General features: G+C 36.9%; 4 protein-coding genes across 7 annotated transcripts in view; 3 read left to right on the plus strand and 1 right to left on the minus strand.

Moving 5' to 3' along the window:
- The first annotated feature begins 28,088 nt into the window (after window positions 1-28,088).
- On the plus strand, window positions 28,089-40,381 carry LOC136232843 (homeobox-DDT domain protein RLT1). Of its 2 annotated transcripts, none has more exons than XM_066022284.1 (18): window positions 28,089-28,814; window positions 29,057-29,488; window positions 30,039-30,115; window positions 30,772-31,158; window positions 31,250-31,339; window positions 32,002-32,166; window positions 32,266-32,488; window positions 33,076-33,176; window positions 34,076-34,162; window positions 34,260-34,412; window positions 34,498-34,653; window positions 34,765-34,974; window positions 35,061-35,729; window positions 35,844-36,398; window positions 37,052-37,675; window positions 37,777-37,881; window positions 38,296-38,559; window positions 39,201-40,381. In XM_066022284.1, exons 1-18 carry the CDS (start codon window positions 28,670-28,672, stop codon window positions 39,960-39,962), a joined length of 5,205 nt encoding a protein of 1,734 aa, XP_065878356.1. In that variant the 5' UTR covers window positions 28,089-28,669; the 3' UTR covers window positions 39,963-40,381. The 2 variants fall into 2 exon arrangements, with proteins under 2 accessions (XP_065878356.1, XP_065878355.1); XM_066022283.1 differs by having other exon boundaries at window positions 28,092-28,814; window positions 39,198-40,381.
- Window positions 40,382-41,437: 1,056 nt separating this feature from the next.
- Window positions 41,438-44,497, minus strand: LOC136233964 (uncharacterized). Of its 2 annotated transcripts, XM_066023702.1 has the most exons (5): window positions 44,203-44,497; window positions 43,876-44,008; window positions 43,686-43,800; window positions 43,486-43,596; window positions 41,438-42,115 (listed from the first exon to the last, which is right to left on the minus strand). In XM_066023702.1, exons 1-5 carry the CDS (start codon window positions 44,362-44,364, stop codon window positions 41,677-41,679), a joined length of 960 nt encoding a protein of 319 aa, XP_065879774.1. In that variant the 5' UTR covers window positions 44,365-44,497; the 3' UTR covers window positions 41,438-41,676. The 2 variants fall into 2 exon arrangements, with proteins under 2 accessions (XP_065879774.1, XP_065879773.1); XM_066023701.1 differs by having other exon boundaries at window positions 43,686-44,008; window positions 44,203-44,496.
- An 11,025-nt stretch (window positions 44,498-55,522) lies between these two features.
- On the plus strand, window positions 55,523-68,237 carry LOC136233296 (uncharacterized). The gene is made up of 22 exons (XM_066022918.1): window positions 55,523-56,439; window positions 56,875-56,989; window positions 57,276-57,376; window positions 58,618-58,709; window positions 59,211-59,346; window positions 59,470-59,538; window positions 59,688-59,789; window positions 60,466-60,564; window positions 61,085-61,195; window positions 62,255-62,461; window positions 62,747-62,854; window positions 62,931-63,026; window positions 63,171-63,227; window positions 63,957-64,103; window positions 64,195-64,254; window positions 64,355-64,459; window positions 64,854-65,015; window positions 65,237-65,310; window positions 66,122-66,245; window positions 66,828-66,919; window positions 67,504-67,624; window positions 67,713-68,237. The coding sequence occupies exons 1-22, from the start codon at window positions 55,723-55,725 to the stop codon at window positions 67,863-67,865; spliced, it is 3,048 nt and encodes a 1,015-aa protein (XP_065878990.1). The 5' UTR covers window positions 55,523-55,722; the 3' UTR covers window positions 67,866-68,237.
- Window positions 68,238-70,129: 1,892 nt separating this feature from the next.
- LOC136231891 (uncharacterized) overlaps window positions 70,130-71,780 on the plus strand; it is a 3,954-nt gene continuing 2,303 nt past the window's right edge. Inside the window, exons 1-6 of one of the 2 annotated variants that reach the window (XM_066020889.1) lie at window positions 70,130-70,314; window positions 70,389-70,519; window positions 70,609-70,656; window positions 70,776-70,889; window positions 71,407-71,475; window positions 71,595-71,651. In XM_066020889.1, coding sequence (XP_065876961.1) covers window positions 70,179-70,314; window positions 70,389-70,519; window positions 70,609-70,656; window positions 70,776-70,889; window positions 71,407-71,475; window positions 71,595-71,651 — 555 coding nt within the window. In that variant the 5' untranslated portion in view covers window positions 70,130-70,178. The remainder of the gene's footprint in view (window positions 70,315-70,388; window positions 70,520-70,608; window positions 70,657-70,775; window positions 70,890-71,406; window positions 71,476-71,594; window positions 71,652-71,780) is intronic. The other variant, XM_066020890.1, reaches the window with a different exon arrangement.

Here is a 71,780-nt window from a genome sequence, read left to right on the forward strand (position 1 = left end):
TCCATCCCGAGAATAATCCAAAATCAAAGTTTAGAGAGAGAAAGAAGAGAGAGAAGGTGTGGGGTTGAAATGAAACCCCACCACCTTATATAGTAAGAGGGAATGGCATTCCCGTAAATAGTGAAAAGGTACGATTTGACATAAAAGTAAAAAGTAAATAATTAATTACTAGGTGCACAGACCTCCGATTTGTAGTCCGTTTCAGCCTGCATTTCTCCCAGACAGCAGCCAATATCGTCAAGATATGAACTCCAGACAACAATCAATTTTTACAGAACAGTGACACCAGTCAAAATACAGGCGACAGTCAATAGAAAAAAACAATCGTTAGTCTATATCATTTAGACTAAAATACAGACAACAGTGTTGTAAGAAAATCCAGAAACAATCCCCGCTTTTGAGCCATATTACTCATGGTCGCAGACCGGAGTTGCTTTTGAGCCATCTGACTTATGGTCGCTGACCGGAGTTGCTTTTGAGCCATTTTATCCGCGGTCGTGGACCAGGGTCGCTTTTGAGCCATCTGACTCACGGTCGCAGACCGGAGTTGCTTTTGAGCCATATCACCCGCGGTCGTGGACTAGGGTCGCTTTTGAGCCATGTAACCCGCGGTCGTGGACCAGGGTCGCTTTTGAGCCATCTAACTCACGGTCGCTGACCGGAGTTGCTTTTGAGCCATTTTACCCGCGGTCGTGGACCAGGGTCGCTTTTGAGCCATCTGACTCACGGTCGCAGACCGGAGTTGCTTTTGAGCCATCTAACTCACGGTCGCAGACCGGAGTTGCTTTTGAGCCATATCACCCGCGGTCGTGGACCAGGGTCGCTTTTGAGCCATGTAACCCGCGGTCGTGGACCAGGGTCGCTTTTGAGCCATCTGACTCACGGTCGCTGACCGGAGTTGCTTTTGAGCCATTTTACCCGCGGTCGTGGACCAGGGTCGCTTTTGAGCCATCTGACTCACGGTCGCAGACCGGAGTTGCTTTTGAGTCATCTAACTCACGGTCGCAGACCGGAGTTGCTTTTGAGCCATATCACCCGCGGTTGTGGACCAGGGCCGCGCTTGAGCCATCTGACTCACGGTCGCTGATCGGAGTTACTTTTGAGCCATTTCACTCACGGTCGCAGACCGAAATTGCTTTTGAGCCATTCTTACCCATAACCAACGTACGCAAGATTCTGAGAAAAGAACATTCATCGACGGCCACTCCAGAGGCGACGATGGAAGGAATCAAAGAACGACACCGGAACGCGCAGTGCGAAGGTCAGGTATGCTCCCTCCTACTCTTTACGTTTCTTTTACTTTTATATGTTTTACATTGCATGTGTTACGTTAGCAAAAAAACGTTTTCAAAACACACACATCACTGTCAAAATAGAAAAGTAGGGGCAACTGTAGACACCGAGTCGGAGGACCTGTGATGAAAACCTGGAAACAAGACGGTGGAAGCGATTGATTCTGAAAGTTTCAAAAAGAAAAAAAAAAAATAATAAATAAATCAAATAAATAAGTTACGGTCGGTCGCTGTTGTCGATCGGATAGCTCGCGAATGCTTAATGGCACGGTGCGAGTGCTTAGCGGCGGTTGGCGCGCGTTCGACAACAGTCGGACGCCCGCTCGACGATGCAAAGCGCGCGCTCGACGTCTGTCGGACGCACACATCCAACCATGAATGGTACGCGCTCGGTGTCCGAGCAAGACACGAGCTTGGCGGTACGGGACGCGCGCTCATCAGCCACGAGGCGTGTGCGCCCGGTAGCGCGGAACACACGTTCGGCGGTCACGACGCATGAACGCCCGACGACGGGAAGTGCGAGCTCGACAGCCGCGGGGCGTGCACGCCCGACGACGTAAGACGCGCCCCAGCGGCCGTTGAGCGAGTGCCCGACCGCGTCGGGTGGAAGCCCAACGGTAGGCGGGCGCGAGCGCCCAACCGCGTCGGGCGGACGCCCAACGGCAGTTGGGCGCGCGCGCCCAACCTCGCGTTGGGCGCTCGCCCAACGCTGTTGGGCGACCGCCCAACAATTGTTGGGCGATCGCCCAACGTAGTGTTGGGCGGCCGCCCAACAAGCCTTGGGCGGCCGCCCAATGGCTTTGGGCGACGCCCGATTTTACTCGGGCGTCGCCCATTGTTCCGGGACCCGTTTCCCTATAAAAAGGGGCACGGATCCCAATGAAGAGGGAGGGATTTTTGGAGCCTTTCTCACTCTAAAAATTTTTAGAGAGAGAAAGTGAATTTTTTTTGAGAAAAATATTTTTTTTCTCAAAAATTCCGAATTTCCTAAAGTTAAATTTTTACTAAAAAATATAAAAAACGGAAGAAGGCAACTCGTGGAATCAATCGGCTTCGACTGTCAGATATCGAATTTAAGGTATTATCCGAGGACTAGACTCTTTTATTTTATTTTATTTATCTTCTACTTCTATTTATTTTTATGCTATAGTTTTTATTTATTTAGTTATTCATTTATCTTGTCACGTTTTATTTAATTAGCGTATTTATTTAATTTTCGTTTCGTGTTGAATAAAATTCGGTTTTGTTTTAAAATAAAAAACCTCGTTTTGATATCCCAATACGAACCATGATCCGATAAAAAGGTAGTTCGGGTATCAAAAAACGTTGAGATTATAAGCTTTTTTGGATCTAAAAGAAATTTCCAAATAATGTTTTAAAATAAAAAAACATCGTTTTAGGAACTTCAGTTATTGACTATGATCCATTTTTGGTAGTTCGGAAATCCAAGGCGGTTGAATTAGATTTAATTTAAAGCTTTTGAATAAATCTGGAAATAATTGGAGTGCTACTATAATTTACCATTTCTGTCACTAATTGCTGTTTACCGACGGATTTTCCGTCGGTAAATCTGCCAAAACGTAAAAAATGTCATTTCAGTCCCTTTTTCTTAACTTTTAAGCTTTTAATCCTTAATATATATATGTATAGTTATGTAATATATGTTTTTCAAACTATTTTAGATATTTAGTGTATATAATTATTTAAGATGTTTGTATATCATTCTTTATTTAATTTTTAAACATAAGTATATGTATATATATATATGTTCTTTTTTATTCATTTGAGTTATATTAGATCCTATGTTAAAGGTTATTTACTTGGGCATTTTGGGAAATAATGAGTAGATATTGGTATATGTTATTTTTGATATTTAAAACTATATTAGTTATGTATATATGTAGTTTTGGGGTATATGGGTTATGTTATTGATTATTATATGAAACTATTTTGGATAAAGGATTATTTTCTTATTTATGAGATTTATTTACTATTTTCACATTTTTAAAGTATAAATGTATTATATCTAGTATTTTCATACATGTATTATATAGTTCTTTTTTTATTAACTTTCATTCTCATATTCTCTTTTTGATTTAAATGTATATATATATGCTTAAATTGTTTTCTTTATTCCTTTGGCCCATCCATAGGCCCGGGTTTCAAATGGGCTTTATTTGAGTGTGAATCTTGGTTTAAATGGGTTTATTATTATAATCATAATAGGTAAAGAGTCCATTAAGTAAGAGGGGAAAATAAATCACAAAAAGAGAGTTTTCAATTTAATCATTTACACTAATGAATTTTTAGAGGTTCCTAATGTAAATAAATGGAGTTATTTTTGTTAATATTTCTAAATTGGTTCCAAAACATCACGTTTTAAAACCTTAATCCGTTCCAAAGGCGGATTAAGCGAACGTTGTAATTAAAATCGTTTTCTTTGTGAATAATGGAGTTTTTGAATCATTTTCTAAAAGGGTTTGTACAAAATAAAATTGACTTGTATGTTTAATCATGTTTTCCTATTAAAAGGTTTTTATCCTAACGTTTTCAAACACTCGAGTCGTTCCAACGACGATTCGGGTGAACTTCATCAAGCGGGGTTTTAAAACGCTCCTAAATCGTTCCAACGGCGATTAAGGTGCGAACCATGTAAAGGAACTCGTTTTGGGGAAATGAGTTAGCATAGAGTAAACACACAACATGACATTTAAATAAAGTCGTAAACCACTTCTTTCTTCCCCCTTCTCTGTGTATGTATAATATAAATGGGTGATTCTTTACTAATGTGGCTTTCCAATAATATATGCTCAAAACGGTTTCTAAAAAGAGAAAGAAAAGGTTTCAAATGAATTTTAAACTTAAAGAAGTATACGATTAGTCCGTTATCGCCTAACATGCTGAGTAGGAGGCCGGTGGTTCATAACCGGGCGATGTTGGGGTGCCTAGTAGCCTTTCTCTGGAAAGGAGCTAGCCTTCTCGGCTCGTACCTAAGTTTCCCGAACCCACACCGGTCTCCCGCAAGGGATCGGTGTTCATTTTCCCATTCGTGGGTGGCGACTCTTCCATATCTCCGAGCTCCCGTCCTGCCGAGCAGCTTGATTCCACGATTGGTTGCTTTCGGCGCCAATCACCGCTTACGTCGCCATGAGGTTGTCCACCCCGCGGTCCGCCCGGGAGATTAGGCCGCGGCACCTCGTCTAACACCAGGCCACACCATAAAAGTATGCCGTCACAAGTTAAAATATGATTTTGCACCTGTTTATACTAACAAGAAAGGACCCAAAAGGGATTGGGTACCTAAAAATGAATAGTTTAAATTGCAGGTCAGCTTGACATGCGTGGAGAAGTCAAAACTATGGTATATAGACAGCGCATGCTCAAAGCATATGACAGGTGATGAAACTCAGTTCATCACACTAGAGCTTAAACGAGGTGGAAGTGTAAGCTTTGGAGACAACAAGAAGGGTAAGATAGTCGGCTCAGGTACTATTGGAGGTAACCCAACTATTGAGTCTGTCTCCTTAGTTAAAGGTCTCAAATACAATCTACTGAGTGTAGCTCAGCTTTGCAAGAGCGGCAGAAAGGTTGTATTTGATGATACTAAGTGTCAAATACTCGAGGGAAATACAAATGAATTAACTTTAACCGCCCCTCGTGTAGAAAATGTATACATGTTAAACTTAGAAAAACAGTTTTCTAAAAACATATGCTTAGTGTCTAAAGAGGACAACTCCTGACTATGGCATAGAAGACTTGGGCATGTCAGCATGGACCTTCTTGCCAAATTAGCTAGAAAGCAATTAGTTGAGGGATTACCCAAATTAAAGTTTGAAAAAGATCAACTGTGTAAAGCTTGTCAGCAAGGCAAACAAACTAAAAAGTCATTTCATAGCAAAAATATTGTCTCAACCAAAAGACCATTGGAATTACTACACTTGGATCTTTTCGGACCTATCCAGCCACTCAGCTTGGGAGGTAAGAAATTTTCCTTGGTTATTGTAGATGATTTCTCTCGGTACACTTGGATCATCTTGTTGAGCTGCAAGGATGAAACTTTTGAGATGTTTACCACACTGATTAAAAAGCTTGAAAATGACAAAGACCTAAGAGTAGCTCACATTAGAAGCGACAATGGTGGAGAATTCAAAAACCAACTGTTTGATGAATTTTGTGAAATCAGTGGTATTGACCACACTTTCCCCGCTCCTAGAACACCTCAACAAATGGGGTTGTTGAAAGGAAAAATAAAACTATTGTCGAAATAGCTAGGACAATGCTGAGTAAAAATAGGCTTCCAAAGTACTTCTGGGGTGAAGCTGTTCACACGGCATGTTACATACTGAATAGGGCTCTAGTTAGACCTATACTTAAGAAAACCCCATATGAACTTTGGAAAGGTTGAAAGCCCAACATTGGATACTTTCGTGCCTTTGGGTGTAAATGCTTTATACTCAATACAAAAGACAACCTTGCTAAATTTGATGCTAAAGCTGACGAGGCGATCTTTTTAGGGTACTCAACAAACAGTAAAGCATATAGAGTATTTAATAAAAGAACTCAGGTTGTAGAAGAATCTGTACATGTTGAGTTCGATGAAACTGACCCTACAGGTAAGTCAGCTCAGCCTGAAGAAGATGAACCAGGCTCAGCTTCCGCTGCTCAACCAGAAGCCTCTGAGTCATCTATATAAGAGCTGACCCAAGGTAAGCAAGAAATTGAAATATCATTTGCTGACCAATCTATTCCTGTAGAGATTGTAGAAACACCTCTTCCAAACGACTCAACACTGCCCAAGGAAATAAAGATCCCAAGAGGACATACAGAACAAGCCATTCTTGATGCCGCCAACAACAAATTAATGACTAGAGATCAGCTTAGAAAATACCTCAGCAATGTTGCATTCGTCTCAATATATGAGCCAAAGAACCTTGCCGATGCTGAGCAAGACGAGTATTGGATCAATGCTATGCAAGAGGAACTTGACCAATTCACTAGAAATGAGGTATGGAATTTAGTACCTAAACCTAGGAATCAAAAGCCCATAGGAACCAAGTGGGTCTTTAGAAATAAGCTAGATGAGCATGGAAATGTGATTAGAAACAAAGCTCGACTTATAGCCCAAGGCTATAGTCAGCAAGAGGGTATAGACTATGGAGAAACATTTGCTCCTGTTGCTAGATTAGAAGCTATACGTATATTGTGTGCCTATGCCAGTTACATGAATTTTAAACTATACCAAATGGATGTAAAAAGTGCGTTTCTTAATGGTTTTATAAACGAAGAGGTATATGTTAATCAACCTCCTGGGTTTGAAGATCCAAAGTTTCCAAACCATGTTTATAAACTCAAAAAGGCCTTGTACGGCCTAAAGCAAGCTCCAAAAGCTTGGTATGAGAGGTTGACCAACTTCTTGCTGACCAGGAACTATGTCAGGGGAAAAGTTGACACAACCTTGTTTATTAAGAAAAAGGGTAAACATACCCTACTGGCACAGATATATGTAGATGATATAATATTTGGTGCTACTGGCGAATCTTTGTGCAAAGAATTTAGCCAACAGATGCAAACTGAGTTTGAAATGTCAATGATGGGTGAACTCAACTTCTTCCTTGGACTTCAAATCAAGCAAGGTAAGAATGACATCTTTATAAGTCAGTCTAAGTACACCAAGGAAATGTTGAAGAAATTCAGCACGGTAGATTGCAAACCAATATCAACCCCCATGGGTACTGATACTGTCCTATGCAAGGATGAGAAGAGTAAGTCAGTTGATAGTAAACTCTATCGAGGTATGATAGGTTTTTTACTCTATCTCACTGCTAGTAGACCGGATATTCAATACTCAGTATGCTATTGTGCTAGATATCAAGCTGACCCCAGGGAATCTCATCTAACGGCTGTAAAAAGAATTTTTAGATACTTGCAAAGCTCAGTTGATGCAGGTCTATGGTATCCAACCTCAAATGACTTCACACTCATTGGATATACTGATGCTGACTATGGACGAGATAAGCTAGAACGGAAGAGTACTTCGGGAGGATGTCATTTCCTTGGAAGCTGTCTAGTATCTTGGTTCAGCAAGAAGCAATCATCCGTAGCTCTGTCTACAACTGAAGCTGAGTACGTGGCTGCTGGAAGCTGTGTTGCACAAGTCTTATGGATAAAGCAACAGCTTGAGGATTACGGAGTCAAAACAAAGACAATAAAGATCAAATGCGACAACAAAAGTGCCATTGATCTATCTAAGAATCCAGTCCAACACAGCAGGATGAAGCATGTTAGCATAAGGCATCACTTCATCAGAGACCATGTACTAAAAGATGAGATCAAGCTGACCTATGTGCCAACAAATGATCAGCTTGCGGATATCTTCACTAAGCCCTTAGCACGAGAACAATTCAATATACTGAGGGAAGCCATTGGTATGTCAAATCCACTCTAAATAATTCTGTATGATTGAATGATTGCTATACTGAGTGGAAATTTGAATGAATGTGCAAATGCCATAAATATCTACTCTCTATTTAAGTTTAAAAATAGAAAAATAGCCTAATGCTAAATAGACATAAACATTGAGTGGTTATACTGAGTAGATACAAATGTTGAGTAAATACCCTATACTGAGTAGATAAACATATTGAGTCTTCATCCTATGCTGAGTAGAAGCACACACTGAGTGCCCAAACGTATGCTGAGTTATTTCGAGATAGACAAAACATGGGCACTCAACATCACAAATGCTTCGAATTCTAGAAAAAATCAAAAAGAAACCCACTTGCGTAAAATGAACCTACACGTGTAACCTCTGGCACTTTGGAAAGACGCACATTAATGGCAAATCCCATGCGCCGAAGATGTCATAAATGACAGAATCTTTATCGGTTGAACGTCCCTAGGTAAAACGGCTAGTTAATGAATAGGGGCCGCCGTAAATCTATATAAAAAGTGGAAGAATCCCCACTCTTCACTCTTTACGCTTGTAATCTCCTGCAATCGAACTTCTCTCTCTCCTTAAAACCTCAAAACCTTCAACAATGGCTTCCGGCAAAGACAAAACCCCTAAAACTCAAACCTCAAATAAACCCACTCAGGCTGACCTCGCCGGTTCCTCATAACCAGTGAAAAGAACCATAATTAAGGTTCACAAAAAGATTGCCAATCTGGAGGTTCTAAGATGCCGATGGTTTTCTCCAAGCTTTGTCTCGTCTGAGAAACCATTCTGTGAATGGATCGAGAAGAACAAGTGGAAAGGTCTCTTCTCTCTTTCAGGAACAACCTATCCCAGGTTAGTACGGGAATTCTACTCGAATCTACATGTTGATGCAGATGACTCTGACTATTTGGAGACCACAGTTAAAGGTCAGAAAATCATCGTAACCCCTGCCTATCTAGCCACCCTACTAGATTTACCAGACGAAGGAATTCAGTTTAGAACGACGAAGGAGAAAGTGCCAAAAGACACGGCTGAGAAGCTCAAGGGGTTCTGTGAACCCAAGGATCATAAGGGTGAAATACCCAGCACCTGCATGGGTAAAGAACAAAAGATGGTCCACTACATGCTGACCACCTTTATCTTCCCCAAACTCAGCTCAGCTTCATCCGCCTCCAAGTTCGAGCAGTGCTTCATCTGGCACATGCTGACCTACACTCCACTCAACCTTCCCGTCTTCCTAGTTGGAGCTCTTCAACGAAGTGGTAAGAAACTCCGTTTGGGCTCTCTCATTACAAAAATTATTGAGGACAAGCAAATAGAGACGGTGAATGAAACAAGTACATTGGGGAGTGAAATCACTGCGGTTCTACTGGATGGACTGTTGTACAATCAACCCTTAAAGGGATATGAAGGAGCTGGAGATGCTAAAGAAAATGAAGAAGCTGAGCAACCAGAAATTGAGCTCGAAACTGAGCCTGCAAGAGATGTTGAGGCTCATGTGAGTCACCTAAGACAGCTCAGCCTGAGAGGAAGAAGAAAAGGAAGGCTATAGAAACCTGCTCAAAAGACATTCATGCAGTCCCAAAGAAAGTAAGGCTATTATCAAAAGAAAAAGCTAAAGCTGACAAGGCTAAGGAGCAAGCTGAGAAAAGAAAACGGCAAGAAGAGCCTGAAGATGAGGAAGAAGAAACTCCAGAATCCCCTTTAAAGAAAAAGAAAAAGGGTAACTCCTTAAAGATAGTGGAAGCTGTCCCACTAGACTATACTCAACCTGAAGGTCATGGAACTGACCAAGAAAAGGAAGCTGTAGAAGAAACAGAGGTACATGTTGAGCACCAAGAAGCTAATATTGAGCAGGAAGAACATCCCAATGTTGAGAAATCTCAGGATGATGCTGTGCAAGGAGAAAGAGAAAGTAATGATGTTGAGGGTCAAGTTGAGCAACTTGTAGAAGAGACAGTTGCTACTGAGTCCTGTGAAGGTATTCGAACGGACCATTCACCACCAAGAGCTGAGACACGGCGACGACTCAAAAAGAAAGCGCAAAAGCAAATTGATCTCATGGACGACTTTCCTATTGATGAGCTTGAAACTGGCCTCTCTACAATCCAGTTCCAGTATTTCTCTAATGAGACTGAGTCACCACCAGAAAATCCTGTAGAAAAACAAGCCTCTGTTACTCAGGATGAGGAACAAGCCAAAAACCCTGCAGATCCAATCCAAACTGCTCAAGTTGAGCCAACTCCTGCCTCAACTCCACCTTCAACTCAACATGTTAATGACTCAGCTCATCCAATCAATCAAAGTCCCGATACCAATCAAGGTACACAATTTGGCAGAGAACCAACTCCTCCTCCACCATCAAACTCAGTACCAGCCTCCGAGTCTAACACTACTAGATTTGCATACTTGAATGCTACTGAATCTGGCCGACGTGTCATTGCTTCTACTCAGTCCTTGTTTCAAGATCTCAATACTACTCAAGCTGATGGTCACCAACCTACTCAAGCTGAGTCCTCCCACCTGTCAGGTATTACTCAGCTTTTGAATGAACTTCGTGGACTAAAAGATCTGGTTAGCGTTATCACTACGGTTCAAACTCAGCAACCGAATCAAGGGCAAATAGCAAAACTGACTGAACTTGTGCTTACAATGGCAACCCATATGAATTCACTTGAAGGACAAGTTCAAAAATTGTCAACAGTCAATCCAGGATATGCAACTTCAACTGAACTGCACGAATATTTTGTTAAGTTAAATGCGGAACTGACCAAATCCAGTGCCACTACCCATACTGAGTTTGCCACCTCTGCCGAACTTCAACAATGCTTCACCAAGCTTCATACTGAGCTGACCAGTACACGTGACTTAGTATCCTCCTCTTCTCAGTGTACTATTGACCAATTAAGTGAAGCAGTCAGACTACTCAACATCGACAGAGCCCAGATGGATGTTGATCCAATCTCCAACACTGAACTCATGAGCTTTTCACAAGCTATCATGAAGGCAATGCGCATCAATAATGCCCATCGCATGTTTTATGATTCTGCTCTGCTAAAACTGTACCATCAATCTTTTGGTCAAATCACAAGCTCACTCACCTGCCTGAGCAAATCCCATGAATGCCTCCTCAGCATGATCAGCAGCTCCCTTCGGGTTCCTCGGCATATCCAGGACGATAGTGTACCAGTCATTGATGGCTTGGGTGAAAGCACCAAAAGGCTTCAGCGCTACTCCCATTATCTCTCCTCTGCAGCACGAAATGAAACCTTCCTCTACAAACCCGATGATGGCAAAACGGGGGAGACAAGTCAATGAGGAACTCAGCCTCAGCCTGTAGGTAATGCTTCTGGAAGCAAAGAGAAAGAGAAAGGCAAAGGAATTGCACAAGCTGATCACTCGGCTCAGAAAAAGAAGAAGTAGAACTAGCTTAGTCAATATCTAAGACTTAGCTTTATATCCTGTCTTTGAATGTATGCTTTTTTCTAAGGTCAATATATAACAAGTATTAGTTCTCTTCCTGATCTGACTAATAAAATTTGAACAAACAAATCAAGAAGTTAAATACACTCAGTATGCATTAACACCAACTTATGAAATAAACTGAGAGACAACATACTTCTAATATTTTCGAAAAACTGACTTAAATCCAAACAAGCTCAAATCTAAAACTAAGTCAGCATACAGAAATGTCTTAAAACTAATTAAACATTGGAAGGTTTAGAATTAAGTTAAGACAATATGTGCAACCCTTACGGGGGAGTCATTTCAAAAATCAATCATGGGGCAACTTATAACTGAGTTCCGTAATTATGTATTTTGCCAACATCAAAATGGGGGAGTTTGTTGAAACACCTTTCCACAAGATTTTGATTTGACAAAATCATCCATGATTAAGAGGCAATTAAATTTAAATGCTTTGATTTAACTGTACTAATGTGTTTGTTCAATATTGAGTGCAAAATATATATAAGGTAAAGACAGGACAAAAGTCAGCACAAGCAAAGCTGAGTAGAACGGAACTTAGCATGACAGAATGTAAGCGGAGTGGAGTAGAACTTAGAAGCAAAACGAAGCTGACTAAAGTTAAAGATTTCTTCAGAAGCGGTTACACAGAACGGAGCTGACCAAGAATGAACTCAGCTTGGAAGTTGAACATCCGAAGATTACGAAGAAAGCTGAATGACTGTCAGGACAGCATGAAGGATCCGTTCACTAAAGGACAAAGTCTGCAAATCTTCTGCACCAATAATTAGAACCTCGAAGACACATAAAAGACTAATTCCAAGAGTCATGGGTCATTGGATTATTGGTAAAAGACAACTGGCACAAACAGACAAGCCAGACGCAAGAAGACAAATCTGACGCCTGAAGAAAACAGAGAAAGGGAATGGCGGAGCAGTCTGAAGCTGGCCAGAAATTGTTCCCCAAAAGAGCCGTTTTGGTGTAAACGGTAACAACAACTCAAAGGATCCAAATCTGTGATTTCCTTCTATAAAAGGACAATGAAGAACCTTGGATAAGACACTGAAGCATCAAGAGAAAAATACAAAGAGAGAAAATCTTGAAAGCACTCAAATACAAAAAGATCTTACACCAACTTTTCATTCTCTGTGTAAATGCTAGATTGATTGTTGTATAATCATCTAAAGTGTTCTTTAGCATAAAAAGAACAAGTTTGTGATCAATAGGAATATTGAGAGTGTTAAGCTGAGTGCTTGGTTGTAAGCACTCAGTGGTAGAGAAATCTAGGTGCTGGATTGTAGCACTTAGTAGGAGTTGAGTAGATGAATAGAGGAAGGTACTCTTGCATATTCAACTGCCTTGTAATTGGTTTGTGCTCTACCGTTAAAGAGCTCAGTATTGGATTCAAAAAGCCCGGAGGACTCTGGGGATTAGACGTAGGCAAAGAGGCCGAACCAGGATAAGTGATACTAAGTAATCTCTGAACTCTCTCTTATATTGTATGTGTTGTTTGCTATATTTACTCAGCATATAAATTGCCTAAGCTGACCTTGTGAAAATAAGTGGTGCTGAGTTAGAAGCTGACCTCCAAGAGTGTCAATTCTCAACTCACAAGAAAACAACTTTAGTCAACATCTGACTAAAGCTGTCTTCAAACATATCTCACCAAGCTGACCAAAAGCCGAGTTAATAAACTCTCAAAATTACTTCCAGTTAGCTTAATTAAAACACGAAAAAGTTATATTAGTTCCTAACCCCCCCTTGGAACTAATTACCAGGGACCAACAGTGTTTACCTTTGGTCAGCCCTTGTGGTGACGACTCAGCGGCTCCATTTTGGTCAGCGAAAGCTGAGCTTGGGTCATCTTCGGCAGATTGAGTTATCTTTCCTGCATGGTCAGTTTCGTCGAACTCAATATGTACAGACTCTTCTACAACCTAAGTTCGTTTATTATACACCCTATATGCTTTACTGTTAGTTGAGTACCCTAGAAAGATCGCTTCGTCAGCTTTAGCATCAAATTTAGCAAGGTTTTCTTTTGTGTTGAGTATAAAACATTTACACCCAAAGGCACGAAAGTAGCCATTGTTGGGCTTTCGTCCTTTCCAAAGTTCATAAGGGGTTTTCTTGAATATAGGTCTAACTAAAGCCCTATTGAGTATATAACATGCTGTGTGGACAGCTTCACCCCAGAAATACTTTGGAAGCCTATTTTCGCTCAGCATTGTCCTAGCAATTTCAACTATTGTTCTGTTCTTCCTTTCAACAACCCCATTTTGTTGAGGAGTCCTAGGAGCAGAAAAATTATGGTCAATGCTACTGACTTCACAGAATTCGTCAAACTGTTGGTTTTTGAATTCTCCGCCATTATCACTTCTAATATGAGCTACTTTTAGGTCTTTGTCAGTTTCAAGTCTTTTGACTAATGTGGAAAACATCTCAAATGTTTCATCCTTGCTACTCAGCAAGATGATCCAAGTATACCTAGAGAAATCGTCTACAATGATTAAGGAAAATTTCTTACCGCCCAAGCTGAGTGGCTGGACAGGTCCGAAAAGGTCCAAATGTTGTAATTCTAATGGGCGCTTGGTTGAGACAACATTTTTACTTTGAAAATACTTTTTTGTTTGTTTACCTTGCCGACAAGCATTACATAACTGATCTTTCTCAAATCTAAGTTTGGGCAATCCCTCAACTAATTGCTTTCTTGCTAGTTTGGCAAGGAGGTCCATGCTTACATGACCAAGTCTCCTATGCCATAGCCAGGAGTTGTCCTCCTTTGACACTAAGCATATATTTTTTGAGAAATTCTTTTCTAAACTCAACATGTATACATTGTCAACATGAGGGGCAGTTAAAATCAAATTGTTTGTTTTTCCCTCGAGTATCCGACACTCAGTGGCGTCAAATACAACCTTTCTACCGCTGTAACACAGCTGAGCTACGCTCAATAGGTTATATTTGAGACCCCTGACTAAGGAGACTGACTCAACAGTAGGGTTACCTCCGATAGTACCTGAACCGACTATCTTACCCTTTTTATTGTCTCCGAAGCTTACACTTCCACCTTGTTTACGCTCAAGTGTGATGAATTGAGTTTCATCACCCGTCATGTGCCTCGAGCATGCGCTGTCAATATACCAAAGCTTTGACTTCTCTACGCACCTCAGTCTCACCTGCATTTTGAATCATTCATCTTTAGGTACCCAATTCTTTTTGGGTCCTCGTTGGTTAGCATAGACAGGTGCTACATCATGTTTTAATTTGTGACGACATATATTTATTGTGTGGTCAGCTTTACCACAGAAGTCACAATAGGTCACCCTTTGAGAGTGCTTTTGTTTCTGGTCAGCACGATTGTGCTAAGCATGCTCAGCATGCCTTAGTGGTATGGCCTTTCTTTCCGCAGAAGTCACATTGGACATTCCATCGAGTATACCAACACACATCAATGGTGTGTCCTTTTTTCCCACAACAGTCACACTGACTGTTCTGCTGAGTGTACTGTCTATGCTGACCAGTACCTTGATTCTCAGCATTGGGATAGAGCCCTTTCTTTGCCGATTTACTCAGCTGGTTCTGTATAGTTGTGATGTCCTTCCTAAGCTTCTTTGACTCAGTTTGGACTTCTGAGACAAAACCATGCATGATTTTCAGATTTTCATCTTGCCAGGTGTTGTCTTGGAGAAGATGTTGGAGATCACTTAGTTTGATCTCCTCGATCTCATCACATCGCCTGCTGAGTGCCCTTATTTTCTTGTTACACTTTTTAGTCAGTGTATACAGATCACTCAGGGCGTTAACCATTTCATTTCTAAGCAATAGTAGAGATGTTACCTCATTGGAATGTTCCTCTTGGTCAGAACCGTCAGAGAGGTCAGCTTGCTCAGATTGACTTTGGTCAGTAGCGTCGTCGGCCATGAAGCATATATTTGCTGTCTCATTTGCATCAGCTTCTGATGAGGTTGACTCATCACTGTCACTCCATGTGGCCACCATTGCCTTTTTGCTTCCCCTCTTTTTTTTTTTTTTAAGTTAGGGCAGCTTGACTTAATGTGCCCAGTTTGATGGCACTCAAAGCACGTGACATGCTTGGAGCTGTCCTTTTTGTATTTGTCACTGGACTCAGCTTTGTACCTATCGCCTCTTTTGTATGGCCTCTTGATGTTCTTGTCATTCTTTTTTAACAGCTTCTTCATCTTTCTTGTGAACATGGCCATCTCCTCATCATCTGATGAGTCAGCTTCGGTTGAGTCAGCTTTCATGACAAGTTATTTCTTCTTCTTGTCCTCTGACTTTTCTTTAGCTTCAAAAATTTTCATAGAGATCTCATGGGTCAGCAGAGATCCGATCAGCTCGTCGTATTTGTACATAGTCAAGTCTTGAGCTTCTTCCACAACTATTTTCTTAGCTTGCCAGCTCTTGGGTAGACTTCTCAAGATTTTCTTCACCTGTTCTTCTTCCGTGAAGTTCTTGCCGAGTCGTTTAAGCTCGTTTATAATATTTGTGAACCTTGAGTTCATCTCCGAGATATCTTCATTCTCATTCATCTCGAACAGCTCATACAGTCTCATATGTTGGTTCACCTTTGACTCCTTGACCTTGCTCGTGCCTTCATAGGTTACTTCGAGCTTCTTCCATATTTCCTGTGCTGACTCACAACCTGAAATTTTGTTGTACTCTGCAGCATCTAACGCATAGTGAAGCATATTGATAGCCGAAGCATTATTTTGTAATTTTTTAAGGTCATCTTCTGACCACTCAGTTTCACTCTTGACAACTTTTTCGTTGTCAACAGTTTTGTAGGGCACATATGGGCCTTGAACTATTGCAAGCCACGCGCTCATGTTTGTAGCTTGAATAAAGTTTTCATCCTGTTTTTCCAAAATGTATAATTTGATCCGAAAAACAAGGGAGGCCGACTAATTGATAATCCCTCGGGGAGTATCTATGTTGTTTGATTTCCTAGAAGGAAACGAGTGCTGTTCTCAGCCATTTATTGGGATCAGCTCAAGATAGTTATATCTTTGAGTAGTGAGCTACTGAACTCTGATACCACTTGTTGGTCCCGTGTGATTAGTTCCAAGGGGGGGGGGGTTAGGAACTAATGTAACTTTTTTGCTTAATTATGCTGACTTAATCAATTCTTTAGGTTACTTAACTTAGTTTAGGTCAGAACGGCCGAGAGATGTAAGACAGCTTTAGTCAGATACTGACTAGAACTGTTTTACTTGTGAGTTGGGAATTAACCCTTGAGGTCAGCTTCCAACTCAGCACCAAGATTACTCAGTGTCAGCTTTTACAATTTATATCCTGAGCAATTTAATCAAGCAACACATATATAGATATATTGAGAGAGAGTTAGAAATTACTCAGCACGACTTATCCTGGTTCGGCCTCTCTGCCTACGTCCAGTCCCCAGAGTCACTCCGGGCATTTTCAATCCAATACTGAGCTCTTTAAAGGTAGAGCACAAACCGTTTACAAGGCAGTTGAATATGCAAGAGTACCTTCCTCTATTCGTCTACTCAACTCCTACTATGTGCTATAACCGAACACCTAGATTTCTCTACCACTGAGTACTAAAACCGAGTACTCAGCACCACTCTCTCAATTTTACAATTGATGCAAACTTGTTCTTTCTAGATGAAGAACACTTTAGGTGATTACAGAATCACTCTAGCTTTTACACAGAAATGGAAATTTGGTGTAAGATCTTTTTCTTGTTTGAATGTGCTTTGTATGTATGCTCTTTTTCTCTTTTTGTTTTGGCAATCGGCTTAGGATCCAAGAATGAACTTGTCCTTTTATAGTTGAAGTTTGAAGATCTAATGATTTGAATCTGGAATTATCCGTTGGATTCAAACGGCTCTTTCTTGCGTCATTGTTCTGGTCAGTTTCAGATTTGCAGGCCAATCCTGTCGTCTGATTTTAGTAGGTGTCAGGTTTGTCTTCTTCCGACAGGTTCGTCTTCTAGCGCCAGTTCGTCTTTTAGCTAACGGACAGTTGACCTATGCATATCGAAATTGACTCTGGGCGTAATTCCAAAGCTTCTGTTATTGGTGCAGATAGTTGTCGGATCTTGTCTTCTAGCAAACGGATCAATCGTGTTGTCCTGACGAACACTCAGCTTGACTTTATTGGCGTTGCTTTTGTTCTTTGTTTCTGAGTCACATTCTTACTCAGCTTCCGTGGTCAGCTTCGTCTACAAGCATTGGTTTAGAGGAAGACTTTTCTTCTTTGATACTGAGTTGCGTTCCACTCAGCTTCTTTGGTTAGCTTCATCTTTAAGTATTTGGTCTGAAGATGACTTTTCTTTTATTAAGCTGAGTTGTACTTCACTTAGCTTGTGCTGTGTTCTCATGCTGACTTCGTCATGTCTTACTTTTTTTATTTCTGTTTGCATTTATACTTATACTCAACATTGAACAAACATATTAGTACAATTAAATCAAAGCACTTAAATTTAATTGCCTCTTAATCATGGATTAACTTAAATAATTTTGTCAAATCAAAATCATGTGGAAAGGTGTTTCAATAAGATGTGTTGTAATAGGTCTAAAAATGTAAACGAGCCTCTCAATTGGGTCAGTTTTATTACTAACCCTTAAAACAATTGTCCCCTATATTAATTTCATAACTATAATTAAGGACAAAAATTATAAATTGCCCCATCCTTTTTTACCCAAAACTCAATTTTTTTAGTGTTGATTAAAATGAGAAAAAAATATTATCATCACGTAAAATATTGACACCGATTGAATATTTCTTTTCTATTAATTAATATGTTGGTCAAATTTCATGATTTTTGGTTAAATGACGAATTTTAATAAAATAATTTGGCAATTTAGGTTTTTAGAGACACATAAATTATTTCACAGTGTTGGTTAAGTATTATATTTAGTTATACGGTATCAAATTGATTTCATATTGTTAAAATAGGTTAAATGGTTTTCTTAAATCAGACTTTTGATTATTTGTTTATTGTTTTTAAATTATGGAATTTGAACTTCACATAGTAAGTAGAGTTTATATATCTGATTAAAAAATTAAAAAAGATCATTTCTCTTATAATCATGAGCGATATATATACATGAGCAATAGATATATATACTGGAGTTGGACTAATCTATTATCTATATAAAATGTGGAAGAAAATCAACACTTGTCATAATTAGAGAACACTACTTATATGACGTGACTTAATATGAGAGCAACATGCTTAGGTGTCATTTTATAAATTAGCATATCTTTCAATTATTAAAAAATTCTGCATAATTTTTTTTTTATTGATAAGTTTTTCTTAACACACAACTCCCTACCTATCGCTACACATCTTTATTTTTCTCAACCGTTAACCTACAGTTCCGGCAAAACTAACTCTTATCTATCGTTATCCTTCTCAGCTACTTGAATCTCACTAGAATCCTCATCTGCAAAATCTATTATCTATATAAAATGTGGAACAAAATCAACACTTGTCATAATTAGAGAGCAATACTTATCTGATGTTGCTCAATATGAAAGCAACATGCTTAGGTGTCATTTTCTAAATTAACACATCTTTCAATTATTAAAAAATTCCGCATAAAAAAAGAAATCCAATTGATAAATTTTTCTTAACACATAACTCCTTATCTATCGCTACCCATCTTTATCTTCCTCAACTGTTAACCTACAGCTCTGGCAAAACTAACTCGTATCTATTGTTATCCTCCTCAACTACTTGAATTTCACTAGAATCCTCACCTAGAAAATCTTTTGAAGTTTGATTTTCTTTTGATCATTCTTGTGAGTTAGAGTTTAAAATTTATTCTGGTTATATTTCCATTTTCTTCTCTGTCTTCCTTTCGATTTATGGTTCATTTTGGGATGGGTTCATTTTGTTTTAGTATGTTCACTTTGTTTTGCATGTTCAAATCTCAAGTTCAAGTTTATCGATCTTAAAGATAATTCTATCATGATTTTTATGCTTTAGATAAGTTGCAATTCTTAAATATGACCGCATCATTGCTTAGAAATGTTGGTGACCTAGAGATACGTATAAAGCCCGATCCAGACGATTGGACCATTACAATAACGTATGCTACATGTTTGTTTTTTCATTAAATTTTGTTCCAAATGAATGCTGGAATTTGTTTGGATTGATCTTTCTGAACTTACAGATATTCCAAGATTGGAATGACAAAAGAAGAGCTCATTGGTTGCCTTGAAACTATTGCATAAGGTGGCACTTCAAAATTCCTAAATGCTCTTAAGGTCTGTTTCTTCTCCATTGCAGTATATTCCATCACCTGGCCAACATATATCGTGCATGGTATATAATTGAGTTATTTCTTGTCATGAACAAGAGAATCAAGATGTTGGAGTAGACAATAGTTTAATTTTTAAAACCCTAATTTTCCTCATGATTTCGATTTTGTGGAGTCAAATCTGTTTGTGATTGATCTTTATGTTTGTGTTTAACTTTTAATGTCAAACTCCACAGTTATTTTTTTAATTACATAATCTGTTCTAGTTGGGTTTACATATTCTTCTGTAAGTGCTTTTCAATTAGGTTTGTTTACGTCTTCCATTGATTTTTTATTTTGGTTCTCTTCCATTTGACAGTTTAATAGTTGGCAACATCATGAAGTTTTGGGAGATTGGTATTGGTCAAACCTTATCAACTCTGTGAATTATTCTCTTCCATTTGACAAGTTAATGGTTGGCAATAGGATAAGATTTTGAGAGATTGGCATCAGGCAAACCTTATTCGTTCTCTAGATTATTCTGTTATTATTGGTATGGGTGTTCATTTGTGTTTAGTTAGGAATCTGACTACGCCTTCTTTGTTTCAGCAAATTCCAAATTGCAAATTCTAAAAGTGGAACGCTAATGCACAGATTGGATGAGAGGTTTATTGCTCCTTATTTCAGTTATGTATAATTTCTTTGTGATGTCTAATTTTTAGAGAACGATAGAGCAGTCTAAAAATTTATAAATTTAGTAACTATCATTAAAAATTTCTCGAATATGGAGATTCAAACTGGCAATGCAACTATATCACCTGAACTGGTAAGCAAGCTAGATTTAATCAAAATTACCATAAATGGTATAATATTTATAGCAGCAACCTCTATTTAGTGGTTGTATATATATTGCCATTTCAGAATGATTAACATCAAATTAGATTAGATTTAACTCTATTACAAAAGGTTTTTAGTTAATGTATGTGTGCTACATTAGATTTCTTTGAATGGCTAAACCGGAAGCAATCCTTATAGTGTTTGAATGGTATTTTTATTCAGGTTTGTTATAATTGAATTCCTTCGTATCCCTTTTGCTTTTCAATTGGCTCATTCTTTTGTTTTACAGATGAATTGAAATTTCTAAGCAATCTACAATTTGCATTTTATTCACACAAAAAAAAAACCGCATACACAAGTTTGTAATGATTTAGATGTTGTTCTCTTATATGATCTAAAAATTTACAGTTCATGAATTAAAGTGAATCTCTATCTCAAAGACTTAAGTATAAATTTTCATATACATGTTAACCCTCTCATTTAGGCTTCCATTTTGCCAATTTTGAGATTGTTGGTCAACTAATTTTTTTTTCTACAATGGCAATGCCATTTTTTCACATGAAGATAAACATCAGTGAAGAGTAGACCAGATAAGCTATTCAAATGCTTAAAGAAATTTACTATAGTGTCAATACATTGTAATTAACTTATGAAACCCAATCACTGGTGAACTATTTTCTTTTCTACATTAACTCAGTCCATTTTGATACTATTTTAATTTATGACTTTGATTGTGAAGTTCATAATTTTTTATGGTAGATTGATATTATGGTGTTCCTTTTAACTATATAGATATCTTTAAACTGTCAATCATTAAAAAATAATGGTCTTAAAATGAAAGTTGGTAGTTCTAAGTTAAGCTTACAAAAGGTAAATTACAAGAGATGGAGGAAGAAAGATGAAAAATCAAGTGAAAGTTGTGTCAGTGAAAGTAGCATTGAGAATGATGATATGCAAATTGACGAAGTTGATAATTTTAAACCTGGAGTTCTGGATGTCTTATTCAAATGGATTTGGTAAACTTCATTTTTTTTGTGGCTGGTGGGCGAGGCATTAAAAAATTGTTCATGTGATTTTTTCTCGACAATGTGAATCACGTTGTTGAATAAAGGGATGAGTTGCGTAGAATGTTGAATAAGGAATGAAAGCATTTTCTATGTTTCTATTTAACTTTGCAGGCTTTACTACTATATTTTCATGTGTGATGTTACTATTAGTTACCATAAATTTTAATTATTTCTTTATTCAGATCCTTTTCTTGCACAATAATTGTGTCTCTATCCCTTTTTGAGTAAAAATAATGATTATATGTATGGCTGCTTCCTTAATTTTAGAGTCATAAAATTTGCATTTGGAAAGTCATGGAATATACTTTGTTTGACAAGTCTAATACACATAAATTGTGTCTCTATCCTTTTCTTTTGTGGTGGTTTATTCAAGATAGTCTTTTGTGGTTCATGTTTTTACTATACAGTGTGTGGTATATTGTTGGTATAGTAAAGTCTAATGTTCGAGATTTGTGAATGATGCAAAAGTTGCATGCTAATCCTTTATGTTGTACGATTGAGAGAAATAAATTAATTCTCCACTTAAGGAAAGTTGTTCTATAACTGGCCTTAAACTACGAGACCATAAATGGCAGTAAACCAAGAGGAGGAATACACAATAGGGAGAGAGATCTGCAACTGGGGCAGACATAGTTTTTAAAATCATTTGCTTACATCTATTGTTTTCAAGGATAACCTTTTATGTTGACTTGCTGATATTACTGATTTATTGAATTTTGTGTCGTAAATATTGACTTGTTGACAACGTTTGTTAAATTTTTTATTTTGCTATTTATATAAAATACGTGCCTTTTTTTTAAAATAAATTATTGCATTCTTCTATCTACAAATCAATAAAATTACTAATATCTTTTTTCATACTTTTCCCCAAATTTAAATAAATAATGTTACTTGATAAATCTTCACAACATAAAACATAATAATATTACATTGTAATGAGAAGAATAAAATATATTATTATAAAGTTTCTAAAGTTTTCAGAAAGAAGTTGTTAATAATATAAAGTGAATAATGTAGTACAATAGATTTCATTACTTCATTTTAAATTATTATTTGATTATTGTTTCTAATTTATATATTCAAAATAGATTAATGCAAATAAAATAAGAAACTCTTCGTGCAATGCATGGACCTATATCTAGTTGAGTCTTGTAATTGCATTTTATTTCATTCTTTTATTCCTTGCTAAAAAGTAAACTTTTAAATTGTTGTTTTTATGATCTTTTCTTTTTCTTCTTTTTAATATATTTTATTTCTAAGTTTTCATCAATTTTTTTTATTACTTTTGATAATTCAAATTCTATGTGTATCAATTTTATTCTTCTGTACATTATAATTGAGTTTTTACATGTGCAAATCTTCCAGTTTTATTATGTATATATGAGTGTATTTATTAATATAATTAGTTGAATGTGCGTTTGATGCACGAGTTATGAACTTTTATTATCATTTTTAAAAAATAATAAATGATTTAGATAAATTTTGTAATTTAATTAGGTCATCGTATTGCACAATGTATATAATACTCCATTTATATTGTAGTTTTTAAAAATAATATATATATATATATATATATATATATATATATATAGTTTTAGTTAATATAATTGAAAAAAAATTAAATTGTACAAATTAAGTTTTTTTTTAATTTCTTATTTAGCATAAATGGACAAGACTTTTAATCATGCGTTATTGCATATTCATTTTTTATATAATATAATTATCAATATTATCAAATTTTAATATTTTGATTATATGAGAGAAATTTTCAAGACAATTTTTATAATCTAATTTCTAAAAAAAAGTAACTTTAAAGTCACCATTAATTGAAGAACAAAGTAATAATTTTTATTAAATTGAAGAGTAAAAATAATTAAATTACAATAAATTCGATATAATAAACCTTTAGACGAACTGAATGAATGAAAAAAAGAAGATTTTACTGCAATTCACAATCGTCTCTCATAATACAATAGAAGCATAAATCAAACTCTAAACGTGTGTGTCGAATTATCACCAGAAACCAAGAAATAGGATAAATGAATTGAAATAGAAGTTGAAGGAATGAACAAAATATCCTTATATTGAGATTGTTGGAATGCTTTTTTCTCTCAATTAATTCACTTATTGAATAATTAATCTCACTGAATTAACTCACATTAATAGTACTTTTTTTTTGAACCAAAGAATGAAAGAATAGATTAATGAGCCACTAATCGACAATAGTTCAACAATTCAGGCGTAACATAACTTGGAATTAAATGAAAGAATATAAGACAAGTAATGAAACGGGATGCTCTCGCAATAGCATGAGCCAATCCGTTCGCTTGTCTGCAGGTCCACTTGACAGAGTAAGTGTCATTTTGAGAGAGAATGTCGCGGCAAAGTGAAATAAGGTCTCTGAATTCTGTGTTATCCTCCGCATTCGAGTTAATGGCATCAACCACGAGTTTAGCGTCAGACTCGAAAATTACCTCTCGGAGGTGCAAATCTAACTTCCAATTCATTGCAGCAATTAGCGCTTTGGCCTCAGCCTCTCGTGTTTGCGAAATAATCTGCAGAATTTCCTGGCGTCTGAACAGCACTTGTCCGTCAGACTTGCGGATAATAGCGCTGAGCCCAATGGTTCCATCCTCCTCGAAAGAAGCCGCGTCCGCACAGTAGGAGACGTAACCCGTCATTGGTCTGTGCCACTTCGAGCATGGACGGGCCGTAGCAGACGGGGTGCTGGCATCTCGACGGAGCTGTTGTGCGCTCTTCCAGTTTGCTTGCGTATCAACTGCACCGGCAGCAATTTGATCTGCCTCAGTAATCCTCGGATTCCATTGTTTGTCATTTCAAGCCCGCCAAATGCTCCACAACCGGGTCAGAAATTGCTCGATCTCTACAGTATTTAACGCCTTTAGTAACCTGCAAAACCAGTCAGCAATGTTAGAGGCATTGTCTGCTGTATCATTGATCTGCATCAGCCAACCCGCTAGGTGCCACACCTTTCTAGCCATACTACATTCAATAAAGAGGTGCCAATCATCTTCTCATGGTTCATTACATACTACACAATCTACCAGCAGTTGAAGACCCCTTCGTTGGAGATTTACACGGGTAGGGAGGCATCCTCTAGCCATCTGCCAAGCAAAGTAATGAATTTTGAAAGGCACATCAGCAGCCCATAAAATACTCCATGCTCCATTTACATGATGTCTCTCACCCCCTTCCGATGCCACCGCCATTCTGTAAGCACTCTTGATTGTATAGTTGCCTGAACAATGACCCGACCAGATGATTCTGTCCTTCGCATTTGATGAACTTGGTAGGATTTTCCTCATCTCATGGATATCTCTGTTATTAAACAGTTCATCTAAAAGTTTAAAGTCCCAATCCTTAGAATTTGGGATAAAAAGATCACATACCTTCAGGTTTTCCAATCCCTCTATTCTTGGTGTTTGTATGAATCCATTCTCCTCGTCTCGGAGCCAACATTCACTCCACACATTTACATCAACCCCATCTCCAATTTTCCATCTTATCCCTTCTTTAATCACAAGCTGTGAACTCCAAACGCTTCGCCATATAAAATTGGGTGAATGCCCTAATCTGGCACCTAGGAAATCCCCTCTAGGGTAGTATTTAGCTTGGTAGATTCTGTTGACAAGCAAAGACGGATTGGAATAAAGGTGCCACCTCTATTTTCCCAGCATGGATAGATTAAAGGCGGTAAAGTTTCCGAAGCCGAGGCCTCCAAACAATTTGGGTGCACAAAGTCTATCCCATGACACCCAATTTAATCCTCTAACCCCAGATTTCTTATCACCCCACCAGAAGGAGTTTAGCATCCTCTGAAGTTCATCCGCCGTGGATACAGGAAGAAGGAACACACTCATGAAGTAGATTGGGATTGCCTGACCTGCCGCTCTGATTAAGGTGGCCTTACCCGCTTTCGAAATTCCTTTCCCACGCCATCTTTGTAGGCGGTTCCACAGCCTTTCTTTAAAATGGCAAAAAATGGCCTTCTTAGACCTGCCTACCAAAGACGGTAAGCCCAAGTACCTTCCTGTATTAAAGGGTTTATCCACGCCCAGTATAGCGGAAATCCCCACCGCCAATTCCTGCGCCACGTTCCTACTGAACATGATACCAGATTTATTAAAGTTAACAGCCTGACCTGACACTTTCTCGTATCTCAATAGCAAGTCTTTTAAGGCACGAGCTTCGGCAATAGAAGCCTGACAGAACAAAAGGGCATCGTCTACAAACAGTAAGTGGGAAACTGACGGGGCCCCTCTGACCACCTTGCAACCGTGAATTACCCCTCTTGCTTCTGCATTCTTCAGCAAAGCTGTTAAACCTTCAACACAAATAAGGAACAGATAGGGGGAAGGGGGTCACCCTGTCTAAGACCCCTCTTGGGAGTAATGGGACCAACCAAATTTTCATTCACTCTGATCATATACTGGACAGAAGAAACACACATCATAATCCATCGGACCCATCTTTCATCAAACCCCAATCTGAGCATCATAGCCTGTAAGTAATTCCAATCCACCCTGTCATAGGCCTTGCTCATATCAACTTTCAAAGCCACATTAATAGTACTTAAAAAATAGTTTAACCACTAAAACATTTTACATAATTAACAATGAACATTAATTCAATTTAATATCATTAACGAGATTTAATAATTCAACTTTTATATATTGGTAATAGATTACCAAAAAGAAAACATTGATTTTTAGTGTGTTGACACATCAACATTTGCAAAATGTGTTGCTCGTATAAATGATTTTTTAGATTAAACTTAGGATACAATAGAAGCGTGAGTCAAACTCTAACTGTGCATACCAAATTATCACTAAAAAATCAAGAAATAAGACAAATAAATCGAAAGAAAAGTTTGAGAACTGAACAAGATTCGGGAAAAGGGAAAATTTCAAGTGAATTCTCTATCTGTTACGAATGAGCAAAAGATCACTCTTATAGGCAGGCTCTAGGAATATTTTGTTTCCTCAATTAATTCATGAATTAATCCATTTAATAAAAAAATTAATTTTACTGAATTAATTCATGTTAATGACAATTTATATCGGTTCCACCACTAAAATGTTTTAGAGATTAATAATGTACATTAATTCCATTTAATTTTATTAATAGGGTTTAACCATCCAACTTTTATTAAGAGTGAGTGGTGGAAAAAATAGTGAAAAATACTTGGCTTGACACGTTATCGATTATTGATGTGACAACATGTTGAAAGGTTTGGAGAGTGAAAAGTATGTGGTTTGACACGTTGATATGAAATCATAGCATTCTAAACCAAACTTGTTGTAAAATTGAAAGAATCTACTTTGGTTATCATGTATCTTACAACTTGCATTTTCTTTGCATCTCTCACATTGATTAGAATTCCCAACCATGTAAGTTTCTTGTAAAAAATAAAAATAAAGCAAAAAGATATTAGTATGGAGAGCAATATCTAATGAAAAAGTATTGAAAGCCTAATTTGCGGGATCAAAAGGGAAGCTTTACCAACTAATTTTGGGATCGTAATTGATTTTAACGATGCCGTTTGGGGAAGGATACCAGACTTTTGTTGGGCCAAGGTTTGCTACCGGAGAGATCGAGGTTTGTGTTTCGATTTCCGGCGCTGCAGTGGAAACTTTCGTGAGGCCGAGTAGTAATTCATGCATCTGTCCGTGTAAGACCTCATCCGCTATCCATTCAGATTCGTGTACCAGCTTATTCTTCGGAACCATATTTTCCATAATGTAATCACCCAATCCGAACTTTCGCTTCCAGCAAAATTTCGAAACATTGCGTTAGCCAGGATTGGATGTCCAGTGTCAATAACTTATCGACTCGCACAAACAAGGCTACTAATTTCCAGAGCGCGTGAATAGACCTGTAACAAACAAAAATATGACACAGAGATTCAATGTCAGATGAGCATGCCGGACAATCCGGCACCGTATTAATTCCACGATTAACAAGCGTTAAAAAACATGGGAGTATCCCTTTAGATAATTTCCACATGAAGTGAAGAAGTTTAACCGACACTGAACCCGCCAAATTTCTGTAGTGCCACATCATGACTGGAGTTTTCAGGGATATCAGACACGTTTCTCCTTATTGTTTCGGCTAGATAATAAGCACTACGGACCATGAATTCACTGAATTTTAACGATCCCCAATACATTGCATCTGGCGGCCGCCGAAAACTCATACGAATTTGCAAAATTTCAGCCACATCTCCAGATACAAAATAGGTCTCTAGCAGCGACTCGTCCCACGCGTTCATCTCCGCGTTGATCAGTTCCCTGTACTAGTATCGGTTTCGACAGTTTAAGGCACATTAACGGCTTCCTGTAATTCACTATTGGTATCCAGTTGTTCGTCCAGATATTCACACGAGAGCCACTACCAATCCGCTACATCAACCCCCTCTTAAATGCACCATATTTTTCTAAAAAAGTAATGTTGTATACTTGTAATAATAATTAATTAATAAATAAATTAAAGTACTAAAGTAACGCCGAGGCCCATAAAGCCCAATTTGAAAGAAGCCCAAAATGAGAAAGGAAGGCCCTCCACTAACACAAACCGGCAAACATCCCGTAATCGACTCACCCAAAGATCCCAAAAACTAAACATAATTTTAAAAAAAGAAAAAGAAAAACATTTATGTTCTACATACATACAACCAAACAAGAACCCAGCCAGCCAGCCATTTTCATTATCCCTCGCAAAAGCTATCTTCAACCCTTTTTAACAAAAAGAAATAGCCTCACTTTCTTTCTAAAAAGATTAAAAAAATATAAATAAAATTAAAAACACTATTTAAAAAACCCACGTTTTTTGAAATTAGAACTATGAACTTTATGTACACACACAAGAAAGAAAGAAAGAAAGAAAGAAAAAAGAAAATAAAGAACTGCTCTCTTAATTAAAATTATAGTAGTTAAAAAAAAACGGATAAATTTTTAATTAATATTAGAAAGAAACTACAAAACATGGAAATCCAAATTAGAGTCAAGAAAGACTACGTTGATGCTGATTTCTACCTATTCCTATTTCCGTTTTTGTTATTTTCTAACCAAATAATATTAATTGTTCTTCACAATCCACTCGTTCCTTTTATTGTTTTCTGAATTTATTATGTAAATTCTCTCTCTTTCTTCACTATTACGATAGATAGAGATGAGAGGAAGAAGCTAAACGGCTCACAAATTCACGATTCCTTTTTTTTTTTTCGTTTCCTCGCTTTTCCCCTTTCTCTCTCTGTATCTTCTTCTGTTTCCGAACCCTAAATTTGTTCCGTTTCTTAATTCTGAGATCGCGATCGTCTCAATGGACGCCAATTCTGAGGGGGAAAGGGAAAATCAGACCAAAGGTAGCAAGGCTGTTGCTGGGAATTTTAATGAAGGCCAGAGCAAGCCTAAACGCCAGATGAAGACTCCTTATCAACTTGAAGCTCTTGAGAAGGCTTATGCTTGTATGTTTTTTTACATTTTTTACTTGTTTATGCAATTAGGGAACTTTTTTTTTTCTTTAGTGTGTTATTTGTTGTTTTTTTAAATGTGTTTTTGCTGTTATGTTTGGATGTGTAAGTTGTTGGGATGAATGTTGAATTTTTGTGAGGTTTTTGCTTGATTCTGATATTTATGTAGGTTTCTGTTGCGGTTGTTTCTGGGTTAGTTTGTTGATTTTGCTGTTTTTTTTTCATGGTTTAATTAGTGGAGACTTATCCATCTGAGGCTATGCGGGCAGAATTATCACAGAGGTTGAATCTCTCTGATAGGCAATTGCAGATGTGGTTTTGTCACAGAAGGTTAAAAGACAAAAAGGAGACTCCTCCCAAGAAACCTCGCAAGGCAGTGCCTTCAACTGAGTCTCCAGTGGAGAAGATGAGGACAGTAGAACCTGAGCCTGGTAGTGATTATGCGTCTGGGTCAGGATCGGGCTCTAGTCCTTTTACGGACCCAAGGAAGATGTCTTTGGATGATACGCCAATGGGGAGGTACTATGAGTCATCACCACAATCAGTAATGGAGCTTAGAGCTATTGCCTGTGTGGAAGCACAGCTGGGGGAGCCACTGAGGGAGGATGGGCCTATTCTTGGAGTGGAGTTTGATCATTTACCTCCTGATGCATTTGGGGCACCTCTAGGTAATTATGTAGTAGTAGATCAATTAACTTCAACTATGCTGTATTCCAAATTGACTGTTATATGTAGCTTATTCTTGCAATAAAATTCTGTAAATATAAGTATTATGAGAGTGAGAGAGAGAGAGAGAGAGAGAGAGAGAGAGAGAGAGGAGGGGGAGGGGTGTTCAAGTTGGATATTTTATTCTCCATTTTATAGTGTTAATTTGTCGCTGCCTATATGCATTTTTGGTTTGCATAGGAGGTCTTTATCAGAACATAGGTTACTCTTGAAGAACTATTGGTTTTGATCTTTTTAGTTTGATCTAGAAGTTCATTTCTAGAGAATGAATTTATGGCCCTGATGAAGGCAATTCTCTAACTATAAGCATCCTTATGAAATTTTTCATCAATATGGTTGACAATACAATGAATCTAGGATATTTCGTTCTCTGGCTGGCTATAACCTTTAGGAGTTTCTACCAATGTTAACAACTTTATTTGCTTTGCTGTTTAAAATTGTTACACGTCCTTAGATTTCTTTGTAACAATTTTGCTATTCTATGTACAACAGCAATGGTGGAACACAAGCGGTCAGCACATGTTTATGACGGCAAAACACACGAACGACATGATGGAAAATCCAACAAAGTTGGTATCCCAAATTATTCATTTCATTATTTTATATGGATCATATTGGCTATGCACATTACTCTTTTCTTATAGTTTCTAAAAGTTGAAGATATAAATCAATAAATTGAATTTCATTATTTTTGTGGCATCATATTGATTAATATTCTTGGTGTGTCTTTTATCCTGAACTTGTGTAGTGTTGTGCTTAACCTAAGCATTCCAAACTTGGGTATCTGAGTGTTTGTTTATTGAAAGAATTCTGCTTTCTTAATTCTCATTTTCCAGGAATGGGATTTTTTCTATTGTATCCAGATTGGCTTGTGCATTAGATATAATGGTTGGTAATTTGATCTTCATTGAGACTCAGTTCTGTATGTTTCCTGGGATTGGGCTGCACCACTATCTGGCACCTTTTTTTTTACATGAACAATATGTTTATTGTGGAGGTCATATTGCCATCTTTTTGTTTGAAATGCTAGACAATAAATTTATTCAATTTTCTACTTTGAAAAAAAGGGATTTGCTCATAATGTATATGTGTAAATGTTCTGATATTAGTATTGTTTGATCTGAGGTATGCATTTCCATGTCAGCATCAATGATCTAGTTATGTGGGATTGTAGATTTCCTGTTTCGTATTGGTTGCCTTCTGATTGTATTTAATTGTGTTCCAGAGGTCATTTCATGAGTATCAGTTTCTTCAAGACCAGTCCAGTATTAGATCTGATTCATTCAATCAAGCGTTGCAATCCCCTTATCCCGATCCTTCAGTTGATAGTCTGAGGGGAAGACCATCATATGTGCATGAAGATGAAATATTGGCCAGGGTTCATGGTGCTCAAGGTCAAACATCACGTGTCCGTGTTATGCCCCGTGGACATAATTTTTCATCACCTCATAAGGATGATGATTATCACCTGCATCACGATTCTTATAAAAACAATAGAATACATGCGGAGTCTACTAGCCACCCAATTGTAGGATCTCAAAACCCAGATATCTTTCCCGATGCTCAAATCTTCCATGCTGATCCAGATGTTCGGATGGAAAAGAAGTGTAAAGTATGCTAAAAATAATCAGTATTTTGTGAGTTATTTTTATTTTCTGTTTTTATCAATCATTAATTGATGCGCACATGTTTCCTTCTTGTAGATCGATGAAGCTAAACTTGCAAGGGAAGCTGAAGCTCATGAACTTCGGCTGCGCAAAGAACTTGAAAAACAAGATCAACTGCGGCGGAAGGTATGATGTTATTGGACTTCATCATAGTTGTTAAATCGGGATTCGACTCGTGACTCGAAATCTCATTTTGCAAATCGGGACTCGTGAATCGAATCGAATCGTAAGATTTGGATCAAATTTGAAATGCTATAAAAAAATAAAATGTTAACCATATATAACTTTAAATATTAATCCAAAAATGCACTTTTAATATCTAAATAGAAATTATAAGTTATAAAAGAAAGTAGAGACAGACAAAACATAGAAAATAGAAAGAATAGAGAGTAGAAGAAGATAATAACAAATAAATAGAAAGGAAGAGGGAAGGTTTTGGAATTTGTAAAGTGAAGAGTCATCTAATTGAAACTATTTGTGTTTCATAACTTCTGTATGTTTTTTTTTTTCTTTTTGTAAAGTGAATAGTAATCTTCTTCTGCTGTACGTTTTTTAGTTGTTAAAAATTGATTTTTTTTTTAAATGGTGGCCTGAATTGACCGAATCGGGTGACTCGGTGATTCGGCCGATTCATGAAGCTTCCGAGTCGTACCATAGATACGACTCGAATTCTTCATGAATCGAATCGTACGAATCGACTCGCGACTCGTACCATTCTAACAACTATGGACTTCATTCATAAGATGCTATCCTTGTCTGATACTAATACTTGAACCTTGTAATTGTAGAATGAGGAACGAATGAAAAAAGAAATGGAAAAACATGATCGTGAAAGACGGAAGGAAGAGGAGAGATTGATGCGTGAAAGGCAGCGGGAAGAAGAGAGATCTTTGCGTGAGCAAAAACGTGAACTTGAGCGCAGGGAAAAGTTTCTGCAGAAAGAGTATATAAGAGTGAGTGTGGAATCCACTTGTCTTAGTTTTATGGTCATTTTTTTTTTTAATTTTCAGTTAAAATATTATCTTCATTGTTTGCTTTTATTTATGTTAAAGGCTGAGAAAATGAGGCAAAAGGAGGAATCCCGCAGAGAGAGAGAGGCAATTAAGCGCCAAGCTGCCATGGAGAAGGCAACTGCGCGCAGAATTGCTAAGGAGTCTTTAGATCTTTTGGAGGATGAACAGCTGGAGCTCATGGAATTAGCTGCTGTAAGCAAGGGGTTACCTTCAATAGTTCAACTCAACTACGATACTTTGCAAAACCTCGAGTTGTTTAGAGGTAGTGACACCCTTCTGAAAATGGCAATTTATCTATCTTCTAATATTGTGTCAAATGCCCCTTGGAACTGTTTATCAAAGCAATAGTAGCTGCTGTCTTTTTTTGACATGCCAGTGATGTAAATATTGCCTATGTTCTATCCTAGGTGCAGCAAAATGTACCTAAATGAACTCTTTATCTTCTGCTACCATTCCTTTTAATCATCCATTTTTTCCTAAATTACAAGTGATGTGTGCTTGATTTTAATGTGTATGAGACGGGAAACTACCCAAGGATATAATCTGGAGATGATGCTATTCATATATGATTTTTTTTGGCTTATTACTCTCTATTTTCAGGTAGCATTTGGGTTTTGCTTTTGTATTACTGTAGGCATTTTACTTTGAATTTTGAATTTAGGTATGGGAGGCATTTAGAATAGATACCGAAAGATTTTAGTTGCCAAAAGATTTTAGTGATTTTTTTGGTTGAACATCCTAATTATTTCTCTTTATCGCTGTTTGGCAGATCATGATTTTTGTGCATATCTCTGTATCGGTCTATCAGTCTCTTGTATTTAATTGTAACTTTTTGTTTTTGTGCTTCAGACTCTTTGAGCACGTTCCCACCAAAGTCTGTACAATTAACAAAACCATTTGCATTTCAACCTTGGATGAATTCAGAGGAAAATATTGGCAATCTTCTGATGGTATGTCCCTGGTTAATCTCTAGTTCCTTCATGTGCTTGTCTGCTTATTTGATTTTCGATGAAGAGTTTCACCGTGCTAGTTGTGCTTCTCTCCTCATTCTCATGCACATATTCTATGTTTCTTCACTTTCTCACTTGTCTCTATATGTAGTACTTGCTCTGTGTGTGTGTGTGGGAGAGAGAGAGAGAGATCACCAAGGTTGTAAAAAATGCTAGGTGCTAGTCGGGCGGACAGGGCCCTTGAGGATCAATCCCAGTCTTTTTGTATTTTTTATTTGTTAATCAACAAATTATTATATAAATTCAATTAAAATATGTATTATATTATCTAAAAACAACAGTATACAATTATTTAATATAGAAAAACACATATATCTTGAACATATATCTTTAAAAATGTGCAAACGTCAACATTGAAACAACTCAAAAGTGAATTATAATAAAGAAAAAAACAAATTCACAATAAAAAATGCTTTTCTTCATGGTCGCTTAGGCGGTCTAGGCAGAGCCCAAGTGGCTAAAAATCGTCTAGGGGCCAAAAAAACGCGTAGAGGGACTAATGGGAGAAAATCGGGGCGGATTCTCGATTTCAAGCGCCTAGGCGGCCTTCATTTTGAACAGTGGAGATCACAATGGATCTTGCCTGCTCACTAGGGTTGCTTTATTCAAATTTAAGAATGCTTATTTTACTTGTTGAGCATCTGACTTCATTAGATCCTCTAGGAGTGTTGACTCATAGTAAAGTTACTCAAATGGGTTCAGTTTGGCCTTTTTGGCGCTCATTAATGTACTCTCCTACATTTCTGGTCTATGCTACTTGTGATGTTCATAAGACATTTTAACTAACATGAATACGGTGGACCTGTTATGAGATCTCAATATTTTCTTTGACTTCCCAGGTTTGGAGATTTGTGATTACTTTTGTTGATGTTCTTGGGTTATGGCCTTTTACTCTTGATGAGTTTGTTCAAGCTTTCCACGACTATGTGAGTATTTTGTTCCTCCTCGCTTTCTCTTTTTCCACTTCATTATGAGCACTCCCTCACTTATTTTCCTCTGTTGATATGCATACCTTCTTTTTAGGATTCAAGGTTGCTGGGTGAAATACATATTTCCCTTCTGAAATTGATAATTAAAGATATTGAAGATGTTGCTAGGACACCATCTACTGGATTGGGAACGAATCAATATTGTACAGCTAATCCTGAAGGAGGACATCCGCAGATTGTTGAGGGGGTAACTAATGTTAAAATATGTTACTTGTTGGCAGATATTTCTTCTTTTATTGATGCTGAACCAATTTTTGCTTTCTCTGGATCAGGCTTATGTGTGGGGCTTTGACATACGCAACTGGCAGCAACACTTAAATCCACTAACGTGGCCTGAAATATTCCGGCAATTGGCCTTAGCTGCTGGATTTGGGCCTCGGTTGAAGAAAACGAGTTCAACATGGAAACACTTGGGCGAAAAAGATGAGGTTTGCCAATCAGCCATCTTTAAGTTTCTGTTGCTTCCTTAGGCAACTTGGTGCAGGTAGATTTTCAAGGGCCTTCACTTCATGATCATTCTCTTAATATAATAATTTCAGGTTAAAGGGTGTGAAAATACAATTTCTACTCTGCGGAATGGATCAGCAGCCGAAAATGCATTTGCACTAATGCGAGAAAGGGGCTTGTTACTTCCTAGGAGATCTAGGCATCGGTTGACACCTGGAACAGTTAAGTTTGCAGCTTTTCATGTTCTTTCACTTGAGGGAAGCAAGGGCTTAACAGTGATGGAACTTGCTGACAAGATTCAGGTGAGTGTTTTTTTGTTTCTCAGCTCTACCTTTTTGTGCATATTGCCCTGTCACCATCATCATCATAATCATAATTTTTCATGTAGAAATCTGGGCTGCGGGACCTAACAACAAGCAGGACACCAGAGGCATCTATATCTGTTGCCTTGACTAGGGATCAAAAGCTTTTTGAAAGAATTGCTCCTTCAACATACTGTGTACGGGAAGCTTATAGAAAGGATCCTGCTGATGCTGAGGCGATACTTTCATCTGCTAGAAAAAAGATTCGAATATTTGAAAATGGTTTCTTAGGTGGGGAGGATGCTGATGATGTCGAAAGAGATGAAGATTCTGAAGGTGATGTTGATGAGGACCCTGAAGTTGATGATTTAGCTACTCCATTTAGTGCTAACAAAAGGGTGGACCATTGTAACGAAGCAAGTACTTGCATAAGTGGAAAAGATAATGTCTGCAATGGTATTCCACTAGTTGAACGAGATGAACTTGACAAAGCACCTTCATCTATCCCTTTGAGTTGTCCCAAAGATGCCAAACCTATGATTCACATTGAGAAGTGTGTTGCTCCAGAAGCAGTAGGGGCAAATAATGTAGATCAACAAAATATTGAAATTGACGAAAGCAATTCAGGTGAATCATGGATTCAAGGACTCGCGGAAGGGGAATATGCTCATCTCTCTGTTGAAGAGCGCCTTAATGCGCTTATTACCTTGGTTGGTATTGCAAATGAAGGGAATACCATTCGTGCTGTACTAGAGGTAAATGGCCATTTCCAATTGGCTCATATGGAAAATCATTCTAGTAGGAGAAGAGCCATGTTCGATTTCTTTCTTTTTTTGTTGTTTATTGTAAGTTGATATATTCTTTTGCAGGATCGCCTGGAAGCTGCAAATTCTCTTAAAAAGCAAATGTGGGCTGAAGCACAATTAGATAAAAGTCGCTTGAAAGAAGATATTATGAGTAAATTAGAGTTTCCATCATCTGTAGGGCCCAAAGCTGAATTGCAAATTGCAATTACTGTGGAAGGCAGCGAAAGTCCTCTTCCTCTTGCTGATGGTAAAAATAAGGAGGCATCTCCAAGCACTAATGAAGATCACAAAGAACTACTTGCTTTAGAAAATATACAAAATCACCTTAATAGCGCTCCTACTGAAAAAATCATGGCTGCTCAAGATCCCTGTAATCTAGATAACCTCCTGAGTCAGCAGCATGCATGTACTTCTAAAAGGTCTCGCTCACAACTGAAAGCTTATATTGGCCACTTAGCAGAAGAGACATATGTTTATAGGTCCTTGCCTCTTGGACAAGATCGCCGACGGAACCGATACTGGCAATTTGTTGCATCTGCTTCCAGAAATGATCCTTGTTCTGGTAGGATTTTTGTTGAATTACATGAGGGTACTTGGAGGCTTATTGATTCTGAAGAGGTAACTTAACTCTCACAACATGTGTTCTATATTCCTTTATGATATTAGATTTAACAACATAAGCATATTCATAAGTCAAACAATTATGATTATGAAGAATCTATGACACTTTCTTTATTGATTGACCTTTTAACATATGACATGATTTTTCAAGTTAGCAAGTGTAACTCTAGTTAGTCACGTTTTTCATTAGATAATTCGCTTGTTCACTTGTGTGATATCTCTCTAATGGGCCTTTTCTTCTATTTCTTGTTTTGCTGCTGAGTTAGTGGCTGAGACACATAGCAATGAGAGGGCTCAACCCACTGAATTTATATATATAATATATTTATATAATTATAGTATTTTGACCCCATTTTTATAAGTTTTATAGCATTTTGGCCCCACTACTTTTTAATTTTTTTTACATGTATCAAAAAATTTATATTTACACCCACTAATTTGAATTCCTGGCTCCGCCCTGGCCGGAGTTGAACCTGCTTGGGGATAAATCGTTCTTCTCGACTGCATTTATGAATTTCATGTCAAAAAGGGAAAATTCTCTTTGATCTGTACTGCTGCTGGGAAAATTTAGATGACTGTTTGCATGAATACACAAATTTTGTATAATTGAAGCATTCACACTCACCATCTTAAATTTAATTTGTGTGCAGGCCTTTGATTCCCTTTTATCATCTTTGGACGCTCGTGGGGTGCGGGAATCACATTTACGTCTAATGTTGCAAAAGATTGAGAAATGTTTTAAAGTAAATGTCCGTAGTAGCCTGCAATCTGAAAACATCGTGTACCAAAATGGGGCCACAACTGAAAATGAAGCTGGTGAAGCAAATTCGAGCTTTAATTGCTCAGTTGGCATGAGCAGTCCTAACAGTATTGTCTATGGTCCAAACTCAAATACACTGGATGCATTTTCATCGTTCAGAATTGATCTTGGAAGAAATGAAATGGAGAAGAAAGGTGCTCTTGAAAGGTATCAAGAATTGCAGAAGTGGATGTGGAAAGAATGTTTCAATTCCTTGACATTATGCTCCATGAAATATGGGAAGAAAAGGTGTATGCCGGCATTGGCTACTTGCAACTTATGTTTTGATTCTTGTCTTATTGAAGACACCCACTGTCCTTCTTGTCACCAGACATTCAATACATCTACCATGGGTTTTAATTTTTCAGAACATGGTATTCATTGTAAAGGTAAAAGGGAGATAAGCGCTGAGGTTTCTAATTCTTCTCTACCTCTGGGAATCAGATTGCTCAAGGCTCTGTTAGCATTTATTGAGGTGATAAGATGTTTTAGTTCGTTGATATTTTTTGTGTTTGGTTTTGAATGTATTGGCAATTATGTCATGTTGACTCTTCCTTTATACTATTTAATGAATAGGTGTCGGTTCCACCAGAGGCTCTAGAGTCTTTTTGGGTGGAGAATCACAGGAAGACTTGGGCTACAAAGTTGAACATGTCATCATCAACTGAGGAACTCCTGCAGGTTTTGGACATACCTAGTCATGCTGTTAAATTAACTATGTTGATCAACAAAAAACGATTTTGATTTTTTTGCTGATTAACATAAATATAGAATAAGTTGATTATGAATGCTTTAGCTGCATCACATGTTTTACTTTTTGCACTATAAAATTACATTGGTGTTCTCCTGCTCTCTATTTATATTGATTTCATATTAAAGTGTACTAGTTAATTGCAGCACTCAGATGCAAGGATTATAAATTCCTCACATGGTTTCAGCTTGAATGTTTGATTGAATATATTTTTTAGTTATTTGCTTCTTCCACATTCAACTATCTGTAGATATCTTCGTATAAATGCCTCATTCCATTATCATGCATATCATTTATATTTTCTATCTGGTGGATAGTTTCTCATATAGTAGTTCATGTTGCAGGTATTGACTGTACTTGAGAGTGCTGTTAAAAGAGACTGTTTATCTACTAACTTTGAGATGACAAAAGAATTATTGGGCTCCTCAAGTTCGTTGCAGAGTGCATTATTTGGTTCTGCTGATCTTGGTTCTGTCACAGTACTTCCATGGATTCCTAAAACCACCGCAGCTGTGGCTTTGAGGCTTTTCGACCTGGATGCATCAGTTACATACATCAAACAGGAGAAAGCTGAACCCAGTGAGGACAAGCCAGTTAAATTATATATGGTCAGTTATTTCCCTTGATTTTTTTGCCCCTTTTTTGTCTCTCGCATTTTTTCCTTTTAGCATCCGATTGATGATCCAGTTTTATTATGGAGAAAATAGGTGAGTTGATTACAGCTTATAGCAAATTCTAAAGGATTTGAAGATCTTTTAGTATACCTTCATAACATTTAGTGCGCGTTTGATTTTCCTTTTTGGAGCTCCTTGTTTTTTTTACTCCGAATAGGAGAACAATTTTTTTGGTTAGGATTGAGAAACAACGACTTATACTATTTCAAAAGGAAAAATGGCTAATTCCTACTAGCTACCAGCAACATTAAGCAACTAATAATTTCAACTAACAATAACAGCTAAACCAAACGGACCCTTAGTCTCTTCTTATAAATAATGTGAATTGTAGTAGCATAATCATCAAACTCCAAACTGGTTAAATCTGAATGCGTTATACCCTTGGAAGTTGGAAGAAGGTTAGGAATTTGAACAAATACTGGGATGTGTAGATGAGTCTTATGAAATTGCCTGATGTGGGTGATAGAGATTTTAGGTTTTAGATGTGTTGTTGTGGGAGTGTCTTCGTAGCATGCTCTTCCTAAAATTTCACTTTTTTTTTTGAGTGGCTGACCCTTTCTCCTGGTGTCCAGAAGCTTCCTCCCAGATACTCTCCTCCCAAGAATAAAGAGGTTGAACTGAAAGGACGAAATCAGGATGAGCGCTTGAAAACAGAGTACTTAGGTGATATGCATAGTAAGCGTAGCAACTACAAACGTGGACGTGGAGGCCGCGATCAAGGACATGTGACAAAGTCACAGAGAAGGGTACCTGGTATGAAGTCTGATGTAAGTAGGCGCAATGTTGAGAAATTTAATGTTGGAGCAAGACAGCAAGTGCAAAAAACCAATACACAGAGTAATTCTGCGCGAGGTCGTAGAACAGTAAGAAAGAGGAGAACAGATGTGGTAGTAACTGAGGATAAATTTGTCGATCGTACGAGCAACACGAGAATGTATACTGGATCATTCAGAAACTTGAATGAGGAAGATTGGGGTGATGAAAAAGCCAATATGGATTTGAACGATGTTGATAACAGTAACAGTGTCGAAGCAGCAGAATCTGATGATGACGACAATATCGAAGCAGACAATATCGAAGCAGAGGAATATGAGCCAGGAAATTGGAAACCGATGTATAATGGAGAGTCCAGTGGCTGGAATAGAAATTCAGTGGAAGCAAGTGATGAGGAAGGAGATGCTTCTGGAGACGATAATGTCATCGAAAATATGAGGGCTGAAGTCTCAGAATCAGATGAAGACATAGAAATAAGCGAAGAAGGCTCAGAAGGAGAGGGTAATAAGATGGAGATCGATGATGGCACAGACTCAGCAGTTTCAGATGATTATAGTGACTGAAAATATAAGCAAGCATATTTCACTGGTGAAATTTCCGGTGAATACTTAATTCACCATTTTGCTGCATTGTTTTTAGCCTTTGCAGCATGAATAGCGGCGGGATTGATGCCTTAGGGAAAAGGAAACAGGGAATTTGGCATATTTCCCCAACAATTTACAGAGCAATAACTCAGAAATAGGTGTTAGAAGGTACAGAGGTAATTTTATAGTGTTAGTGTGCATTGGATTATAAGCATATGGCATAAGTAGAGAGTTCTTTCAAATCTGTATTTTTGTTTCTACTGTAACAATTATGAAATTTACTATTTTTTTTTAATGAGGAAAAGTATTTGTATGAAATCGGAAGTTTCAGGATTATTATGTTATGTAAAAGAGAAGATACCAAGTGGTTTCAGTTTGTATATGAGCTTTTATTTGCATCCCAGTTACCCATGAATGAACAAAGTTGCTGGAGAGAATTGTAAATTACACTGATGTTACTGAAGTTTGGCCAGTTTTAAAAAGGTTATTAAAATTTATTTTATTTTCATTTAGTTATTGAGATTTTCTTTTTATTTTAATAACTTCATTAAAAAAAATGAAGTCACTGTCAATGAAGGTTGGTCCGAGTAGTAAGGAGTTAATTTCTACTTGTCAATTTTGAGATTCAATTCTTCACTCCGGGATAAACTATATTTTGGCAAAATAACAATGAGAATTTTAATAGTTTAGTTTTCTCTTCATTTTTTTTAATGTGCGTGAGCATATCATTGGTACATTTTGCAACAAAAAATTCATCTTATTGATTTATATATACACTTCTATCGGAAACTATTTAAATTAAAAAGCGAATGTCCCGACTTGAAGTGTGTATCACACAGGTCCATCAAACCCTTGATCACTTTGTCTATATTTTGGTTATTATACAATGTTTTATCTCATATCACATTTTGGTATATAACTTTGTCTGTGCGGTTCTGATATCATGTCAAGGAACTATTTGAACTAGTTAGAGTAAATTATATTCGTGGTATACAATATTTTATCTCATGTCACATTTTGGTATATAACTTTTAATTTTGTACACGAATATACATTGCTTTATTGATCAACTCCGAGTATCCGCCGACAAAATGACTGATCAAACCTATTAAACCAACCATGTTACCTTTTTTGTCAACTTCTTCCTTAAAAAGCACGGACCATCTTATGTTGAACTACCATCCTACTTCTTCTCCATCATTTCTTTGTAATTCCTCCCTCTTTATCACTAATTTTCTCTCTCTAACTCTCTTGATCCTTCACTCTCTCTCCCTTCATCTGCTCTGACTTATTCTCTCACTACGTTTCAGTCTAAATGTACTAATCAATCCTTTAAAACATTTTGGGGCTTCATCATTTCGGGATAATTCTAGAAAAAAAATTGCCCCAATCCGTATCAAAAATTTAGATTACATCTTAAATTTACAATGAAAGCTCGTCATACATAACATTAATAGTTTCAAGCAGTTGAATTAAATAGATAAAATTATAAGTAAGAATTGATCATTTCCAATACTACTGCTAAGTCACTATTCTACTGATTTTTTGTGTCTAACATGAACCGCAATAACTTTATCAAAAAATCAACAACTTCAATAAAACAAAATTGAAGTTGAATTCAGATGCAATATAAATAAATAACCGTTATCAAACTCATTCCAAAGTTAGAGATGCAATATATAGAACTCGAACTCTACCGCGCCAGTAGTTTGTTGATTCCAGACTTCTGTTCAGCAGTTAAAGTAGTTGGAAATATTATGTTGAATTTGATTCTCAAGTTGCCCTTCTTAGAAGGATCCTTTGGTAAAGGCATGCCTTCATTCCGAACAACATGTTCATATTCTGGATGGATAATATTGTTAATTGGGATACTGAGGTTTCTACCATCTAATGTTGTAAGATTGAGAGTACACTCTGCTAGAGCTTCTGCTAAAGTTATGTTCTGTAGGGCAATTAGATCATTCCCATCTCTTCTGAATGTGCTGTGTGGTTTCTCATCTATTATGAACACCACATCTGCAGCTATCTCATTTGGCTTCTCATCTCCTTTCTCATTGAAGGTGATTCTTGTCCCCTTTCTCCATCCTGCTTTGATTTCTACGGGTACTATTTCCTCCTCTGGCATGGTTTTCCTGTTCATAGCAATGAGCCTTGTCGGTTAATACAAAGCAAAACTAACAGAAACAAACAAACAGTAAACAACAACAACAATTCTACCAACAACGACAACAATTCTAAATAGACCTATTCACGAACTTGGATACCCGCTCAACTAGATCCACGTCTAATGGACCAGATTTTGATAAGAAAAATTAACATAAATCTCAACCCGGTCTAGACTGGCCAAAGCCTACCTAATTGTAAGGTGAATTTGGGATTTGTAAAAATAAGATGCTCCAGTCTGATCATCCTATTAATATTAACTATTTTTAAATATAAATTTTAATGTTCATTTGATGAGGGCATCACTTGCCTATCAGCGGACCTGGAGCCGAGGCACGCGGAGCGTGGAACAGAAAATGCGGAGCAGGGCTTCAAGGCTCGTGCAGGCAATGGGGATCCAGCCGAGGAGGAAGAAGAGCTCCAAACAAGAAGGAGAACTCAGCAAGTCAAACATGCGGAGCTTGACTCTAAATACGCGGAGTGTGGACCGAGCAGCCAAGACAAGCCAAGTCCAGGACTTCAATCACACGGAGCGTAAACACGGCCACGCGAAGCTTGGAATGAGCAGCTAAGGCGAACCAAATCCAGGACTTCAAGTACGCGGAGCGTGAAGAAGGCCACGCGGAGCATTCCTGGGTTGAGGAAGAACTGCCACCTCTTAATTATTGTTTTGCCATTACCTTCTATTTACGGAACTGCCACTACTTATTCCTATTCCTATTTTACCCCTAGAAGTATGAACTATCATTGTAATCCTAAGGTGGGCTTTTAGTCTTTTGCTCTTAAAATTAGGAAAGGTATAAAACCCATCTATTTTGTAATGAAGAACAACTTTTGATATATTAAACTTTGAGCCTCCACTGGAGCAAGGATTTATTTCCTTTGAGTTTACTCAACCTTTCAGGCTAGGCTTGAGAAGATTGCATTCTTTGTCGGTTTAAGGACTTAATCTACATCATCATTGTTATGTTTTTCTGGACAGAGTTTAGAGTTGGATTTGAGATTTGATTTTTAAATTTGAGCTCAGCTCAAATCTATCTAAACTAATATGCGGTTGAACTGAGATTTTTTGGGCAAAAGCCTACTGGAGCAGAGCCCAACCTGGCCCATGAAGTTCTAGTTCTTTCATTCATTCGACTAAATGAAGTTCTAGTTCTAGGAGTACAAATCGAAGCTTTACCTTTTTATTATAGTTAATTCAACAGTTCGAAATTCGGCATAAAACTAAAGTATATCATATTCAACAGTTCGATTTTTTTTTTTATGATTTTCATTTCAATGAAAACTTTGATCACAAATTAGCGGAGATTGTAAAATGAAAAGGCAAAGCTGAACTTACCCATTAACATCAGTGATTTCTCTGGAAATTTTCATCTTTTTAGTAGCACCCTTGTAAAGCTCGTCAAGGCTGCAACTCAATTGCCTCTCAATTGCAGGGGCTTTTCGAGGACTGAATTTTTTTTTTTAAAGATTTTTTAGTGAAAACTTTGATCTCAAATTAGCACAGAATGCAAAATGAAAAGGGAAAGATGAACTTACACAATAAACTCAGCGTTTTCCCTTGAAAGTTTCAACTTTTTAGTAGTACCCTGGCAATGCTCGTCGTGGCCACAACACGATGTCCTCTCAGTTGCAGGGGCTTTTTTTCTAGGACCTAAATTGATAACATAGTTTTCGATGAAAGAAGAAAAAACACTGTTCCCAAATATTTCTTCTCTCATGTCGTTACCTCCTTCGGGGTTTGTGAACCCAAAGAATTTCGCGTATACGTCATGAGCCGCTGGCGGCGGTGGAACTAGATCTTCCAGGCCTTTTTCTCCGTACTGATTATAGATCGCTCTCTTTTGAGGATCACTTAGAACCTGCAAACAAATTCACGACACAGAATGACAAAGAAAACGCATGAGAAACGAATTCAATCATAATTAGGTCATCGAACATTGAATTCACTTGTTTAATTTCTTCCAAATAATGAGAAATAGAGTTGCGTTCCTCCAAAATCCATCGAAATTCAGGGATAACAGAAGATATAATGAAATGTTGAAGGAGAATTTACCTCGTAGGCTACGGAGATTTGCTTGAATTTGGCCTCAGCTGTTTCTTTGTTTTCATTTTTATCAGGATGCCATTTCAATGCAAGCTTTCGATAAGATTTCTTCAGGTCATCATGTGTAGCATTCCTATTGACCTGCAATATTTTGTAGTAATCGACGCCCATCTTCACTCTTTCTTCGCCTACCTGCGCTGCTGATTATTCACGTAGTTGATTTTGCAGGCGAAGTGATATGTCTTGTTGAAATCGCTCAAGGGGTTTTATCGAGTTGAAGAATAACAAGAGAAAACAAAAGAAAGAGAAGGATTTATAAAAAAATTCTTATAAATTTGAATTGAAATATTTAAAAAGGAAAATTATAAAACTCTGTCATATGACTCATTTACATATTTACACCAGTTAATAAACTGGTTAAATATCTAAACTATTTATTTGTGATTTTCCTAAAATGCTCAAAACATCTCATCTTCCTCCTTCTTTTCTATCGGTTTCAACTTTCCATCTCCTCATTCCTCGTGTGTATTGGTTCATCTTCTTCATTTCTTTGTATTTTACGAATCACCTCCATTTTCTTCATCATCATATCTCTTCTCCCTCTCTTTGTCTCTCTATTTTTATAAAGGATGGTTCTTCATCTTCCTGTTTCATATTCGTCTCTTGATTTCTTTCTTTTTGTACGAATCGAAGATATGGTTATTCGACGTTCTTCTGCGTTTATCATATGTTTATTGTCGATTTCAATGGCAAGAGGCGGAAATAAGGTAAACCATTTCATCTTCATCTTTTTCGAGAAATTACTTTGCAAAATGAGTTCTCGTCACATTTTGCGAAGTCTGCAGACAGAAAATCACTTAGAAATGGATGATTTTGCTTCGCAAAAAGCGAATCTGCAAAGCAAAATAATCATTTTCCAGCTTGTTTTTTCTCTTTGCAGATTCTCTTTCTGTGAAGCCACATCATCCTTTTCCAGTTGAAGTTTGCTTCGCACACTTTGCAAAATGTGACGCAAACTTATTTTAAGAAGTAAAAATCATCATATTTAGTGTCTTTTGCTTCACAGACTCCGCAGATTCTTTCTGTGAAGAGTTTCTTTCATTATTTTTCTAAAATTACTTAATTTTTGTGAAGGTTGAATACAAAATCATCAATCACAGTGATTCGTTTATCTTGAATACAAAAGAATCAATCACAGTGAGGAGTGATTAGGATGTGATGAAGATGGTGAACCTGGCGATTTTTCTTGCTTTTGAAAAGAAAAGAAAAATCACCATTATCATCCCAAAGACCATTGATTCTGTATGATGCCGTCGATTTTTCTTGCTTCTGTAAAGCCTAGAAGCACTTCAATGTTCTAGTTCCTTCTTCTTCTGAACTTCCTTTAGGGTTTGAATTATCGTTGCAATTTTGTTGTAAATTTTGATAATGTTATGATTTTAATATTATAATTATTGTTGCAATCTTGTTGTAAATTTTGATAATGTTATGCTTTTAATGTTAGAATTATTGTTGCAGATTGGATGTTATATGATTTTAATGTTACATACTACTTAGCATTTGTCGCAAAATGTGAAGCCTGCGAAGTTAATACTACTTAAGAACATGAAATTTACTTCGCATTTAGAAAAATGTCATTCTGCAACAGGTTTCGCATTTTACAAAAAATACGAAGTAGTATATAACATTAAAACCATAACATCCAGACTGCAACAATAATTCTAACATTAAAATCATAACATTATCAAAATTTACAACAAGATTGCAACAATAATTACTGTTTACAATTTGGATAACCAACCATTCTGACTTCAAACAAACCACAAACATCTATTGTTTCATTGAACCCTCTGATAAGAGCATTTGGGTGACGATTACCACCTCTCATTTCAGTCTAAGATAACAAGTGATAACTTGTGGAAAAATCCTTGATCGGAGCACTTCCCTGTGAGGCGCCGTTGGGATCGGCCGGGGACACTCCGATGCCAAAGTCAGTAATATTTCTGCGAATAAACTGTAAGCACAAAAGTAGAGAATCAGTAAGTGTATCTTTGATCCTAGGAAGCTGGGGTATTTATATAGGTTTCTGTAACCTTCAGCATTAATGGGGAAGCAGGTGAAGAGTTGTGCCATTACTCATTTTTTATTGCTATCAATTCTCCATTAATCCCAGCATTCAGCATTGAAACCCTCAGAGTTGAGGTATTCGAACAGTCAAGTCTTTATTCCCCTTTAATGGATATTAATTGCCATTTAATTGTATTTATTCCCATTCATGGATGGTAATAAAGGCGCCTTTTGGTATTCTTGGATCCGTCAAGGCGTATGTACGCTCTCCTTGAGAGCTATGACGGGTCTCCGCTACTCGCTCTCATCGGGCGTATCTCGTTATGGCGTATCTCGCCATGGTCCACGTGGCGTGGCATAATGCTAGAGACTCCTTCCTTTTCCTCATTATTTGCATATTCTCCCCTGCATTAATTATCATTAATTCCACATTAATCATGCATAAATATCTCTTTTAGAAGGAATAATGGTTTGCCATTATTTCTATTAATTTTTCCTTATTCCTTATTCAAGAATAATTTGGGTTGTTATCAGAAGCCCCCCTAAAGGTATAAAAAGCTCGTTAGGGCTGTCTAAATGGTGTTTTATTTTTCTATCTTGGAGAAAAGTGGACCCGCCCTAGATGAGGGATCATATATGGAAATGATGCGCCTTTTGGGGCTTCCTTATGCGGGATCTTATGAACAAGATCCGCCCTATGTGGGATCATATATGGATATGATGCACTTTTAGGGGCTTTTGCTTCCTTGTGGATAGGTGGCCAACCGTATCCATTGTTATCCTCTAGGGGCTTCTTGAGAGTTATATTTCCTTTAGAAAGGGAATAACCCGCCCTTTATGGGACCATTTGTTCCTACCGCATAGGATTATGATTCGCCTTAGGGACTTCTTTTCTTCAGTTATGCCATATTGAGGAGAATGACCCGCCCTTAGGGATCAGTAAGAATGATCATCCATTTAGGGACTTTTGTGCATTTTGTGGAGGGTTTTGGCACTCTAGGCACTTGCCTTTTTAGCCTTTACTCATTTTCCAAAGTGTTTTTACTTTGCATTTGTGAAGGCGAGACTTCGTTATTTCTATGATGAAGACGTGAATTCATTACTTTGATGAAGACGAGGCTTCATTGTTTGGAGATGAAGACGAGGCTTCATTACTTGGATGAAGACGAGGCTTCATTATTTGGAGATAAAGACGAGGCTTCATTACTTGGATGAAGACGAGGCTTCATTACTTGGATGAAGACGAGGCTTCATTATTTAGAGATGAAGACGAGGCTTCATTACTTGGATGAAGACGAGGCTTCATTATCTTGGATGAAGACGAGGCTTCATTATTTAGAGATGAAGACGAGGCTTCATTATCTGGATAAAGACGAGGCTTCATTATCTTGATGAAGACGAGGCTTCATTGTTGGATGAACCCTTTTCTTTCCAGAACTATTTTTACTAATGCATTATATCTTTTAGCAAGTAACTTTTTAGAATCTGGTTTAGGATTTCTCCGATTGTTTAGGGTAGGTGGCCAGCCGTACCCCAATGTGTGAACCTTTATGAAGGTTAGAAGCTTTTATTCCTGGTGAGGAAGTTAAGCTACCTTAGGCGATCAATTTGCTTTCTATCTTTGAGGTGAATCGATCCGCCGCCAGGTCTTGAGACTCTTCTTTGGGAAGAGTATTTGAGAGTGTAAAGTTCTCACGTCTGAGAAATGTTTTAACTCTGTCTCTGACGGCAATCAATTGTTTCCTATCTTTGAGGTAGATCGATCCGCCGCTGAGATTATTGTCCGATTGTTTGTAAAACTTAAGTACAATTGTTTTAATCCTTATGGTCGCCATTTACTTTTACGTTTGCGTAAGTAAATATATAAGTTTGTAAGATTTAATATGGAGTAGGTGGCCAGCCATACTCCATTGTGCGAACCTTTGTGAAGGTTTGAAGCTGTTCTATTCCTTCTAGAGGAAGTAAAGCTGCCTAGGGGATCAACTTGCTACCTATCTTTGAGGTGAAGCGATCCGCCCGTAGGACTTGTGAACCCTTCTTTGGGAAGGGAGTGAGAGAGTGTAAAGTCCTTGCGTCCAAGGAATGTTTTAACTCTTTCTCGAATGGTGATCATCTAAAGATGGATCCGCCCATGAGAGTGTTCTCCTATCTTTGAGGAGAAAGTTGAGGGTGTAATGATCTCATGTTTGAGACGATTTTAACCCGCTTTTGATGGTGGTCAATCCTTTTCCTGTCTTTGAGGAGAGAGTTGAGCTCATTTGAAAGCTCCTGAGGGTCTGTGCTTCTTATCTTTATGGAAAGGGGATCCGCCCGTGATGGGATCAATTGTCCTATTTTTGAGGTAATTGATCCACCTGTGGAACTTTTCATTCGCCAGCCACTGGGCGTATATCAGCACTAAAAGCTAGGCAAATGAATATAAGAAGTATGGCGAGAAAGAATAAATTATAAAATATAGGATACTATAACAGTTTAATGCACATATAAGAATATGTAAAAATACTGATTTTTAGGCCCATGATTCCGTCTTTTCTGAGCAACTAGAACTGCATCCTCAATGATGTTTAACTTATGAGTAATCACATCTGGGCTTACTCCTATGGGGATCTCATTCTCCTATGTAAATACGCTTTCAGACTCAATGAGAACTTTTTTAACATCCTCTTTGATCTCAAGTTTTAATCCTTTGGCGATCCGCATCTGCTTTCCATCAACAATAAGGAGCGTTTCTGTGGAGAGATTATTGGACCTGTTTCTGCAAAAGGAGCAATGGAGGGATGTTTTATCCAGAGCGGATATTTTTGCTTTTTCCACGGGTGGCTGATACACTGGTCCATCTGATATGACATTAATGACACTTTTGAATTTATTTTTGGGATCTGTCTTCTGCTTGTCGTCTTGTTATTTGTTATTCTGGACAAAGCTATCTAGTTTGCCAGCTCCCAGTAAGCTTCAGTCTGGTGGCCAACCTGTAGTACGCTTTGGCGTTTCTTCCAACGGTTACATGCTCCCCTCCTTTGGGTTCGGGATATGTAATGTCCCGCTTATATTGATTCTTTTCTTTTATATTATGGCAAGTTGGAAGCTTTAATCATTTTTTTCGCCTCGTACCCCATGATTCGCGCTGTGAATGGCGAATTCCTGTTAATTGGATGGCGTATATTTCTGCATTGTTCTCTTGTCTATCCAGAGCGGCATGCACTCGCTTTTCAATCTCATCATTCGTGTGTTCAATGTTGAATCATGATGGTGAAGCTGGCTCTTGATCTTGATCTCGATCATGTTGAGGTTATGCTTGGAGCTATGGTTTAACGCGGATGGATGTTGTCACAACCGTGGGAGCCATTTTATCTAGCTTCGAATATCTTGTCTCCGCATCCTTCAACATTTTGCTAACATAATAGATGGAGAACTGCTGACCTTCTTCTTCTTGAATAACCACGATGCACATAGCTTTATCCATGACAGATTGATACAAATGCAGGTCTCCCCTTCAGATTGGTCTGCTCATCAAGGGTGGTTCTGCTAGGAATTGTTTTATACATTGATATGCTTGTTAACAATCTTTCTAGTACGATGATTCGCCCGTTCAACCTCTGGATCTTTCTCACCCATAGTGGGGCTTTCATTTAGGCGCTCTTTTCACCTTTTTCCTCGCATGGCTTTTATTTAGGCGCTCTTTTCACCTTTTTCCTCGCAGGGCTTTTTACTTTATCTGGATTTGCTCTAACTCCTTTTTTGCTAATGACATAATCAAGGAATTTTTCTGAAGTGACTCTGAATATACACTTCTCTGGATTGAGCTTTATTTTTCATGCTAGTGTTTGGCACTGGTTGCATTATTAGCAATTCCCTTGTACCTGTGGGTTAGCACTGAAAGAACTCCAGAAGTGGGGCATACCCTGTCCATTATTAAAAGATTATGGTAAGGCATAAAAACTATATTCACTTACCTTGGGGATCAGTGGCTTGATCCACGGCACATACTTCATAGCAAAAGACTGTTTGCATTGGCCTTGTTGGCAAATATCATGTATAATGCAATGTCTCTTTATGGAATTTTTAGTTCATCTTGGAATCAACTTAATAATTCCTTCACGTTGGTCCCTGACTCTAGAATGAACTTAGTCAAAGGATAAAACCGAGTAAATATTATATGTCAAACAAATTCATAATAGAATTTTAATCGTGCTTGTTTTAATAATAATATCACGTATAACGGTCATAACCATAAAGATTGCTACTGCACATGAATATCATAATGAATTCTTAATAAATAACCATAATGAGAATGGTTTAAGAATAATGTCCTTTTGTATTTCAATGCGACTTAATATCCAAGATAGCATATTTATTTTAAACGTCATAAAAGTTATGGAATTCTATATTGGGTAAGATATCTTACATAGTTGCTATTTACTTGTAATTAATATTATGCATCCATACATTAATGGCATTCAGAGATCATTAAAGCCTCATTTGAATGAGGTGTAATTAAAGAAAGGTAAGTGATGATTTAATAATATAGTTATATATAAAATTACTCTTATATCATTTCATTTGTACGAATAAAATAAAAGAGAAAGAGTAATTTTGGAAGAAAAATACATGTACCATGATTCTCCTCCAATTTGGAGTGTAAGGAAAATTACTCAAAATCCACTCTCACCTACCTTCACATACAATCCTCCAATTTTTAAGGAATTCTCATGTATATCTTAAGAATTTCGCATATATTAATGTTCTGATCCGAAACCGACACTTGCACTATTTTGTAGTTAGCTCAGGACATGAAAGTTTTGTTTATCCAATTTGGTAATTCATCAGCCCATAATGGCCTTAATAGTTAGGGACAATTACAGGATAATTACAAATAGACTCAATATTTTCAAGTCTCTTGTGTTGGTAACAGAAATTCTAACAATGTCAAATAAACAGTTTTTATATGAATAAACACATCCTTGTAAAAAAGGGAATGAAATAACTATTTGACAAAACAATATTCAAAAATATGAATTTCTGATATTAAAAGTACTATATAGGAGAAAAGCCATACATAGATGGTGAATTGTACAAGAAAAAACCAAATATGATTTTTTTGTAATTTCTTCTAATAGTTATATGCATGTTCATCCAAAAGACCGACCAGATCTAAATCATTTGTAATTACATGAGCCCTTTTATGATATTTTAATATCAAATGACAAAATCACATTGAATGGATGATTTTTTTTGTAAATCCCAAGATTACGGGTCTTATACATGCGTTTGTACTAATTCAATGATAATATCATATTACACTTGTCATGCATAAAAATATGAGGGCATAGTAAACATGCAAGATTTAATAAAAGATTTGTGTCTATGACTTCATCTTTCACAGTTTATTAGATTTATCATAGTAACATGTAATGATATTCATAGCACTTTATAAGAGTGAGGGATCTCAATTTTCTTTAATTAAAAATGGAATAAGAAAGGGGAGGAAACTTATCTTTTTCATCATAAAATTCCAGATTTAATGTAGAAAACTCTTTCCCGCCAATATATGGAGAACTATATCTTTGGATAGATTTGTTGTACTGATTGAGCCAAAGTTTGAGATTGTGATTTCTATTCTGTTGACTCCATTGTTTTGTTCTTTGTGAAACTCTATACAATCAAGATTTTGTGATCTTCTGTTTGTTAGAGATCCACGATCACCGCACCAGTTGATAACTTGTGGAAAAATCCTTGATCGAAGCACTTCCCTGTGAGGCACCGTTGGGATCGGCCGGGGACACTCCGATGCCAAAGTTAGTAATATTTCTGCGAATAAACTGTAAGCACAAAAGTAGAGAATCAGTAAGTGTACCTTTGATCCTAGGAAGCTGGGGTATTTATATAGGTTTCTGTAACCTTCAGCATTAATGGGGAAGCATGTGAAGAGTTGTACCATTACTCATTTTTGATTGCTATCAATTCTCCATTAATCCCAGCATTCAGCATTGAAACCCTCAGAGTTAAGGTATTCGAACAGTCAAGTCTTTATTCCCCTTTAATGGATATTAATTGCCATTTAATTGTATTTATTCCCATTCATGGATGGTAATAAAGGCGCCTTTTGGTATTCTTGGATCCGTCAAGGCGTATGTACGCTCTCCTTGAGAGCTATGGCGGGTCTCCGCTACTCGCTCTCATTGGGCGTATCTCGTTATGGCGTATCTCGCCATGGTCCACGTGGCGTGGCATAATGCTAGAGACTCCTTCCTTTTCCTCATTATTTGCATATTCTCCCCTGCATTAATTATCATTAATTCCACATTAATCATGCATAAATATCTCTTTTAGAAGGAATAATGGTTTGCCATTATTTCTATTAATTTTCCCTTATTCCTTATTCAAGAATAATTTGGGTTGTTATCAACAAGTCACTGAAATTACCAATGACAACTCACGACAAGGATGAAATGTTACACAGAGGCCTTAGAAGCTGCCAAGAATATGTTTGACGAGCTCTTTTGGGAAAACCATAGAAACCGGTTACTCGATATTTCGACAGACCTAGAATAGAAACTTTTGCATCAATGGAATTCATAGAGAATCCAAGTAGATTAACATATTTGATATTTTTCCAAAGAAAAGCAAGACCACCACCAGTGTTAATAAGATCAATATAAAAATAAACCTGAATAAGAAATCTTCTTTTTTATTGCCTCAATTTTATTACGATTACATTTTACCTCCATAAAAAAGAAAAAACCAGATTTAAATCTAAACACAAAGTCTACTAACTGACAAACTGTACATGCGTTCCCCAACCTCTGGCAGTTCCAAGATAAAATGCTCATTGATCCTTGCAGGCGTGGTTACCAATGCCTGCTTCATTGGTAGAGAGTTTCGGTCCACCTCCAATAACAGTTAGGTTATCATAATCCATTGGGGGCGGTTGCAATACTCTGCAACCCATTTTTCTTATTGTCCGTCCGTTTACGCTTTGGGTCCACAATCTCAATGCCCCCTTCATGAGTTTTTGAATTATCAACCTCAGTACCCTGCGACCCCACATTTAGGTTAGCTTCCTTATCTATTCCAGATATGTTGCCTACTTTTATGGCCCCAATCATTAGCGAAACATTTGACACAATCTTTGGGATTTGAAAATCAGATCCTGTGACACTGAATACATGAAGGATACTCGTCCTGATAACCCCGTCAATGGAGACAACATTTGCAATGACTTTAACAACAGAAATTTGGATTGAGGTTGAATCACAGTTCTTCGATTCAGAGCCCTTAGCCAAGTCCCATACGCTCTTTCGACCTTTTCTTGTTCACCAATTTCTAGTAAAGCAGGACAAAACTTATCAGCGTGGCCAAGACGCCCACAGAAAAAGCAAAACATTAGGAGATGTTCATACTTAAAATATAACCAAAACACTTCTCCTCCCACCTGATTGATTTTCATCTTCCATTTGAGTGGCTTTAGCACATTCATAGGAACTCGAATCCTCAAATACGTTCTACCAATTTTAGTGAAGTTGTTCGGATCAGAATCAACAAACACTCCCAAATTACCAATACTGGCAACCTTCTCCGACATAAAACCCAACGACAACTCATAAATGTGCAACCAGAAATTAGTATGAGACAATTACACCTCTTTTAGGTTTTGGCCCTTCTTTAGTCTATTAATAATATGTTGTTCAAATGTCTATGGGCCCTTTGAACAACCCATTCTCTTTCCAGGAGGTGATAGAACTCAAACCGAAATAGATTATGACCTAAATCCTCGATATAGATACCCTTCAAAAGTCCCCATATATCAGCCATGGTGGTCTTCACGAAAGGGATCTTCACGCTCCTGTCAGTGAGAAATGATCCAATGAGGCTCAAAGACGATGACTGTTGCTGAACGGGACCTTTGTAGATTGCATCACGAGACTAGTGATGTTTTCTTCCTCTAATGTGATCATCGCACTTTGATCTATGATTGCATCTATGGCCATCAATGAGAGTACGACGACGGAATATACTCTAAGATTCAACAAGAAATTAAAAATTACCTTCTCATTAGGTATTTATTACTTTATGATGGTGTTTAATGAAATTTACATTTCTTTCAAAGAAATAAATAAATAATCAATAATCTGATTATAGTGTATGATATAGGCTTGTCAATGGGACGGGTTGAGGATGGGGTGAGCCATTCCATCCCAATCCCCATTCGTAATGGGAATTCCTCATCCTCGCACCAATGAATAATGGGGATCCCCACTGATATACCCGTCCCATTTTGTAAATTTTGTTCTAAACTAATATCAAATATATACGATTTACTAAATATGATTTATTTAAAAATAAATAAATATCAAATTGTGTAACTTCTAATGATGATTAAATACAAACAAAAAATAAAAAAACATAGATGAGAAGTAAATCAACTTGCCTTATTATACAAAAAAATAGAGATAAACAGACCAATCTAACGAATCAAGTGAAAATTATGGAATAAGATTTTTCAATTTATAAGTTTGAATAAATAGGAAGTTAGAATTTTCATAATCCTAATCAGAATTAAAATTTTATTATAATAGGAGATTAAGAATTATAAAATTTTAATTATTTAGAATTTAATTGAAAAAGAGGAAAACTATAATTCTATTCAAAGTTGATTCTATAGGATATAATTGTATTTTAAAATTAGTTTTTTTTTTTTTTGCAAATTATAAATTTAATATATATAATATAAAATATATATCAATATTACATTTTAGTTGTTATATATGTAGGTATTCCTATGAATAATCCTAATGGTAATGGGTTGAGATCTCATAGAGCGGGAATAGCTAATACTGTCTCTAATCCATTCTCGGAAATAGAGATTATTTTCATTCCCGTATTGGGATTCTAACACGGACCGGGAATAGCTAATATTGTCTCCCAATTGCGTTCACATGTACCCTGATGATCACGTAAATTTGATCATTCATCGTTAGATATAGGCGGATTAAATATAAGTATTCAGATGTTTTGAATCTTCACCTTAGAATTTTAATCCATCTAAATCTAATGATGAATGACCAAATTTACATGGTCATCAGGGTACATGTGAACGCGAAGTGTTTCTCAACCAGCCTACTTAAAACATATTTCCCAATCTACACCATTTTAGATCTTTTATTCCGCCAACTTGGCACAAAATTAACCGAGCTTGCAAGACAATTAAATAGAACCGCATGCTTCGGATCCTCACTTTTATCAAAACCAAAAAAACCAATAAACATTTCCAGAAAATCTAACTTTAACGGGTCAACATCCACTTTTCACTAGTTTTCTCCTGAATCTCGAGACTCCTCGTCCTTTTCATCATCGTCGTCGTCATCATCATCGAGCTCACTCTTTTCTTTCCTTGTCCAGCACAAAATGCCATTGATGACGCAGAGAACTTAATACGATTCACACACTAATCTGCATTTTGTTATGCAATTTCTGGCAATGTCTCCAATCTCATTGCCTATCTTCCAATCTGACCTCCCATTTCAATCCATCAGGACCCCTTTTCTTCCCTTCTCCACTCCCTTCACCAAACTATCCTCAATTTCGATTCTCCGCACCACTTCTCATGTCGGCTCTCGCTGCTGCAGGCTCGCTTCCACCGGGGAACCGCTTCCCACCACTTCTACAAGCATCAATGTCGCCTCATCTGTCACCGTCAACCCTGATGATCAGTCCGATCAAAACTCCGACTCAACTGCCTTCGTGATCCACACTCGTAATCGAATCGGCCTCCTACAGGTTATCACTCGCGTTTTTAATGTTCTCGGCCTCCGTGTTGAGAAGGCCACTATAAAGTTGGAGGGCGACTTCTTGACGAAAACGTTTTTTGTGACTGATTCCAATGGTAATAGAATTGAGGACTCTGGGAGCTTGGAGAAGATTAAAAAGGCCTTATTCGATGCGATTGACGAAAAAGATGGTTCCGGTGTGGTGAAAATTGGGCCAATGACGAGAGGAGTGGAAGTGAGGAGCCGTGGATTGGGGCTGGGTGAGGGGAGAGCAAAAGCGGAGAGGATGTTCGGGTTAATGGATGGGTTTTTGAAGAACGATCCAATAAGTCTGCAAAAGGATATTCTGGATCACGTTGAGTTTACTGTGGCCAGATCACGCTTTAATTTCGACGATTTTGAAGCATATCAGGTACTAGCATACCTTTTCGTTTTCAAAATAAAATTCCGGTCCTTTTTTCTTTTTGTAAAATTATGATTTGAATTTGGCGGGAAACTGTTAATCTATAGTTACTCATGATAATAGAATGTTGTTAAAAAATTTTGCATAGCAAATTACAAATTTACGACAGTTCCAATATATTTTTCTCCAGTTTCTCGATTTTTATCCATTTTCGATGAAGAAATAAAGTGAACCTGGATTGAATTCGCACTTCTATATATTTCTTTTAGGAATTCAATTTTGTGAATTTAGTATTATCCATAGCATCTAGTCTAGATGTTGCCTCCGTATGCTACTAATCACTATCCAGCATCAAGTGCTAGAATGATAATCCCTATATTAAGAATTAAAGATCAAGCTACTTTTCAGAATTGTCATTACAAATTTAATTTGAATTTTGTGCAGGCTTTAGCACATAGTGTGAGAGATCGGTTGATTGAACGATGGCATGAAACCCAAATATATTTCAAGAGGAAAGATCCAAAGCGCATATACTTCTTGTCACTAGAGTATCTTATGGGTAACAAGTTTGATTTGATTCCGACTTTCATATTTTTTTAAATTTATTTTTAACTTTTATGATGCATGCATGCTTTGTCTAATCTCCTCATGTATACAATTGATGAAGTTCATGAATTTTTGGATTATTTTCATGTTAGTACTTTAGTATGAATCTTGAGCTGTTTTGCTCCAGTGAAAGAGAGACAGGCTGAATTGATTTTCTATTTGCATAGTTTGGCCTTGGCCACTGCTTCGAATTCAACTGCTTGTAACCATTTTCTTGGTTTCTGTTATTGGAATATCAGGTCGCTCACTGTCAAATAGTGTTATCAACCTTGGCATTCGGGACCAGTATGTGGATGCACTGTCTCAGCTTGGGTTTGAGTATGAAGTTTTGGCAGAGCAGGTTGGCTTTCACAGACACGCACTGTGTGTATATATATACATAGGCACACACACACACAAGTATTTATTGGTCAACTGCGTGTTTGAATGTGATAGTACATTTTGCATGTTCAAATATGCTGGTAGGTTGTGTTTTAATTCACGTTATTTAAGTAAAATGAAAATTGGTTGTCTTGAGAAAGAAGCAGATTGAGGGAACTTGAGGCCAATTTGCATTTAAACTTGGGTTGTACATATATAAAGATGGTCAAGCAAAAAGTGTACTTAGGCATCAACTGATAATGAATAGCTTAAGGAGAGAACAGTGTGGACATTTGTTGCTGCACTTGTGAAAAGGATCATTTGTTGTGAATTAGCTGTTTTCTTTATCCTTGAGTTCGGTGAGAATCTTGAACTAATAAATTCTAAAATCATTCCAATGGTAAGAGTATAAGAAATACAACAAAATATATATTTTTTGGTCTTATTTTCATAAAATTATATTATAAAACCGAGAAATCTAAATTCTATTAGATTATATTAGGAAAAATAGATCTTAGAACAGTTCGTTTATATTATATTTCTTGTTGAAAAGAGAAAAACCCAAGTGAGAATGCTTCCTTGAATGGCTTTCAGCCTGGATGGAGAGAGTGAAGATTCTTATTGTTGTCAACAATGTGAACTATAGTCTCAGTAGCAATCTGAACTCTCCTATTTGATTCTTATAGAAAGTCAAGTATTTTGCAAACATATAAATATTTTTATGAAGAAAACATTATTGCCTTTAGATCTTGTCTGTTCACCCGCAAATTAAATATCAATTTCCCCAACGAAGTGGGAACATGGGTCCAATTTTACCCATAAAGTTGCAAAAAAATCCCATTTATCACCATAACTCGTCAGATTAGTAGGCAAATTAACCCATGTGTGTGTCTCATGCACAGGAAAATAGGTCCGTCTTGTTTGAGTTTACCAGTATGATATAAGTTGAGTTCCTTTAGAAAAAAAATTTAAAAAACTTTATGGGCTCTTCATGGGGCTATCTAGTATGGAATCCGTTCGCCCTCTCATAAACTAACAGGTATCTTGGACTTCTGGAAGGTTATCCATTCTTTGGGCTATATTTTCAATCCATTTGGTAATAATGGTTATTTACATGTTCACATGCTTAACTAATTATAGATTTTGTTTCTAATGCTTAACTTTTTTATATTCACTAAGTTTTCTATCTTATCAATAGTTTTTTTGTTGTGATGTTCAAAGGAAGGGGATGCTGCCCTTGGTAATGGTGGCCTTGCACGTCTTTCAGCTTGTCAAATGGATTCCTTAGCAACATTGGACTATCCTGTATGGGGGTATAATTCTTCTCTGTGTTTGTACATTAATTTTCTTACGTGTCGGAAGTCATATTTATCTCTTTGTTGCGTTGTACTTGAATGGAGATTTCAGATTGGTCTTCTTTATATCTTTGGTGAACTTAAAAGCTTGAGCAGTATTTTAAATATTTAAACGGTTATTTTAATCTTTATCTAATATCTTCAAAGCCTGATAGTTGCGACCACCTTAAATTAAAACCAAGGAAAGGAGTCTGATCATTCATTTAGAAGAAGAAACAGCTTGGCTTCTTCCTACCAGTGGTCATTTATCACACTGAAATTACATAAAATTTTCTGAGTTTGATGGAATTCCTATTTTCTTCATTAAATGATGAAATGGTGTAGTGATTTGGTCCAAGTCTGAAAGGGCTTTGACGCGGTAGTTCTTGATTGGGCTTTTATCTTCTAACAAGTTCATTGATTAATTAAAGTTCTCAATTTTTAACACTTCATATTTCTCTCTTGATTTGTTTTTTGGAGTTATGGGCTACGGTACCAGTATGGGCTGTTCCGTCAGGTAATATTTGATGGCTATCAACACGAGCAACCTGACTATTGGTTAAATTTTGGAAATCCTTGGGAGATAGAGCGGATTCATGTTACATATCCTGTGAAGGTTGAAAGTAGTTTCCACTTCTTGTCTTGGTCAAGTTTTCATCAACTTATCATGATAATCCAATTCATCCCTTATCTTTCCTTATACATCCTTCTCTCTCTCTTTTTTTTTGCTATTCATTAGTTTTATGGCACTGTTGAAGAAGAAGATTTTGATGGTGGAAAACGTAAAGTTTGGGTCCCCAAAGAAATGGTAAACACTTAAATCCTTTCGTAGCTATTTGAGTGTTTACATAATTTTATATCATTTAATGTTATGAAGTATAATTCTCAAGATGTCCTCTAGTTTTCCAAGTAGACTGGCGCTTGATACAGCTTTTCAATTTGTCTCCATGCTGGTAGGTTGAAGCTGTAGCCTATGACAATCCTATACCTGGATATGGAACAAGAAATACTGTAACTCTGCGCCTTTGGGCTGCTAAACCAAGTGATCAAATTAATATGGTAAGTTTTACTACAGTTGTATATATATATATTGAAAAATAATACAGTTGTATATTATTGATCCCAAACATACACGTTCCATTTCATGTTACTGACTGGTTATGATACAACTGCCACTCTGTTGAGAAACTATTCTAGTATAAAACTAAATCCTTGTTTTCTCTTAACCAATTGTATGACAATCTTATGCATTTAACTTCAATTAGTTGTACATGGTCTTATATTCATGAGAAGAATATAGAGGCCAGAAGCTAAGATTTGATGAGGGAATTAGGTCTCTAAATTTAATCCTTTTGTTTTATTTTTTATTTTTGTTTACAATTCTTTTCATACTAATGCCCATAGATGAAACAGGCATATATTGTTGAATAAGCATGTAGTTGTAGCAAAAACATATGAAACATAATTGAGTGTACTCCTCTTTCATCCAGAAGTTTTTAAAGGCTTGTTTTGGATCAATAAAATCGGACAACTATGAGACAGAAAATTTATATCCTTGAAACAGCTGTATGTAGCTTTATCAGGTGTTTGAAGATCTGGAGTAGAGCTGGGGACTTATTTATCACTCTTAATCTACCCCATGCTCTATTTTGCATCTTTCCCTTTGAATAATATTATTTGCTTATTGTGAAATTTGGATCTGTGCTAAATCTTTGCTTGAGACCCTTGTTTTCAGGAGTCCTATAATACTGGAGACTACATAAATGCTGTTGTCAATCGGCAGAAGGCAGAAAGCATAAGTAGTGTTTTATACCCTGATGATCGTACATTTCAGGCATGACTTCTCCTCTTCTATTGGTTAGTTATGCTTATATCTAGCAGTCTGACTCTGCCAAGTCGGATTGTATCATTGTGCTCCATTTGCTGTGCTTGTATTTGAAGGCAACTTGCTTTCTCGTGGGTTTGATTGTTCAGAGAGGACTGAGAGATAGCTCATACTTCTTTCATTAAAGATTGTACCTTCTCATACTTTCTTGCTAATTTTCACTTTTCCCAGGACTTCTTTCTATACCTTGTCCATGCCTTTGAATCTGACTAGACCGCTGAAAGAGTATGTTAATTGTTAGGGTAGATTGAATTTAAATTTATGATTAATCATTTTGAGTTAGGCTCTAGTGATGTCTAATATGTAATGTCAAGTAGTTCGACTTACAGGGAAGTAGACAACTACAGCTTGCTTTTTTTTTTTAATACTGTGGGTGGTTTGTGGTGCCATGTTCTCTAACCTGTCCGATTATTGATATTTTATATCCCTATCTGTAAGTACCTTTTCACTGATTGACCTACTCTTTCAGGGGAAGGAACTGCGATTGAAGCAGCATTATTTCTTTGTCTCCGCATCATTACAAGACGTTGTTCGAAGGTTCAAAGACGCTCATAGTAACTTTGATGACTTCCCCGACAAGGTTTCTTATTTCAATATACTATTGTGTGGCAACCACATATATAAGTGATAGAGAATGTGATAATGAGTTAAAGGGTGTGATAGTTATTTCTAAGTTCTATAGGGGTAGTGAGCGAATTTTAGGGGTAATTCAGGTATGTTATAGGGCTTTTATAGTAGGTGGACAGAGTGAGGAACGGGGGAATAGAATTGCAGTTTGGCTCTTTTGAGAGTTGGGTCTATTCTTTGAGCAAGGAAGAACTTAAGTTCTGCGTGGATCTGGGATGCCTACCATTTCTGTTTGGTTCATATCTTCATTCAATAATATAAGTTCATCCTTAGTTGGTCTCCTTTCTGTGATTTGTATGTTTCTTTTTTGTACTTGTTTTTATCAGTAAGCTAAAATATCAGTGAAATAAATTGTGACTTAAATCTTTAGACATTTACCGTCACATTTCTGCTTGACTTGTTTCGCACATTCTACTACTCTCTCCATCCCAAATTGATAGATTACTTTGCCATTTTGATCCGTTCACAATTACACATCTTTCCTTTTATAAAAATTAGTTGTTTTCTAATTTTCCTGATATACTCCTTATTTATTATGTATGGAAATCGACAAAGTTCATGAAATTAACTTGATATCATAAATATTCTACCCATCCCAACATAACTGTTATTGAAAATTGTAATGATGTGATATTCATCCAATCACATTAGTAACTTAAACAAGGGTAAATCAGGAAGATGATAAAATATTGTCTTTCAACCATTTACAATATATTTTTTAAGCTATGTAAAGTCTCAAAGTGATTATCTCTTTGAGACAGGTCTTTGAGATGGAGGAAGTACCAAAAAATAGGCTTCTGTAATAAGACCTGCTTGCCTGTTTTGCTGGGTAACTTTTATTTTTGAAAAAAAAGTTGTAATTATGTCTAGAGCTGTATATGTTGCTATAAAAAGATTGTCGTGTCAAAAACCATGATGAAACTGAACGTGCTTATAGTCATGTGAAACCGAAGATGCATATATGTGCAGAAGCTCCTCTGAAGTTTACACTATATTATTCTACATTATGTAGGTTGCCTTGCAGCTAAATGACACTCACCCATCTCTTGCAATAGCTGAAGTCATGAGAGTGCTCATTGATGAAGAGAACTTGAGTTGGAATAGAGCACGGGATATTATGGGCAAGATCTTCTCTTTCACAACTCACACAGTATTGCCTCAAGGATTGGAGAAAATCCCAGTTGATTTATTGGGAAGTCTTCTACCACGCCATTTACAAGTGAGTTTTATCGAATCTCCTAATCCCCAACATAAGCTTTATACAAATTTCTTATGATATTGTTTTGACTTCCCAAATATTCTGAGTGATTCCAAAACGTGAAACTATATTATCATCGGGTGTTAGATCTAGATATGCTTAATGAGCTAGTTGTAATCTTAGGTCCTTATGATCCAGTTGGATCATATACACAATTTTGAAACTGGAAGAGTTGAGAAAGGGAATTATTATCTATCTGTTCTACTGTTACACTCTCTTGTCTAATCCAATTGTTCTTTTATTCAGATTATATTTGATATAAACTTCGAATTCATTGAAGAGTTGAAGAAGAAAATTGGCTTAGATTATGACAGACTTTCCAGGATGTCAATTATTGAGGACGGTGCAGTGAAGGTACTTACAAAATCCATTCAAAATTTTGTGCTTTCCTGGTGCCAAAAGTTGTGATGTTCTTTCCTTTGTTGGACAGAGTATTCGAATGGCGAATCTATCAATTGTTTGCTCCCACACTGTGAATGGTGTTTCTAAAGTGCATTCGGAGTTATTAAAAACAAGAGTATTCAAGGTGACATATCGTTTTCATTTTATTTGCTTCTTTCAGTTTTCTTGTAAAAAAATGGAAACTACACTATTATATTCTCATTTTGAAATGTATTATTCAGAGTGTCCTTGGCTGATATATCTGATGCTCTTTAGATTATCTTTGCAGGACTTCTATGAACTGTGGCCTGAAAAGTTTCATTACAAGACAAATGGAGTAGCCCAGGTTGATATTGATGACGTTCTCCAATATGAGTTTTTCTTTTCTCAAAACAAATTTGATATATATACCTTTTTCTTTTCTTCCACATCAAGCTATTGTATTATATATTCAGTTTATATTGATGGTACTCCTGTACTCTCTGGTGCTTTGACTGAAGCACCAAAATTCCTAGCAACGAGGAATATAAATTGTTTGTAATTGAGAATTCCTCATGCCGATCCTTGAGAATCCCATGTATTGGATGGCAGTGTGCGAAGTGTAGGTCTGGATTTCTATGTTCTTATTGCAAAACTATTCCTCATGATTTCTTTTCAAACATCCATCCTACTAATATACTGGAAGATGTATAATTGTACAACAGATGCGATAATTTAGATGAATTCCCAATGTACCCTGCAAAGCTTTAGAAATATGCTTATATTTTGTCATATTTTTGTCACTAATGGTTCCAGAGCAAGTACCATGTGCAAGAATTTCAATATACATTTCTTCATTTCTTGTAAATATATGCAGTGGTTGTTAAACCTAGTTTAGTTTTTACTAATCTGTATTTTATTCTTTATTGATGTTGAAATGAAAGCTAAAATATGCAAGAACATGGCGATTAATGTTTTCCATTCCTGCTCTTTAGATGCAATCACATATGGGAATAAATCTAAAAATTTAGATGTTTATTGCTGGTAAGCATTTGCATGTGGATTGGTTTTGATGTTTCACCATGTGATGTCTCAGCGTCGGTGGATTGTTGTTAGCAATCCAAGTTTATGTGCACTTATCTCAAAGTGGCTTGGAACAGAAGCTTGGATCCGAGACATGGACTTAATAGCAGGCCTGCAAGAGTATGCAGAAAATGCTGAGATGCATCTGGAATGGAAGATGGTAACTTCTAGCTTCAATATGCTTGCAGATGCTCTGAGATTACAGTATGGTTGCCTATGGGTGATAAGTTGTGATGATTTTGCTGTTGCAGGTTAGGAAGGTTAACAAAATGAGACTTGCAGAATATATTGAAGCAATGAGTGGGGTCAAGGTTTGAATGAAAACTCTTTTTCCGTTGTTATATTCAAAAGGTTTAGATCTTAGATAAGCTTGCACTCAATGTACATTAACACTATGGTATATCATTGCAGGTCAGTGTGGATGCAATGTTTGATGTGCAGATAAAGAGAATACACGAGTACAAAAGACAATTTCTCAATATACTTGGAATCATCCATAGATATGACTGCATCAAGGTGAATCTGATGCTCTTATGTGAATGATTTTGTTATATTCTGTGAACATATGAATATAGACTAAATGAAAAAATGAGACCATCTTGCCAAACGCTTTGTTCACTTGACGAACATACATGCATCTTCCATTTCTTATGTGCATGTTTTCCTGTAGTTACCACTTTCAGGTATGGGTGCATACTACTCCTACTTGTGAGTGATTTCAGCATCCGTTAACTGACTGTCTTCTGGATTTGTTCTTTATTGGCTGTGTGTTAGTTATTAGTTCCACTATAATCAAAATTCCTACTTTACATCCATAATGTGGAGTTACTGAATATAGTTTCCATGAAAGAGCTTTTTTATATGCTAATATGAGTTACTAGCATGTATAAATACTATTAATTTGTCACAGAATATGGAGGAGAATGACAGGAGAAAGGTGGTTCCCCGTGTCTGTATAATTGGAGGGAAAGCTGCACCTGGTTACGAAATTGCAAAGAAGGTTATCAAACTTTGTCATGCTGTAGCAGAAAAAATAAACAATGATCCAGATGTTGGAGATCTCCTGAAGCTGGTAAGAGGACAATGTGGTCTGCATCTTACATTTTTGTCATCCTTCCTTTAAGACCTTCGTTATTGAACAGCCATCGTATTTTAGCTTTTTAGCATCTTTTGTGGGATAGTTTTACTTCATGTTCCCATTCCTGCTTCCTTGGAAGCTAACTGAAGATTTAACTTTACTTTTCTTTTTATTATTTTTTTCAACGTTTCTGATTATGTTTTTGCACGTTACAGGTTTTTATCCCTGATTATAATGTCTCTGTTGCTGAGCTGGTAATACCAGGGGCTGACCTCTCACAGCATATAAGGTTTGTAAACATCATATATATGTACTGGACATCTACCTTAGTCTTAACTGCAGCTGTTCTCTTTTGAACTTGTCAAGTTAGTTGCTGATTAGAAATTTTCCCAAGCCTACCTCAGTTAGATTTTGCAACCATAGTACGTATCTGTTCAGATTTCATTTCACCCATTGAAATTTCCAGTTTCTTCTTAATTCAGTTTTGATATCCACTAGTTAAATACTTATCCTTGTCATGGAATCAATTGAACTAAAAGTTTAAGCTAATAGTTAAGGCCTAATAAATAGCTTTTTATATTAATCTCTGACATACCCGCACGCGAATGTCCCCTGGACTTGCAGGGTGTGCAATACGCCCATCTCACCATGTGTTTAATTACACCAATTAATGAGGTTGCCAGGATTCGAACCATCGTTTGGTCTAAAAAACTTTGATACCATGTCATGGAACCAATCGAACTAAAAGCTTAAGCTAATAGTTAAGGCCCAATAATAGCTTTTTCTAATCTCTGACAATCCTAACATAGTAGAAGGCATAACATCTATAATACAACAGTTGGAAGGTTCTGTATTGATTCAATTAATTTGATCCCCTTTTTCATCAGTAGTATTAAGGCATTAGTGCTCAATCTATGTTTCCAGAAGATAAATATTTAAATTTTCTACATCACTTCAAACTTTAGGTATATACTTAAATTAGGAGTAATTCTTGTTGGGGATATGGTTTGGAACAACTCTTGAGTACAATTTCTCCTAACAAACAAATCAGGCTTTTCTGTTTTAATATTCCTAACTCTTTTTGTTTGTTTTTGGTGTAGCACTGCTGGACATGAGGCATCAGGGACTAGCTGCATGAAATTTCTTATGAATGGCTGTTTACTTTTAGCTACTGAAGATGGTTCTACCATTGAAATTATGGAAGAAATAGGGGCAGATAACATGGTAAGCACCATAACAAACTGGGTTTATGACTATAAGAATACCATTTAGCGGTTCTGTTCTCACATTGTTGGTGATAAAATAGATGTAGGATCAAATATGTGGTTTCTGAGAGCAAAATATCCAGCAAACCAACCTTTGATGGATGGGATTTGGTTTATGTATTTAGTTTTCTGAGTATTTTTAACAGTCAGATATTAATATAAATTTAGCCTTTAACTATGAGCTTAAGCTTTTAGTTCAATTAGTTCCATGACATGGCATCAGAGTCTCTTTGACCAAGCGATCAAGGCTCAATTCCTGACAACCCCATTTGATGATTTAATTTCAACACATGGTAAGGTGGCATGCGTTGTTCACTCTCCAAGCCCAGTTGGCATTCGCGTGTGGGATGTGTTAGATATTAATATAAATTGGGCATTTAACTATAAGCTTAAGCTTTTAGTTCAATTGATTCCATGACATTAACCAACTCATTGAAAGTTCTCCTTGTTTTGTTTTTTCCTATTAGTACTAATTACGAAATTTCTGTGCATATATACTTTTGGATAAATAGCTCTCTGATGGAATAAATTTTCCTTCCAGTTTTTGTTCGGTGCGAAATCTCATGAAGTTCCAGTTTTACGTGAGAAGGGACCTGCAGTTAAAGTGCCTCGCCAGTTTGCTCGTGTTGTAAGGTATATGATTAAGTTGGTAACACCGTCCCGTCCTTCCTTAAAACACAAGAAAGAGATTTCCTTCCACATTAACCAGATATCTACTTGGCTTCTGAAGAGTGAAGCTAAAAATGGCTTTTTGGCTTTTTAAGGATCAAAAGCTTAACACCCAGGTTATTGATAGACTTTATTGCCTTCGATATCGCTTAAGATATCCTGATGGCGTTTTGTGCTTCTACAAGGAGTGGATAAAAGCTTTATTCTGCTTGGTTTTCATTTATGTTCCACGCATGAAAATAGGTGTATTATGTTAGGCTCTAAGACTAAATTAACCAAGTTGCAGGATCAAAATAATAAAAAGAGAAAGAAAAAAATGTTAGGAAAACTACCTAGCGTGTTTGAAATGCGACTGTGCTATCGTTAGCTCTATGTTATTTTCGTTTGAATTTACCTTCCTCTCATACTGGCCTAAGCATTCTGAGCTTGGTTCTTTTAGTCATCAAATTGCATAATGTTAAACACAATTAATATTGCACATTGCACATTCAAGATTCACCTGTTATGTTATGCTGCTGATCTGGATTTTGACCCACTTTTACATTTAGGATGGTCCGAAATGGCCATTTTGGCTTCGAGCAATATTTTGAATCACTATGCGACAGCGTTGAAGTTGGGAAGGACTATTACCTCCTGGGTTCTGATTTTGAGAGCTATCTAGAGGCACAGGTCATATTTCTTCCATTCATATACTTATATCTATATGGTAAATTAAAAAAACAAAACAAAAATCCTGACATCAGATAAATGAATGCAGGCAGCTGCAGATAAAGCATTTGCTGATCAAGAGAAGTGGACTCGGATGAGCATTCTCAGCACAGCTGGATCTGGAAGATTTAGCAGTGATAGAACAATTGAAGATTATGCAGAGCACACATGGGGAATTGAACCTTGTAGGTGTCCTATCTGATCGCAACTTATTAATGGAAAGCACCACGTTCGATCTTCGCATCCGTAACACTAGTTATAGCATCAGTTCATGCCCAAGGCTGAACTACTACACACCCAGTAGGTAAATTTCTCTTTTACTTGTGATTTCCGGATACAATCGCATCAGATTCGGAGGAGGATATGAAACCTCTTGTGCAACTTGAGGAGAAACAGTATTTATACCATGAGCTAACTGCTTTCATTATGATGCAGTTTTAAGCAACATACGGTATAGTATAGCCATGATAAATAATGTAATAAGTTATTCATTCCAATAATCTGTTAAGACAATTTTGGTAGCAGTTAAATAATGGTTTTTGGTGGCTGCAGATGCGAATTATTATTTTTAATTTTTTCCCCTTCTTTTGTTGCCTGTATTATTTCTTTATCTGAGGTTTAAAGATATCACAAATTAAACTCTGCAATTTCAGATATTGTTATAATATTTTTCAGGGAAAATTTAACAGAAACTGTTTGTCATCGTTACATAAAACGAGAAATTTTCATAAACATGTAACGAGTAGAATAAAATTTTGCTAGTAATTTTTGTTCATATTTATTTAAAAATGGTAAGATTAACTTAGGATAACATAGGTACAATAAAATTGTAACTTAAAAACGTTAAAGTATACTTTTCTAAAAATGTTTAAGAGTTTTTAATAAAGATGTTAGGATAGGTGTTAAAAATCATAATTATATCAACGGATTATGTTTCATGTATTGTTATTTTTTAGAAGTTCATATATTTTCTTTTTAAAAGAAAACTAACTGAAGAGTCTGTATATAACACCCGTTGTTCAATAAAACGATGAGCATGGTAAAGGGATTGTCTCGCTACAACATGAGCTACCCCATTAGTTAATCATAAAACAAAAGACATTAAGGTCTGATCGGTTGCTGAGGAGCTCTGTATTCCTGAATAATAAAACCAAATTCAGCAAAATCAGGGAGTTTGGTGTGTAGACTATCCAACACACACTTGGCATCGGTCTCGAACAGGACATTATGCAAACCATACGCTAACACCCACTGAATATTAAATCTCAACGCCATTGCTTCCACAATGCGAGCCTTCAGGATCCCTGTGAAACAACTACTACCCAGAGCTCAGAATACACCATCATTGTCCCTCGTCACTACTCCAACCCCGCATTACCTTTCCTTTGTAAAAATCGCAACATCAAGGTTGCATTTCAGAAATCCCGTTGCTGGCTTCGTCCAACGAACACGAGACCACTGCCGCGTCAATTGATCCTTGTGTAATCTATTATTTCTATTGCAGCGCACACAACTCACCTTCCATTCTATTAGGAAAGCCTTCCCATTCTAAATTGCTGCTGTTGGTGATTGGCAGACACGATTCGAGATGCGATTGTTGCGATGTGACCGGACAACCCACATAACCAGCATTTTCTATACCACTACCTCCACTAATGCCGAGCTGCACTCATTCAGGAAACACGGACTAAACTCGTCACTCACCGCTGGAATCTCTAGTCTCATCAAACCCCAGCATTGCCTAGCGTACTGACATTCCATGCCTAGGTGCTCTCCATCTCGTCTGTCATCCCGCAAAATGGACAGACCTCCTGCAATGGAACATGACGAGCTGCTAGCCAAACCCATGTAGGCAGAGAAGTTGAACAGAGGCGCCAAAGGAAAGCTTTGAGCTTAGGAGAAAGTGGCAGTTTCCACAACGAGCCCCAACCTGTAACAACAATAGCATGAGAATAGCTAGTTTCCAGGCATATGTAACTGTAACCCGATTTGTCCGAATAGATACCATCTCGCGTATGCTAGAAATTATTCGAAACAGAGATAAAAAAAAAAACTTACTAAACCCCTCGAGCAGGAATTTTCACATGCACCTTGATGAGCAAGTGAATTTGCTCATTCACCGTTAGATATAGGCTTATTAAATCTAAGCCTCATGATGCTTTGAATCTCCACCTTAGGATTCTAATAATCCTAGATCTAACGCTGAATGAGCAAATTCTACATGCTTATTAAGGTGCATGTGATCAAGACTGTCCCTCGAGATAGTATAGGCGCATCAATATCCTGCACTGACGCATAAATATTGCACCGACGCCAAACAGTTGTAAACATGATAAAATTTGGGTATCAAAAATATATTATACTTATACGAACTTTAAAAATAAAATTAAACCCAAAATTTGATTTTTGCTAAATTATGCTAAAGGACCAATTTGACCCTTTATTCATATAAACAGATTCAAAAAGTTCATAGAACACAGGCAATTGCAAAAGCTCAGAAACAGAGACGACAGTAATGGCGGCTGTCTCTCTAATTTTATTTCCCGCCATTTTGTTCTCATCTCTACTGGATCTCACGTCTCAGGACCAACAACAAAACCATCTCCTACTCAACCAGTTGCACGACTCCAAGCTTAAGATCGCTAAATTAGGTATTATTCTTTGTAATTGAGTCTGAATTCACTCCAGATAAAACAAGAAACCCTAACTGTGACTCTTCTTTTAGCAGAATCTTCTCTTGAAGAAATTATCCTAAAAATAGAGGCTAGAGACATTAATCTGAAGGAAAGAGAGAAACAAATTCGGGAGATGGAGGAGAGAATAAACTATTTGCAATCTAAACTTTCGAATTTGAAGGTTTGTTGTATGTTAATACTTACTTTTTGCGATTTGGATGTTTCCTGTGTTTTTGCATCTCTAATTTTCTTACGTGCTCTTGATTGTAGAGTGTTTCCTTTACAGTTGATGAAAAAGTTAACTCGTTGGAAGAAGAGGTTAATGTTACCACTTTTCTTTGTACTCTTATTAGTGCTTATTTCAATCTGCTTCAGTGTTAAAATTGTTGTTTCACTGGAAGTTCAACTGACCCAACGAGTAGCTTGATTATGCCTAGGTAAAAGATCTATGGGCGACTTTGAGGAAGAACAATTTTGATCTTTATGTTCTACAGTCTAAAGCACAAGAAGCTGAACAGAGATTGCAAGCAGCAACTTTGAATGTTGAGGAGGTCAATACTTTTCTTTTTTATGATTCACCTCTTTGCTGTAGATTAAAATATCTATCAAATACAATATCATGAGTAATTGAACCAAAATGACGTATGGAGTAAAATAACAGATGCATTTGCCTCTGCATTAACTAAAATGCGTATAACCTGTTGACATCCCGAATGAAAGTTCTTAAAAATTTTATATTGAAGAAAACATGATGATCAATTTTTATTAAATTATATTCTTTTTTGGAGCGGCCTCTTGCCAATTAAATTGGCAAGGGAAGGCTTGCCCCCAATACACCCTTGTGGTGGGATCCCTCCCCGGACCCTCGCTCAGCGGGGACACGTAATGCGACCGGGCCGCCCTTTTTTATATTCTTTTTTTCTTCCAGAGTGGGGAGTGGGCAAAGTTTTTATTATGCCCTTATTAACATTATGCAAGTTGTGAGAATCAGTATTTGTTGAATACAACTTTTGGGATTTTACATAAGCTGATCCATTAGTTATTGTTATTGCATTTTTGTTGTTTTAGATGGAAGAAGTGGTGACAGAGCAGTGGATCCAAATTCAACAGTTTGAGCAGGCTCTTCAACTCAGAGAAGTATAATTTTGGAGAACAATATTTGTCTTATGTTCTTATGATTTATAAAACTATAGGTTTGGCTTTGTTCTGTGTTGATGTCATGAATGATCATTTATGTGTTAAGGCTCTTTTTTCAGATGGCCATATTAAAGGCTCGAAGACGAGTGAGCCCTGAAAGATGCTCATTCTTGAAGGTGATATTTCTATGCATCCTATCTTTTTTGGTTTGTCATATAATATAATTTTTTTATTACAAATTTTACCATACATTATGACTACTGACTAGCAACAATGGAATTCTAAAAGTCTTCTAATGTATTAAC

This window comes from Euphorbia lathyris, chromosome 6 (assembly GCF_963576675.1).
Source record: "Euphorbia lathyris chromosome 6, ddEupLath1.1, whole genome shotgun sequence".
Lineage (NCBI taxonomy): Eukaryota > Viridiplantae > Streptophyta > Magnoliopsida > Malpighiales > Euphorbiaceae > Euphorbia > Euphorbia lathyris.

What these genes read in the sequence shown, in the direction of transcription:
- LOC136233296 (XM_066022918.1), top strand. Translation starts at nt 55,723, where the DNA reads ATGCAATTTCTGGCAATGTCTCCAATCTCATTGCCTATCTTCCAATCT. An exon ending in TTGGACTATCCTGTATGGGG is followed by an intron (nt 58,710 to 59,210) that starts GTATAATTCTTC and finishes TGTTTTTTGGAG; the next exon opens with TTATGGGCTACGGTACCAGT. An exon ending in ATGTTACATATCCTGTGAAG is followed by an intron (nt 59,347 to 59,469) that starts GTTGAAAGTAGT and finishes GCTATTCATTAG; the next exon opens with TTTTATGGCACTGTTGAAGA.
- LOC136233964 (XM_066023701.1), bottom strand. Translation starts at nt 44,364, where the DNA reads ATGGGCGTCGATTACTACAAAATATTGCAGGTCAATAGGAATGCTACA. An exon ending in AAATCTCCGTAGCCTACGAG is followed by an intron (nt 44,009 to 44,202) that starts GTAAATTCTCCT and finishes ATTTGTTTGCAG; the next exon opens with GTTCTAAGTGATCCTCAAAA. An exon ending in GAAAACGCTGAGTTTATTGT is followed by an intron (nt 43,597 to 43,685) that starts GTAAGTTCATCT and finishes AAAAAAATTCAG; the next exon opens with TCCTCGAAAAGCCCCTGCAA.
- LOC136232843 (XM_066022283.1), top strand. Translation starts at nt 28,670, where the DNA reads ATGGACGCCAATTCTGAGGGGGAAAGGGAAAATCAGACCAAAGGTAGC. An exon ending in AAACCTCGAGTTGTTTAGAG is followed by an intron (nt 32,489 to 33,075) that starts GTAGTGACACCC and finishes TTTGTGCTTCAG; the next exon opens with ACTCTTTGAGCACGTTCCCA. An exon ending in CCATTCGTGCTGTACTAGAG is followed by an intron (nt 35,730 to 35,843) that starts GTAAATGGCCAT and finishes ATTCTTTTGCAG; the next exon opens with GATCGCCTGGAAGCTGCAAA.